General features: G+C 34.8%; 4 protein-coding genes and 1 long non-coding RNA gene across 9 annotated transcripts; 2 read left to right on the forward strand and 3 right to left on the reverse strand.

The window, feature by feature from the left end:
* Nucleotides 1-19,148: 19,148 nt before the first annotated feature.
* On the forward strand, nt 19,149-27,806 carry LOC136232818 (DExH-box ATP-dependent RNA helicase DExH17). 4 transcript variants are annotated; one of them, XM_066022244.1, is made up of 29 exons: nt 19,194-19,225; nt 19,353-19,396; nt 19,528-19,610; nt 19,994-20,174; nt 20,626-20,787; nt 21,130-21,367; nt 21,496-21,532; nt 21,612-21,658; nt 21,882-21,919; nt 22,042-22,063; nt 22,145-22,357; nt 22,446-22,602; nt 22,700-22,751; nt 23,350-23,421; nt 23,512-23,561; nt 23,654-23,771; nt 23,855-23,915; nt 23,989-24,072; nt 24,150-24,275; nt 24,349-24,545; nt 24,636-24,824; nt 24,915-25,166; nt 25,315-25,364; nt 25,601-25,618; nt 26,062-26,144; nt 26,227-26,428; nt 26,617-26,654; nt 26,745-27,095; nt 27,173-27,806. In XM_066022244.1, the coding sequence occupies exons 3-29, from the start codon at nt 19,534-19,536 to the stop codon at nt 27,670-27,672; spliced, it is 3,615 nt and encodes a 1,204-aa protein (XP_065878316.1). In that variant the 5' UTR covers nt 19,194-19,225; nt 19,353-19,396; nt 19,528-19,533; the 3' UTR covers nt 27,673-27,806. The 4 variants fall into 4 exon arrangements, with proteins under 4 accessions (XP_065878317.1, XP_065878315.1, XP_065878316.1 ...); XM_066022245.1 differs by lacking the exon at nt 19,353-19,396 and having other exon boundaries at nt 19,149-19,225; XM_066022243.1 differs by having other exon boundaries at nt 19,162-19,225; nt 19,353-19,610.
* Nucleotides 27,807-29,894: 2,088 nt separating this feature from the next.
* Nucleotides 29,895-31,073, forward strand: LOC136234101 (uncharacterized). The gene is made up of 3 exons (XR_010691044.1): nt 29,895-30,082; nt 30,178-30,621; nt 30,695-31,073. It is a non-coding gene; the product is annotated as an uncharacterized lncRNA (long non-coding RNA).
* A 130-nt stretch (nt 31,074-31,203) lies between these two features.
* LOC136234100 (cysteine-rich receptor-like protein kinase 42) lies at nt 31,204-33,737 on the reverse strand. 2 transcript variants are annotated; one of them, XM_066023865.1, is made up of 5 exons: nt 32,813-33,735; nt 32,627-32,731; nt 31,975-32,548; nt 31,762-31,906; nt 31,204-31,677 (listed from the first exon to the last, which is right to left on the reverse strand). In XM_066023865.1, exons 1-5 carry the CDS (start codon nt 33,573-33,575, stop codon nt 31,450-31,452), a joined length of 1,815 nt encoding a protein of 604 aa, XP_065879937.1. In that variant the 5' UTR covers nt 33,576-33,735; the 3' UTR covers nt 31,204-31,449. The 2 variants fall into 2 exon arrangements, with proteins under 2 accessions (XP_065879937.1, XP_065879938.1); XM_066023866.1 differs by having other exon boundaries at nt 31,509-31,677; nt 31,758-31,906; nt 32,813-33,737.
* Nucleotides 33,738-45,719: 11,982 nt separating this feature from the next.
* On the reverse strand, nt 45,720-48,488 carry LOC136232046 (cysteine-rich receptor-like protein kinase 46). Its single transcript, XM_066021086.1, has 8 exons — nt 47,969-48,488; nt 47,542-47,869; nt 47,344-47,466; nt 47,133-47,269; nt 46,826-47,036; nt 46,487-46,721; nt 46,259-46,409; nt 45,720-46,185 (listed from the first exon to the last, which is right to left on the reverse strand). The coding sequence occupies exons 1-8, from the start codon at nt 48,395-48,397 to the stop codon at nt 45,901-45,903; spliced, it is 1,899 nt and encodes a 632-aa protein (XP_065877158.1). The 5' UTR covers nt 48,398-48,488; the 3' UTR covers nt 45,720-45,900.
* Nucleotides 48,489-48,753: 265 nt separating this feature from the next.
* Nucleotides 48,754-52,023, reverse strand: LOC136233663 (uncharacterized). Its single transcript, XM_066023384.1, has 3 exons — nt 51,962-52,023; nt 51,446-51,901; nt 48,754-49,369 (listed from the first exon to the last, which is right to left on the reverse strand). The coding sequence occupies exons 1-3, from the start codon at nt 52,021-52,023 to the stop codon at nt 48,754-48,756; spliced, it is 1,134 nt and encodes a 377-aa protein (XP_065879456.1).
* Nucleotides 52,024-72,089: the final 20,066 nt, after the last annotated feature.

Genomic DNA, 72,089 nt, shown 5'->3' on the forward strand with positions numbered 1-72,089 from the left:
CTGTGTTGTTTGATTTCCTGGAAGGAAACGGGTGCTGTTCTCATCCATTTACAGGGATCAGCTCAAGATAGTTTTATCTTTGAGTAGTGAGCTACTAAGCTCTGATACCACTTGTTGGTCCCGTGTAATGTAATAGGATTAGTTCCAGGGGGGTTAGGAAGTAATGTAACTTTTTTGCTTAATTATGCTGACTTAATTTGATTCTTTAAACAACTTCACTCAGTTTTGGTCAGCAGGGTTGAGCGTGATGTAAGACAGCTTTAGTCAGAGGCTGACTAGAACTGTTTCACTTGTGAGTTGGGAAATAACGCTTAAGGTCAGCTTCCAACTCAGCACTCTGATTACTCAGCGTCGGCTTATACAAATTATATACTGAGTAATTTAAGCAAGCAACACATACATATATATATCAAGAGAAGGGTTAGAGATTACTCAACAGTCTTATCCTGTTTCGGCCTCACCGTCTACGTCTAGTCCCCAGAATCCTTCCGGGCTTTTTCAATCCACTACTGAACTCTTTAAAGGTAGAGCACAAACCGTTTACAAAGCAATTGAGTATGCAAGAGTATCGTCCTCTATTCGTCTACTCAATCCTATTGAGCGTTATAACCGAACAATTAGATTTTCTCTACCGCTGAGTACTAAAACCGAGTACTCAGCTTCACTCTCTCAACCTTTACAATTGATATAAGATTTGTTCTCTCAAACGAAGAACACTTTAGATGAATACAAATTCACTCTAGATTTTTACACAGAGATTGGATTTGGGTGTAAGAACTTGCTTTTTCTATTTAGACAGCTTCTATTTTGGATTTTCACTCTTGTGAAGATTTGCTTTTTTCTGTTTGTGTTGGAAATTAGGCTAAGGTATAGCAGCGGAAATATAAAAATTTTAGCCTACTTCCTTTTAACCATAGGATCCGTTAATCGTTATTTCATATAAAGAGGGATAAGAAGAAATACCTTTTGATGAACAATCTACCGTTGTTAATGAAGTGCCCACAACTCTTCTCTGAGTTCCCAAGCACAAAGTAAAACACAGTGAGATTAAGTTAGAATCAACCGTATGAGATGCAACCAAAATAGATTGCCTCTAATTAATCAACACAAGATCAAAGAAAAAGAAGATAGATGAAATTAATCGATCGATGGAAGCCGTATGAATTCTTATCCACGAACTGGGGGAGTCGAATTCTCTCTCTCTCTCTAGTTGAAGATTTCGAAAATCACAAAGGGAGGAATAATGTGGCTTAGTCAAAATTCATGTGGTAGGGGGTATATATAATTACTTGTATCTAAACCCTAGTTAGATAGGATTAGGTTACTTAATAGGAATTCAATTCGGAATAGAATTCCTAATTATTATCTCACTATATATCTAATATATCTAGGATAATAATAAATAACCTTATTGGATAATAATAGGAGTATATTAATCTAATTAAAACTCATAACTTAATTATCTCTTAATTAATTTAATTCATATTCCTAATCAAATTAGGATTAATAGAATCAAAATAATTACTCACTAATTATATATAAATTTCGGCCCCCCTTAATTAAATGGGCCTTACTGGGCTCAATTGGGCTTCCATCAATTAATAACATCCATCTCTCTTTTGGTTCCAAGTCTTATGTGTGATCCATTAGGTTCTTACTACTTCTGGCCGTATGCAACCATTAAATTAATTTCTTCAAGAATTATATTTAATCTTTGCATAACGGAATGATGTACTGAGTATGTTATTGGCAAGTCTGTAATCATTCCCCCAGAGTCCGTTAAGAAGACAGGTTGATTCTGTCGTTAACCTTTCCGTATTAGTTACAGTATAATTCGATCCTTTATCAACTACATCCTTGAACTGAATCTTATGACTATGGATGATGTCAAGTCACATATAGCGAGACGTTCGTTTTACTTGTTCAGGCCGAGTCAACTCAAATAGATAGGTTAAGTGAAATCTGTATTTCAAGTCTTAAGCTATCACCTTGCAAGGATTTAGAGTCGAGTCTTCCACAAGCGATCCTTGGATGTATCTCCCATTTATTGGGAGTGATAAATGCTCAATCCAATGTATAACTACCCTGACATTACCTCCTGTGACACCCAACCTTTGCTGTTCACACCTTAGAGTCATCTCTGTTAAGGATCGTGGGACAACAGGATCAAAGTCTCACATTCAGTAATTCAGGATGACCAATTAACATTCCTTTTAGTCTGAGGATTAGTTATACCTATTAATACCAATGAGATGAACAGGTGACAAGGATGAATCTACCCATCCTGTTATCTCAAATCGGATCCCCAATCCTAATGAACTCCTTTCATTGGATTCACGTAACTGTCCAGATATCTGTATATATGAAGCTTGTGAGATCAGCTTTCTGTCGGACAGAAGACATTGTTACATGCAAGTCTCAACAGTGATATGTCAATCCTAAACATATTACTTGACTTGGGGTAGTTTTAAGTTTATTAGTTTATCATAAAGTTTAGTCTCACTTCATGCTTGTATGAACACTTTATAATCACTTTAAACAAACTTACGGATTTCCTTTTATTAGACTTTATTTAGTTCGTAAAAGGGGGTTGCCTTTATATAGTTATAAAACATATATCTCATTAAAACAAATGATATAAAGAACACTTCATTTACATTAAGTTTGTATCCTAGAACAATTGTCTATAGGACACCAAAACCCCAACATACTCCCACTTGGACTAAAGCCAATTGTTTCTAAAACTTATCCCAGTAGAAGTTAGATGACGATCATGTACTTTCTGGGTTAATGGCTTTGTCAATGGATCTGCAACGTTGTCCTCTATAGGTACTCTTTCTATTCTCACATCTCCTCTAGCCACAATCTCTCTAATGATGTGGTATCGCTTAAGGTAATGCTTGGATGCATTATGAGACCGTGGTTCCTTTGCTTGCGCAATGGCTCCATTGTTATCACAGTACAGTGTAATGGGATTGACAATGTCAGGCACCACACCTAGTTCTGTAATGAACTTTCTAATCCAAACCGCTTCCTTTGCTGCTTCCGCAGCTGCGATATACTCTGACTCGGTCGTAGAGAAAGCTACGCTTCCCTGCTTGGAACTCTTCCAACTGACCGCGCCCCCATTCAAGATAAACAGGTATCCTGATTGGGATTTATAATCATTCTCATCTGTGAGATGACTTGCGTCTGAAAATCCTTCTATTTTCAGATCACCTTCTCCGTACACTAGGAACATATCTTTAGTTCTTCTCAAGTACTTAAGAATGTTCTTGACGGCAATCCAATGCTCGTCTCCCGGATTCCCTTGGTAACGACTCATTACAGATAACGCGACCGCTACGTCAGGTCTAGTGCATAGCATAGCATACATAATCGAACCGATTACGCTGGCGTACGGGACTACAGCCATGCATCGTTTATCATCATCGGTTTTAGGACATTGATGATTGTTTAACTTTACTCCATGTAACATGGGTAAGTTACCTCGTTTCGATTCAAGCATGCTAAAATTATTTAGCACCTTTTCAATGTATGTAGCCTGTGAAAGACCAAGCAGTCTTCTCGATCTATCTCTATAGATCTTTATACCAAGTATATAAGCTGCTTCACCAGGGTCTTTCATTGAGAAGTTACCAGATAACCATACTTTCACTGACTGTAAGAGAGCAACGTCATTTCCCATTAATAATATATCGTCCACATATAGTATGAGAAATGCTATAGAGCTCCCACTTGCTTTCTTGTAAATGCAAGCTTCTTCGCAATTTTGTTCGAAACCAAATTGTTTTATGGTTTCGTCAAAACGCTTATTCCAGCTTCTAGATGCTTGCTTGAGTCCATAAATGGATCTCTGAAGTTTGCAAACTTTATTTGCATCCTTCGATATGAAACCTTCAGGCTGCATCATATATACATCCTCAAGCAAGTTTCCGTTCAGGAAAGCTGTTTTCACATCCATTTGCCAAATCTCATAATCGAAATGAGCGACAATTGCAAGCATGATTCTGATTGATTTGGACATAGCCACAGGAGAGAAAGTTTCGTCATAATCAATTCCTTGCTTCTGACGATATCCTTTCGCTACTAACCTAGCTTTGTAGGTGCTAACCTTTCCATCCATGTCTGTCTTCTTTTTGAAGATCCACCTGCACACAATGGGAATTATCCCTTCGGGTGGATCAACCAAAGTCCACACTTGGTTAGTATACATGGAATCCATTTCAGAATCCATGGCCTCAAGCCATGCTTTAGAATCTGGACTAGTAAGAGCCTCTTCGTAGTTTTCGGGTTCATCGTCTAACACGGGAACCTCATTATCATCTCCCACTAGAAAACTATATCTAACTGGGAGTTCACGAACTCTTCGTGATCTACGAATAGGTGGCACTGGAGTCTCATCTAATGGGACTACTTCGGGTACCTCAACCGCTTCTGTTGTTTCAGTCGGTGTTTCTTCTTCTTGAACTTCGTCAAGTTCAATCACGCTTCCCTTTTGTGTTTCTTCGAGAAACTCTTTCTCTAAGAAGGTTGCGTGCTTGGATACTATTACTTTCTGATCATCTGGATGATAGAAGTAATACCCTACGGTTTCCCTGGGATATCCAATGAAGAAACATTTATCAGATTTAGAATCTAGTTTGTCGGACGCAATGCGTTTGACATATGCTGAACAACCCCATACTCTCATAAACGAGAACACGGGTTTCCTACCAACGAACAATTCATATGGTGTGGAACTAGCGGATTTAGTTGGTACTCGGTTCAGGGTGAAGAGGGCAGTTTCTAAGGCATAGCCCCAGAACGTCTTTGGAAGTAAGGCCATGCTCATCATGGATCGTACCATATCCAATAGGGTACGGTTCCTCCTCTCGGATACACCATTGTGTTGTGGTGTATAGGGAGGTGTCCATTGTGAGCATATCCCACATTCAGTTAGATAATTCAGAAAATCATCCGAAAGATATTCGCCACCTCGATCGGATCGAAGCGTCTTTATTGATTTTCCACTTCATTCTTGAAGCATTTGAACTTGTCAAAAGCTTCTGATTTGTGCCTCATCAAGTAGATGTAACCATATCTAGTATGGTCATCTATGAAGCTTATGAAGTATCTGAATCCTCCTCTTGCTTGGACCGACATAGGACCGCATACATCTGAATGAATGAGTCCTAGAGTGTCTGATACATGCTCACCTTTTATTGCTAAAGGGTGTCTTTGTCATTTTACCTTTTAAACATGATTCGCATGTTTCTAATGATTCGGAATCGATTGGATCTATAAGCCCATCTGAATGTAGCTTTAGCATGCGTCTCTTGTTTATATGGCCTAAACGACAATGCCACAAGTAAGTTGAATTATCTAGCTTATGTCTTTTGGTATCAATTGTGAAAACAGAAATATTATCATCCAACACATAAATCCCATTTTGTGATATTCCTGAGAAATAGAAAATCGAATCTCTATAAAAATCGCAACGTTTGTCTTTTATTGAAATATGAAAACCGTCGTCAACTAGACGACTAATAGAAATAATGTTACGAGACATCTCAGGAACGTATAAACAATTCCTTAATTCTATTACAAGCCCAGAGGGCAAAGATAAAACATAATCTCCAATTGCGAGGGCGGCAACTCTTGCTCCATTTCCCACTCGCAAGTTTATGCTTCCTTTCTTTAGTTCCTTAGTCTGTTTTAGCTCTTGCATATTTGTACAAATATGAGATCCACATCCGATATCAAGTACCCAAGATTCAGACTGTGAAACTGTATTTATTTCAATATAAAACATACCAGATGTTGAAGCACCGCCATTTCCCTTCTTGAGGGTGGCTAGGTACTCCTTGCAGTTTCTCTTCCAATGCCCGTCTTTACCACAGAAGTGGCACTCTCCTTTGGGCTTCTTCACTTACTTTCCCTTACCTTTGTTGGGCACGGCTTTCTTACCTTTCTTGGGATATTTAGGATTGGGAAAATTCCCTTTCCTCTTCTTTGATCCCTCAATTACAAGAGCCGGTATGGTCTTGTCTTTCTTCATATTGGGCTCAACTAACTTGAGCATATTTGCAAGCTCTTCAAGAGAGGTTTGCAAGTCATTCATCTGATAGTTCATAATGAACTGTGAATAACTTTCTGGGAGGGATTGAAGAATTAAGTCTACACTTAATTCGTTATCCATCGCAAATCCAATACTAGAAAGTTTGGTAATGTAGCCAATCATCTTGACACAATGTGTCATGACTGATGTGCCCTCTTGCATCCTGCAACGATATAGCAACTTGGATATCTCGTAGCGTTCGCACCTGGTCTGTTTCCCAAACAGTTCCTTTAGGTGCACGATGATGGAATAGGCATCCATTTCCTCATGTTGCCTTTGTAATTCCGATGTCATCGATGCAAGTATGATGCATCCGGCATGATCGTCATCAGCCTTGTGTTATGATAAGCATCTATTTCCTCGATGGGAGCATCATCCTCAGGGACAGGAGGTATCGATGTATCAAGTACATACCCAATTTTCTCGAACTTCAAAACGATTTTGAGGTTACGAAACCAGTCGGTGAAGTTTGAACCATTCAGTTTGTTATCGGTAAGAATGTTTTGCAGATTGGTTTTAGTCATGATTATAAGAGTGCGTTTAATTAAAACCTGAGAGTGAGAAAGAGTAAACGTATGTCATTCATTTGCTTTAAAGTATATCAATCTAAAATTATAGGACTTTTAGTTTATTTTAGATTGCTCCCACTATTTTGCCAAATTAATAGCCCTCCATATTAATTCGAAGAATTTCACAAATCCTTTAGTGAGCTAGGATCCTAACTCCTGAGATTTCGCCTTGAGTTTGCTCAACAAGCTAGTCTCATTTGTTAGGTAGATTCATGTAATCAATCACATCTCGAATGTGACTCCTAGGTTATTGGGTTACTAACCACATTAGTAACTAATATGCTATTCACATTAATCCCAACCATATTGCCTATTAGTTTATGACAACATGAGTTTGCTCATCCAATTATCATAATCTAATTTAAGTATTACCCCATATTCATGAAAGAATGATTTTCGATAATTCAGGTGTTACCATAATACCCCGAGCTTGAGTTTGCTCAACAACCCAAAGGCCCCCAGTACTGCCGGCTGAATTATAATATTAGGGAGGGGCAACCGATTTTAATAACTTACTTATTTACTTAACTTTTTAACGAGGGATTTTTATTTTAAGTCTCATAATCTAACTTAGTCTTGATTTGCTTTAGCATACATCAGACACATGCATTCACATACATTGGCGTTATGGACATATCATCTAAATTATTCCGCCGAGCCAGAGACGGAATAAAAGGGCAAACCTAAGGAAATACTAACTATTACATATTTCTCTTTAGGTCCTCCGTCTTCTCCATGGCGCCTTGAAATTACATATTAATTTCTATACTACTATAAGAAAACTTCAATTGAATTGAAGGGAATCAGATGAGAGGAGAAATTACAATAGATAGTAGAAAGGCAGGACGCGCAGTCCCTATTTCAAAAATACCAAAAGACTAAAAGAGAGTCCAAATATGTCCATAACTCCAAACATGCATAGACTCAATTAAATAAATTTAATTGGTTGATTACATAACCGTCTTATGTAATATTTAGGTTAATCACATTAACTCGTCAAATTAACTTTCATCCAATTTTACTTCTAATCGTTTTGTATCTTTATATTAATTCTTAGATTAATATAACCATATAAAACGTCAATTATGCATGTCCCAATTATTTTTGATTTCAATTCATTTAACACTTTGATTTACAACTTGGTAAAAACAAACTTTTAAACGAATTTTCATTCGATAATCAAAACAGAAAACTATTAATTTCCGAAACATATATATATATATATATATACAAATTACATTCAAGCCGATTTTAACAATTAAAATCAAGTGGGATTCAGGCCGAGGGCCCGAAGCCGGGCTGCTGCCGTTGGGCAGCAGCCCCGCGGCTGCGCACGCGGCTGTTGCCGCGAGGCAGCAGCCGCGCGACGGCGGCTGGTCGCGCCGTGAGGCGCGACCCGAGCCGCCGTCATATTTATTTATTTTTTTAAAAATATATAAACACATATATATATCAGATTTTAAAACGGTTTTTAAAAACGATTTTTCAGAAATAGGAAAAACTACAATAGATTTCCGTTTTATCTTTAGATAATAAAACTAATTTTATTAACCTAACCATAAAACTAATAGATTTTGTTATAATGATTATCAACCGAAATAATTAGGAACATACTCATAATCTATTTTAATTAACAATTAATTAAAACTTATTTATCTTTAGAATTAATTAATCAAACAATTTGTTAATTAATCCTAACCATAAATATTTATTCAATCCTATTGAAAAACTTCTAAATTTTCATATATGAAATAACGGATTTAACGATGGCTCTGATACCACTGTTGGAAATTAGGCTAAGGTATAGCAGCGGAAATATAAAATTTTTAGCCTACTTCCTTTTAACCATAGGATCCGTTAATCGTTATTTCATATAAAGAGGGATAAGAAGAAATACTTTTTGATGAACAATCTACCGTTGTTAATGAAGTGCCCACAACTCTTCTCTGAGTTCCCAAGCACAAAGTAAAACACAGTGAGATTAAGTTAGAATCAACCGTATGAGATGCAACCAAAATAGATTGCCTCTAATTAATCAACACACGATCAAAGAAAAAGAAGATAGATGAAATTAATCGATCGATGGAAGCCGTATGAATTCTTATCCACGAACTGGGGGAGTCGAATTCTCTCTCTCTCTCTAGTTGAAGATTTCGAAAATCACAAAGGGAGGAATAAGGTGGCTTAGTCGAAATTCATGTGGTAGGGGGTATATATAATTACTTGTATCTAAATCCTAGTTAGATAGGATTAGGTTACTTAATAGGAATTCAATTCGGAATAGAATTCCTAATTATTATCTCACTATATATCTAATATATCTAGGATAATAATAAATAACCTTATTGGATAATAATAGGAGTATATTAATCTAATTAAAACTCCTAACTTAATTATCTCTTAATTAATTTAATTCATATTCCTAATCAAATTAGGATTAATAGAATCAAAATAATTACTCACTAATTATATATAAATTTCGGCCCCCCTTAATTAAATGGGCCTTACTGGGCTCAATTGGGCTTCCATCAATTAATAACATCCATCTCTCTTTTGGTTCCAAGTCTTATGTGTGATCCATTAGGTTCTTACTACTTCTGGCCGTATGCAACCATTAAATTAATTTCTTCAAGAATTATATTTAATCTTTGCATAACGGAATGATGTACTGAGTATGTTATTGGCAAGTCTATAATCATTCCCCCAGAGTCCGTTAAGAAGACAGGTTGATTCTGTCGTTAACCTTTCCGTATTAGTTACAGTATAATTCGATCCTTTATCAACTACATCCTTGAACTGAATCTTATGACTATGGATGATGTCAAGTCACATATAGCGAGACGTTCGTTTTACTTGTTCAGGCCGAGTCAACTCAAATAGATAGGTTAAGTGAAATCTGTATTTCAAGTCTTAAGCTATCACCTTGCAAGGATTTAGAGTCGAGTCTTCCACAAGCGATCCTTGGATGTATCTCCCATTTATCGGGAGTGATAAATGCTCAATCCAATGTATAACTACCCTGACATTACCTCCTGTGACACCCAACCTTTGCTGTTCACACCCCAGAGTCATCTCTGTTAAGGATCGTGGGACAACAGGATCAAAGTCTCACATTCAGTAATTCAGGATGACCAATTAACATTCCTTTGAGTCTGAGGATTAGTTATAGCTATTAATACCAATGAGATGAACGGGTGACAAGGATGAATCTACCCATCCTGTTATCTCAAATCGGATCTCCAATCCTAATGAACTCCTTTCATTGGATTCACGTAACTGTCCAGATATCTGTATATATGAAGCTTGTGAGATCAGCTTTCTGTCGGACAGAAGACATTGTTACATGCAAGTCTCAACAGTGATATGTCAATCCTAAACATATTACTTAACTTGGGGTAGTTTTAAGTTTATTAGTTTATCATAAAGTTTAGTCTCACTTCATGCTTGTATGAACACTTTATAATCACTTTAAACAAACTTACGGATTTCCTTTTATTAGACTTTATTTAGTTCGTAAAAGGGGGTTGCCTTTATATAGTTATAAAACATATATCTCATTAAAACAAATGATATAAAGAACACTTCATTTACATTAAGTTTGTATCCTAGAACAATTATCTATAGGACACCAAAACCCCAACAGTCTGTGCTTTCTTGTTTTTCGGCAAAGGATCCAAGTGATGAACTTGTCCTTTTATAGTAAAATCTGAAGCTTCAATCATTTGAATTCAGACATATCCGTTGAATTCAAACGGTCTTCTTGCGTCATTCATTGGTCAGCATTCAGATTTGCAGGCCAATCCTGTTGTCTGAAATTAGTAGTCGTCAGGCTTGCCAGTTTTGTCTTTTTACGCCAGGTTTTGTCTTCTAGCGCCAGGTTTGTCTTCTTGCAAAACTCCAGTTGATCCATGCGTCTCGAAAAGGTCTCTTGGCGCAATTCCGAGGCTTCTGAATTGGTGCAGACCTTTGTCGGGTTTTGTCTTCTAGTTAATGGATCATTGATGCTGTCCTGACGAACACTCAGCTTGACTTAATTGACGTTTCCTTCGATCTTTATCTTTATCGGAGACTGAGTAACATTCTACTCAGCGTCTTCGGTCAGCTTCGTCTTCAAGCGTTTGTTCTGAAGAAGACTTTTCTTTTATGATGCTGAGTTGTGTTCTACTCAGCTTCTGTGGCTCATGCTGACTTCGTTCTGTCTTATTTTTTATTCCTGTTCTCATTTATTAATATACTCAACATTGAACATTAGTACAATTAAATCAAAGCACTTAAATTTAATTGTCTTAATCATGGAATTAGCTTAAATAATTTTGTCAAATCAAAATCATGTGGAAAGGTGTTTCAACAAGCTTCTAGAACCTTATCATCTCCCAATATGGGAAACGTAGTCCTAGAAAGAGCTTTATCCAGATCCACAAGGTCCTCTTTGAAAAGATCTTTATAGAAATTAAGGGCCAAGAGACGAATATCCTCATCCTCATAAACCCAATCTCCATTCAGATCTTTAATAGCATCAATCCGATTCTCCTGCCTTTTAATAACAGTAGAAAGATGGAAATACCTGGTATTGCGATCTCCATCTTTAATCCAAGCTTTCTTAGATTTTTGAAACCAAAGTAACTCTTCCTGCCTTAGCACAGCTTCAAGCTCCTTCTGCAGAGTTCTAAGAAGACCATCCAAACTATTATCAAACCTAACCTCCAAAATACGGTGGATGCCTTCAATCCTGCTCAAAATTTTATTCTTTCTTCTGATAATATGGCCAAAGATGTTTTTATTCCAGCCCACCACATTACTTCTAAAGCCCTCAGCTGCTTGTAAAACATTAGAATGAGGCTTCCAATTTATTATTATCTAAATATTAACTAATTATATCTAGATAATATTACTAATCAAATTAATAATTTAATTATTGTTAGGGATAATTAATTAGAGTTTCAATCACATTAAAACCTCTAATTAATATTATCAGATAATCCTTTAATTTAATTCATAACTATAATCTAATTATAATTATTAAATCAAATTAATTATCCCTAATTAACTAATAAATTTCGGCCCATGTAGTGTGTCCCACTAATTACAATTTTGTCCTCTAGTTCCAAGTCCCATATGCAACCCATTAGGTTCCTCATTGCCACTAGCCGTATATATCCTTTGAAATTAATTCATCCTGATTAATCCCAACATGTATATAACGGAATACCGTCGCGAGCTGTTACTAGCAGAACCTATGATATTCCCCAGAGCAATTAAGAAGTCAGGTTGATAACTGACGTTAACCTTTCAACATTAGGTGCAGTATAATACGATCCTTCATCAACTATATCCTGTTGGTCAATTACTTATAACCATGGAACGTGTCAAGGTTACATATAGCGAAGAGTCTGTTCTACTTGTACAGGTTGAATTCACTCTGAAAGATAAGTTAAGTGAAATTTCTATTTCTACTCTTAACTCTATCACCTTGCAAGGATTTCAGTTAATTCACCACAAGCGGCCATTTGGATATATCTCCCATTTATCAGGAGTGATGAATGCGCAATCTGACATTAACTATTTTGCAATCACTTTATGTGATACCCAACCCTGCTCTCACACACCCCAGGCTCTCACTTGTTGGATCGTGCTCGCACAGAATCAAACTACCAGACTCCATAATCCAGAATCACTAATTAATGAATGTTTGAGTCTGAGGATAAGTTATACCTACTAATACAAACGAGATGAACAGTTGACACTTTTAGATAAATTAATCCATACTGTTATCTCAAGTCGGGTCCCAATCCTAATGAACTCCTTCACCGGATCCATGTAACTGTCTAGATATCTAAATATCTAAAGCTTGTGAGATCAGCTTTCTGTCTCGACAGAAAACATTGTTACATGCAAGTCTCAACAGTAATATCCCAACCCCTATAACATATTACTTGACTTGGGTTGATTTTAAGTTTATTGGTCTATTATAAAGTATAGTCTCACTTCATGCTTGTATGAACACTTTATAACTACTTAAATAAACTTAGGATTACTTTCTTTATGAAAGATTTGTGCCTTTATATATAGTTATATTTTAAAGCTATATATCTGATTAAACAAATGATTAAATAAACAATTTATTCATTAATATTTATATCCTAAAACAATTGTCTTTTAGGACACTAAACTCCAACAACTAGGGCCTAAATGGGGACCGGCAATATTGAAGGCTTGAAGTGGAAAACTATAAACGAACAGGCTCAAGTTCTCATACTCGCTTATTTCTCCATGTCTCACTATTTAGTAATTTAGGGGAATGTTAGGATTTTGCAGAAAGAAAAGTGAGATGAAGATGGAGAAACTTGAGTTATAGATGGTGGAAAAAAATTAGGGGGCGCTTGGTATTCTATTGGGATAGGGATAAGGATAAAGGTTGGGATAAGGATAAGGATAAATGGTTGGGATAAGGATAAAAATATGATAGTCGAGAATTATTATTCAATGTTTGGTATGTGGGATATGGATAGAGATAAAATAATACATTTTACTATTTTAACCTTATTTAAACTACGTAACATTAATTTGAGGGTTAAGATGGACTTTTTCATTCTATTAAAATCGCAAGAGCTTATCCCACTTCCTTATACCACCCCCTCATGGATATAGGATTTAAGGGGTAAGACTCATATCCCTCTTTTATCTCCCTAACCTATCTCTAAAACAAACATGAGATAACTCATCTCAGTTTTTGTATCCATATTCATGTGTCTTTATCCCTACTAACAAACACCCCATCAGGGTTTTTAGAGTGTCTTTTATACCACAATTTGAGCAGTATTATTTTGGATACTTTTTGCTCCGGCTGCGAAAGTTAGAAAATTTTAGATTTTTCTTTAATTACAACAATGACAGTGTAATTTAATAAGTGTCATCTGAAAATGATAGATATTTTTTTTTGTCAAAATTAGGTTTTATGGGATGAAAGACACGTGCCATTGTAAAGCTACATGTAATTTGAGGTACTTTTCACTTAAGCTTTTAGATGAAAGAAATTTAATACAGTGTCATGAAAAACATTTAGATGGCACGAAAATAAATGTCTGTCATATATATTGTGTCATGTGAAAGAGAAAATGTTGTAGTGTGAAATACAATTAAACCCTAACCTAAGTATTAATTTTCGGCCACCCCTCTTTTGCTAAAAGAGAATTTCAGCCAACACCATACACACCTCACCCGTATTGTTTCATTCTTGTTTCGTTCTTCGGGTAGCACCGGTTCTAGCTCGATAGTTGTTTGTGTACCTGACTATGGAGATAGACGACCTTGTGGATTCTTCAGCCAACTCTAGAAGAGACAGACCAGGTATGTTTATATCCTTAAAATGATCAAAACGATTTTATTCAATCAATGGTTAACGGACTAAGATTAAACAAAAGAGATTATAAATAAATTTTAAACCGCAATTCCGTAGCGCTACAATTGATTAACTAATTATAATCCCTAACATGAAGCACCTTTTTAACTGTGTGGGCAGCTCCAAAATATCCTCCTGCCTCTCGAGAGTGACAGTAGTCAAGGATGGAGTGGATGCCATTTTATTTCTATCTCTCCATCCATTACCAAAAAAAAAAAAAGATTCTTTAAGAGCCTTAGGACCCAAAAGTGCATGATAAATATGATATTATAGTCCCGATATATACTGAAATTCCATAGTGATTCAATTTTGAGTGTTAATAAATATTGGAACTTTGTAATATTTGATTGATTACAATATGTATATTCCATTTATTAGAAAATTTCCCAGGGAATTCATTAAAGGAATGTTTTCAATACAAATAGTTTGTTGCATATCTCTATAATTTTTCCAAATTAAACATACAAATACATATAATTCAGAAGAATATGTAAGTGATTTGATTACTTATGAAAATTAGCCCAACTTAGAATATGAATCATTAAATAAAACTAGTCTCGGACCCGTGCTTTGCACGGGTTTTTTATTTGATTTTGTCACCATTTTATAGATATTTAGAGCTCACGTATTAAATTTTTATTGAATATATAATTATTAAAATTTATTGTAATAGTTTTTTAATGAACAAAAATTTATATAATTATTTAGAGTTCACGTATTAAAGATAAGGAACCTTATAATGTGTTTTTCAAAATATGGAGACTAAACAGTGTTAGGTAAAAATGAGGTGACTAATAAATTATTTATCATTGGCAATGTTAGAATAAGTTATATCTATAGTCAGTGGAGAACTTCTACAGTGGACCGGGTGCAATGGACCTAACTCAGTGAATTTTATCCCTACTTATATTAGGGCCACTAACATAAAAAAGTAACGTAAAAATCAAATGACTTTACACTTTCTAATGTTATGACCACTAAATTTTAATTAACGTCTACTTTAATAGCCATAATATTAGAAAGTACAAAATTAAATGGTTTTTATATTATATTTTGAAATTTATTGGTGAAAAATTTAATTGAGGTAAAGTTAAATGGCCATGAATGTAATCTACCGTCAATCTTAATACGTTAGTTTGTGAGATTTTAAAGAAAAATGTTAGTCAGTTCTATGTGGACATGCTTTTTCAAATAAAGCTCACAATATACGTTTAATAACTCTTTTTAAATAATTGTACTATTTCATCAATTGCACCTTACTAAGGCAATATATGTCAGTATCAAATGTTATCTTGTCTCAGAATACATGTTATATGAGTTGGAAATACTTTCCAGCTTGAATAATTTAAGCATTTAGAAAACCAATCAAATTACCTTGCTTGTTCTTTTTGCTTGGATGGACACATGAATTTCTTCTCAAATGTGATTATAAACCTTATATTTCATGGACCATGACTAAGAGATGGAAAAGCAAATGCAGATGAGAATTGAATTATTAGCTAAGAAAGATAAACTCTGAATTCATATGCAAATTAAAGGTGATGATAAACTCTCAATTCATAATTGAATTATTTGCTTGGATGTTTAGTTGTTTGGCCAAAAAAATGGTCCTAACAGTTGGTGTTGGTGTTTCAGGAGGTTGTGAGGATTACAGAAAATGTAAAAAAAGTTGGTGTTGGCCAAACAATACTCGAATTCTGAAGACTTGAGACAAATGTAAAACCGAGAAAAATCAATTTACAAAAAAAAAAAAAAAAAAAAACACAAATGCATAAGAAATAAAGACTTGAAACCAATGTAAAATGGAGTAAAAATCAAGTGAACCATGAAAATAACTCATAACATTAAAAAAAGATATAATTATTTAATGGTAAATGTATTTATGCAACTATATATAAACATCATGGTTGAACCGAAGTACAACCATGCCATGTTAGAGAAACAACTCCTGATAGCATATAGGTGAAATAGATTTACCAAAAATCAAAGAGAAGACAAAAGATAAATGGAACTGACCATTTTTGCAAGTGGAAGCCCTATAGAGACCGTATGCAATCAAGAGCATAGTCACTAACGAATTCATTAATGGTGGAGAGCTCTTATTATAAATCTAATCTAAGAAAGATAAAAACACAATGAAACAAAAGGATGAGGAGCCCAAAAAAGATAATTAAAAGTCTAGGACCAAAATAATTCTGTAAACAATTTCATTGGAACAATTGAGCATTAACAAATTTGCAATTTGGATTATCTAATACCAAAACCAATTCCAACATTAGCATTGGCGACAAAACTGAAGCCTTCTCTAGCCATTCTATTCCGTTGATCAGCAGCAGCCAAGCCAAGCCAAATGGCCCACTTGCAACAATTGCAACCCTTTTACTGCAAGTGAAGTCATGTGGTAGAATCAATACCTTGAGCCGAGCAGAAAATAAAAAGCATTAGGAAATTATCAAAAAGAGATGATGAAAAAAAAAACAAAATCCAATCGGAAAACCATGAATCTCCATTTTCCGATTTTCGAAATCAAGTTATTTAAAAACACAAATTAGAAGGATTTCTGAAATACTAATTTGAGGAAACAAAACCAAATGTTTATCCCATAGACCCTTTATTCGAGGATGATAACATAGACTAGGAACTGAATCTTCACATTATAATCAGAAAGAACTCCCCTGCAAAACTGGAGCAGAATTAGAATTATCATCATAATTATCTAGCCTTTACAAAAACATGGACATTGCAACTCCATAAACAAATTTGGAACAATGATACATGAGAAATTCACTCACCAACCATATGAATCATAAGAGATGAGAAAACCCTGACAAATTGCATGAAAACCAGGATGAACACATAATCGCATGATGAATGCAAAATTGAAGAACGAACCGAAAGTGAGGATGAATACATAATCGCAGGATGAACACAAAATTGAACAACCAATTGAAAGTGAATGGAGATAGGAAAATTATCCCGTGTAGTTGTGGACATAAAGTAGAACGTGTGGGATAGAAACCGCTAGGCATATCATGGGAAGAAGAAACCGAATGGGAAGGAGAAACCGTACATGTGAGAAGAAGAACTCTATGAGAAATGGAAATTTGAAAAAAGAATCTAATATAAAGACACGTCAGCAGTTAATACTCTAACTGAATGACACATCAGCATTGTTTCTACAGAATTAGAATATAGTATAGATAGTATAGATGTCTATATATTAAACTGATCATAAGAATACCTATTACAATACCTATTATTTCTAACTTTTATATCTCTAGCATGACCACTTGATTAAATATGGAGGAAGCGGAATAAATAACTGATATTACTCGAAGTTTCTTTCCAGTTTTGATTTTTTTTTTTTTTTGCTTTATTTCTTATTTTAACATTCCATTTCATTTTTTTAATTTTATTTCAACTATTTAAATAGAAATAAATATTAGAAATAAATATTAATATAAAAAAATTAAAAAAAGAAATAAATATTAATAAATAAGAAATCAATATTAGATAGAAATATTCAAATTATAAAGATATTTTAATATTTTAATATTAATAGAATTTATTAGAAATAGAATCAAATAGAATTTCAATTTAATAGAAATAGAATTTAAACTTAATTTATTTATTTTTTAAAATAATTAACTTATTTGTTTTATGTTATTTTGAATATTCTATGTCATCTTAGAATGTTTTTTGTGAGTTTTTGCTATTTTGAATTAATACTTTGTAAGTAAAATTGTAAGCGAGACGAGTTTTAGCCTACTTATACATGGCTCGTTAGAAAACTGACGAATTCATGCTTAATATTTTGTTCGTGAGCTGATCATGAGTTGTTCGTGAATTTATTAACGAGTTTTTCTCACGAGCAGCTCGATAATCCAGTTCATGACGCTCACGAACAACTCATTAATATGTTTATTAATTATATTGATTTGAATTTTTTAAACACAAAACTAAATAGTTTTGAAATCTACAAAACTAAAGTTTACATAAAACTACGTTTGTTTTACATTTTTTCCTTTATAGAAATATTATCATTAAAAGAATAATCAAATCAAGCTTACTCACGAACATGATGATCGAGCTTGCTCATGAGCTTGTTTATAAACCTATAATCGAGTCTGCTCGCGAGCTTTCGAGTCGAGTTTCGACTCAAGCTCGTTCGTTTATAAATCGAACCGAATATGATCGAGATTTTATCAAACCAAACACCGAATGGCTCAGCTCATTTACAACCCTATTTTCAGATATATTATTTGGAGACCATTTAGCTTTATTTCCTCTAAGAAAACTCTATATATTCTTCTGCTATTAATTAGTACAATAATATTTGTATTAATTGCTAAACAAATTATTCGTATTTGATATGTGCTAAATGATGTCACATGTATGACGTCAGTACCATCCTTATTACGGCACAAGTCCAAAGTAATGAAGGTCCAAAACGACATCTATGATGGCCTGTGACCCACTTCAGCAGTCCAGATGTGTCCATAGTGGTTCAAGCCCAATGAAAAGCAGGCCAACGTGGGTAACAGGATTCAGACCTCCAGACACAAAGAAATCTTCTGGAATCCAATGCAACAAAGGATTCAGACTCCTTAAGGGATTATGAATCCTAGTTCCATAAGGATTCCTAAGGAGGTGACAACCTTAAACCTAATTGAACACTATAAATAGACAGGTATAGACACAAGGTTCGATACTTTAACTACTGTGCGATACTTTAACTACTATTTCAAACTAGTTCATACCCTTCCATTCGATCCTAATCATAAACTGACTTAAGCATCAGAGCGGGTTTGCTGGACTCTGACTCCATCTAACCTGCACACTATTTCGTAGGATCATCATCATCACGGTCTGGACACGTAAGCCAAATCAGGTACAAAGTTAAGAGTATTGAAGTTTTTAAAATATTTTTAGAAGTTGATTACGACAAACTCGACCTAGGCCAACCCACATGGACTAATATAAAAGACCAAGCCCATCTTCGACCCAGTTTACTTGTGCCCGCTCGCTTGGCGCTCTTTCTTAGTGTTTGTCCTTTCTTTTTCAAATTTCATAGTAACGGAAGCGGACCAATCCTTTCCGTCGCCACACCTGGATTTTCCTTCTCTGCATTCTCGGCTCTCTCGCTTCGCCATTAATGTATGTTTAAGAAGAGATCGCGAATTTTTTATTAGTAACGATAGTATTCTCGTTCATTTGATTACTTAATTTTGGTTACTACATAATTTGACCTTTTTATTTTCATGTTTCGTCTTCTAATTTGTAGCAAGGAGCAACGAATTTCCATAAAGCTTCACAAAAAATTCATGTGTATCATATTCAATTTTCCTTTCTCTGGAAACGTTATCGTGGCTTATGCTAACACCATTACCATTATACTAATTGCTGTACGTTAATTTGTTTCGATCTTACTAATAGCTGTGATTTTTGGCTTTTAACAGTAAACAATGTCGATAATGGATTCATATACATTGAAGTCTGTGTCAGATTTGCCAGCACCATTTCGTTCTGTTTTCAGTTTCAGGTACTACCAATAGCCACTTTTAACAGTATACAAGGTCGATCTGACGTGCTTACAGTTGGAATGATTACCTTAAATTCCACTTATAGTTATTAGGTCAATGCACACGACTGCGAATAGCTACTTTCTTCTTGTGATTTCGTAAGATATTGTCAAAATTTTAATTCCAGACGGTATATGCTAGGGAACTTCCCAATTTGTTTCTCATTTTCCTTGTGTCAACAAAATCCCACGTCTTTCAATTTTTTATATTGCACCAGGTACAAAATGATCTCATACAGTTGGTTTATCGCTTAATTGGCTTTTACCATGTTTCTTCAACCAACATGGTGGCTTTATTAATAGAGAGTACGTTACATTTTCAGTACTTGTGTGTGTCTGTGCAGATATTTCAATTCATTGCAAAGTGAATGCTTTCCTGTATGTTTTCATTCCGATGTAAATATGGTTATTTCTGCACCAACTGGAAGTGGTAAAACAGTACTTTTTGAGCTTTGTATATTGAGGCTTCTTTCAAGGTTCATATCTGAAGGGAGGTTTATCCACATCAAGGGAACTCTAAAAACAGTAAGTCTCCAAACACAATGACACCAATGAGTTTGAAGATGTATAATTTTATTTTATTTTTTATTTTTTTGTACTCTAATTTTGTAATACAGTATATGTAGAAAAAACTTATGCTGATTTTTCTTTTTCCTTAAAGATTATACACCCTCGTACTTGAGCTGCCTTGTAGATTTTGCAGTACATTCTGTTTTCTTAAGAAAAGTAAAAAGCATATATCCTCATACCTGAGTCACCTATTTGCTTTAACATTGATTTTTCCTGCTTTATGTTTATGTTTTCTCTCCACTTCAGGAAGTGATGCCCAATTTTACAGTTGTTTTTACTAATTGTTGCACAACAATATGATTCTCTTCTATCTGATTCAATTGTTGTGCTAGAAGTCTATCTGTGTTCTCACTTAATAGCATGCCAGTTACTCTCTACCTTTACCTTTTCTTCACGTGGTTTGAAGATCTACACAGCGCCGTCTAAGGCTTTAGTTCAGGAGAAGCTCAGGGATTGGAATCAGAAATTTGGATCGTGGGGAATAAACTGCTTGGAGTTGACAGGTGACAATGAATTTTACAACATAAAGACTGTACAAGAAGCAGATATTATTCTAACTACTCCTGAGGTCAGTATGCAAATTTATGGAAGGCATTGACTTCCAGTTATAACCAAATTCACATAAGAATACAGAGAGCATCTGAAAATAGAAGTATAATTCAAATCACCAATGCCTTCTCACAATTGATTGGGATGGACCACCTAAATTACAATTCATGTTCCAATTGGAAGCATGCTACTTCCAGTTTGGTTTCTTAATATATGATTGATTTGTTTATATATATATATATATATATAATGAATTTAATCATATATTAAGAAACCAAACTTTTATATATATATATATATAATGAATTTAATCATCTTTCTTTCTTTATGTATATTCTCAATGGCATAATTTTCTCTGTAGAAATTTGATGCTGTGACTAGATATCGAATAAAGGATGGTGGCTTGAGCTTTTTTAGTGACATTGCACTTCTACTTATTGATGAGGTTCATCTCCTGAGTGATCCACGTGGAGCAGCTTTGGAGGCAATAGTTAGTAGAATAAAAATGCTTTCTCGCAACCCTGAAATGAATTCAAGTCCTTTATCTAGTGTCCGACTTCTGGCAGTTTCAGCCACAATTCCAAACATTGAGGACATTGGTAGAACTTATATCTATGGTTGCTATTTGCTAAAGGATTTATGTTATCGGACACTTTAGTTTTTAGATCCAAGCAATGTCATTGCATAATTATTCAATAATTTTTTTATGCCATGTCATCAAATGAAGCTGAATGGCTCGATGTTCCGGTGCAAGGAATTAAGAGGTAACTTTTGTGCTATTCTGTGTGTGCTTCTCTTCACCTCCTATAAGCTCATTGCATATTTTGTTGCCATTATTTATAGGTTCGGAGAAGAAATGAGGCCTGTAAAGTTGACAACTAAAGTTTTTGGTAAGCCCACCTTGGTTTATCCCATATCAAAATTGTTCTCATTGAAAGCATAATTTTACTAATTTTGATGATCACAACTGACTGAAGGATCATTTCTGCATTTTCATTTCCTTCACACGATTTTAGGCATATGACAATTTTTTAGGGCTTGACTTATATAAACATTGATATACAAGTTGCTTTGTTGTCTTTTGTTGTCTTGATTTACTATGTACCTTTGCAGGCTACACACCAGCAAAGAATGATTTTCTATTTGAAAAGGTAACTGCTCAAACTATATTTCTTCCGATGATTTACTTTTGTTTATTTTCGAAAGATATCCCTTATGTGGGGAAGCCAAATAACCATCATTTTTCTGATGATTCTTTCCCCTTCATTTCCAGCGCCTTCAAAACTATATTTTCGGTAAGCATAAACATGAAGACAACTTGTAATGATGATGTTAGCTTAGGAAAGAGAACATATATGATTATAACTTCCATGCAGATATTCTGATGCAATTTTCAAGAGGGCAATCTGCTCTTGTATTCTGTTCAACTAGAAAGGGAGCACAAGAAGCAGCACAGCGACTGTCTCAGATAGCAATGACCTTTGGATATTCAAATCCATTCATTAAAGACAAAGAACAACAAGAAAGGCTAAGGGAAGCTTCACTATCGTTTAGTGACAAGCAAATGCAATCTTACATCATTTATGGTGGTAAGAGACCAACTTTGAGCTATACGTATATCTAAACTCAAATTTATATCAACCAGTATACTTTAATTTGATAAGAGAATTTTAGCAGTTGGTTATCACAATGGTGGGCTTTGCTTGAAGGATCGCAGCCTTGTTGAGAATCTGTTTCTTAAGGGCGATATTCAAGTTCTGTGCACTACAAACACCCTTGCTCATGGAATCAACTTACCAGCACATACAGTTGTCATAAAATCAACACAACACTTGTATGTTAAGCACGTGTTCATTTTAACTGGACAGTTGAATTTATGAAAAACATAATCCTATTTACCTCTGATCCCTATAATCTGTATTTTGTTATAGCAACAAGGAAAAAGGTCTTTACATGGAGTACGATCGGTCCACAATACTTCAGGTGTGAAACTCCTTGTATTTTGCTTCCCATACACGCCACTATATAAGCTTAAAAAATGTAAAGAGATCCATGAGTCTGTTATAATATTTTATGCGGTGTTTTTTGTTCATATATGAAAGAGAGAAAGAGAGATAGAGAGAGAGAGAGAGAAAGAGAGAGAGATTCGTGGATTGTTGTCTGAGGGACTAGCGAAGAAATTCCTTTGCCGCTTTAAACTGGTGTAGTATAAGTTTATAATTCAATATGCCAGGCATTGTCAGCTTCTGTTTTGTGAACCCACATAGTATGACTTGAACTCTCAGTTGCTATATCGAAAATCCATGGTGGTTTAAGGTGATCTTATTTATCCGAAGAATTTTCTTCTAGGTTTTGAAACATGTAAAGAGGCAAAATTCAATCAAAATGAAGTCGCATAATGTGGATGTCAATTGAAGCATATAAAACCAGACAAACCATTTTTTAACCAGAAATGGATAGGTGGGGAACCTGGTTCGACCGCATAACCTACATCATAACTTCCAAAAAAAAAAAAGAAAAAGACAAAAAGGAAGAAGACAAGAATGGCCTCTTCTTGAAACTGATAGTTTGATTTATGCAGATGTGTGGGAGGGCAGGTCGACCTCCATTTGATGATACAGGAATGGTTATAATCATGACTAGAAGAGAAACGGTAAATTAGTTCTTCTCTTCCTTTATTGTGTGCATTTGCTTTTAACATCCATCTATTTCCGTTCTGAACTGTAAATTCATGCTTAAATAGGTCCATCTGTACGAAAATCTCTTAAATGGATGTGAAATGGTGGAATCACAGTAAGCTCGAACCATGCAACTCCAAAATTAGTTTTGAAGCTTGGAAAGCGTTTCATATTCAGTTAATTTTCTGATTAGTTATTTCCTTTCAGATTGCTGCCATGTGTGACAGAGCACTTGACTGCAGAGGTAGTTCAATTGACTGTTTCTGATGTTGCAAGGGCAATTGAGTGGATGAAGTGCTCATTCTTATATGTGAGGATGAAAAAGGTATTATGTTTCTTAGTGATTCCAGCAGGGAATAACCTGTTTACATTTAACGACATCAAACTTTTTCATGCATCTCATGTCAGAACCCTGAGAAATATGAAATAAAAGGAATTTCTAAAGATCGCATTGAGAAGCATGTTCAAGGTACTTTTCATACACTGGTAGAATTGTTTTTGTTTCCCCCTTTCCACTGCTCACGAATGATATGTTATGCCAGAGATATCCATTCAGAAAATAAATGAGTTATCACGCCACCAAATGATCTGGAATGGTGAAGATGCATTCCTTCTGAAACCACTAGGTACTCTAGAGCTATAGCTGAATCTTTTAGTTTTTATGGATAAAATTTCTAACTTCTTTCCTCTTTGGTGTATTTAGAGCCTGGAAGATTGATGACCAAGTACTATTTGAAATTTGATACAATGAAACACATTATGCAAACCCCAGAAAACTGCAGTTTGGAAGATGCACTTAATGTTATTTGCCGTGCTGAAGAACTTGCTTGTATGTGTACCTATACAATAGATATATGCCTACTACTGCTATATTAGTTGACAGAAAGAATGATATATTGAAGGGATACAACTCAGACGCAATGAGAAGAAGCTTCTAAATGATATCAACATTGATAAAGGTAGCCGGCTTCGCTTTCACGTAAATGGTGATAAGGGGAAACGGAAAAGGCGTATCCAGTCTAGAGAGGAAAAGATATTTGTATTGGCAAATGATTGCTTGACTGGGGATCCTTCAGTTCGTGATTTATCTCTAACCCAGGTTTTTATTTTGTGGACTATTGAACGTTATGATTATACATCATTGTAAGGTCCTTAATTATGGAAATTAACACCTGCTGTTTGCACCTAGGACCTTAATTCTATATGTTCAAATGGGAGTAGAATTGCCAAGTGCATGAAAGAATATTTTATTTTCAAGAAGAACTATAGAGGAGCTATGAACTCAATCCTTCTAGCCAAATCATTGTATCAGAAACTCTGGGATGACAGTCCATACTTGCTGAAGCAATTATCTGGCATCGGAATGGTCACTGCAAAGGTTTAATAGATCTGTCTTGTGTAAACTTTTCTTTTTCTCTTTTGAATTCTTGTGGTCTGGGATGCTTCTCTTCTATGTTTATGCTTTCAGGCTCTACATTCGATGGGAATTAAATCATTTGATGCACTAGCTGAGGCTGATCCAAGGAGAATTGAGATAGTGACTGGTCGAAAATTCCCATTTGGGAACCATATCAAGGATTCTCTCTTGTCATTACCTCCAAAAGTAAACATTTCTATTGAGGAAACTGTTTGCCGGAGGCAGGGAAAGTCCAAACTATTAGTGACACTGTCTAGGTTATCACAACCCATCCAATCAGCTAAACGACATTATGCTGACATGGTATGCTAAGCTCAGTAGTTTTTCTCTAGTTACTTCAACTCTTGCTACTGTATATACAATATAACGGAAAGCACAAATAAGATTTCTCTGTTAGAATTGTTTTTTGTTTCAAAGAATGGAACCTGAGCGCTGTGTTCTTTTGTTACAGATTGTTGGTGCAGAAGAAGATAACCTGATTCATTTTCATGAGAAAATAAGGTGATGCCTATTTCTTTTACATTATTAAACAAATAAATTTCTATTCCAGCAATCCAGCCATTCAAGAATAATAAGGGATTTGTTCCTAAAAGATATTCTTATATGCCCATGAATTTCCCACTACTTTGAAATTTGAACAGGAAAACTTTCGAAGTATAAATGACATTCTTTTTAATTCTACATAAATATTACTTTTTTCCAGTCACTTATGTTTAATTTTGACTTGGTTGGAACAGGGTTGATGAGTTCACCAGGTAGAGAAACTTGAACCCTTTCCTATGTTTTATCATTCCTCCTACAAGATATAACCTAAATAGTTTATAATTTTTACGTGTAAATAAGTTCTAGACTAAGTCATAATGATCTCCAGAAGCAATATGTAACCATGAATTAGAAACTCCGATTCTAATCGTTGGTAAAGATAAATGTTGTAGACAAGACATAATGATATTATGAGAGAAATATCTTAACAACGCCTTTTTCCATTGCGATCTTAAAAATAAAAAACATTTTATTCATCCAATAAGTAGTTGATCAGAAATATCAAAACTATTATGCAATAATTTTACTATGGAAAATCAGATCAGAGTTTTAGGAGCTGAAGCTTATCATATGACTGTTTGTTTATAAGTTAAAGCAGAATGTTCAGTGAACCGTTATGTCATTCACTGTTTTTAAAAGATGATTTTCGTTGCAGCCCATATAAAGCAACAATTCTCCTGTCAATTCCCCAGAAGCACAAGCTGACAGTCAAGGCTGATCTTATTTTTGAAGAATACAGTAAAAACCTTGTCATTATGTGTGTAATATTCAAATTTGTTAGATGTTTGAGTTGTTTTCACTTGTTTTGATGTTCCTGCAGTTGGTCTTGATTTACATGAGAAACGTGTACTGATAAAGGACAACAGTCTAGACATGAATTACAATCGCGGACTTAGGCAGCCTTCTTATTTTCCTCCACCTCAGAAAGTTTTTGTCATAGAAGATGACAATGAAATTCCATCTTATCCTTCTGATGGAAAGACTTGCAATTTGACAAAATCTGGAGCACAAAACAACTCGATGTGAGAATTTGTTCTACTGACAATCTGTATATGGAGTTTGTTCCCTGATATTAAAGCTGCAATACTAAAAATTTTGATCCATCAGATCAGATGCAATCATGTCTGACTACATGTTTTCTTTCTTTCACTTGCAAAGTTGCAAGATTTTTGTCCAAGTATTAATAAAACCTTTCAATATCTCCTTACAGGCCCAGTTTTGAACTCCTAAACGAAGAGTTGGGAGAAGGTATATGGAGCTAATAACAAATATGCTAAATATTTTATGACTGTTTGATCCTGTCTTCACCAATAACTTTTTGTCCTTAAAAATCTGAAGATGATCATGCTGTTGAAATGAATGCGGACAACTGTAGAATCCTATCCGAACAAGAAATATTTGACCACATACGTGAAAAGGCGAAGAACTTCCCTCTCTTTACTCCTTTAAGAACTGCCTGTTCTCCATTGACGGAGGCCATTGTTTTCAAGAGAAAGCATCGTCGTGAGAAGGACCTTGAGCTGGATGTTATTGAAGTCTCAGAAGGAAGTGGAATATCACAACACTTCCCAAATCTGACTTCAGATATCAGAGAGAGCAAACGGAGTGTACATATCAACAACTATCTGCACCCAAAGCATGTAACTGCTGCTGGAAACTTGGTTACCTCAAATGTCAAGAATGACAAAGGTGCCTCTTCTTACCTTATAGTTCTGCGCCATAATCTTGTTTAGCTTCTTATTCCTTTTCCTCAATGATCACTGAAGGTGAGCATATTTCTCAATCTGAGACAAGCCAGGTCAAAAGGTTAACTGAAGAAACAACATTTAGTCACATCCGAGAAAAAGCTGACAATTTTCCAGGGTTAACGAGGACTTTGCAAACAGGGTCTTCAATCTTGACAAGAGAACTACTCTCTGAAGATCAGACTGAGCTCCGCAATGCTACAATAGTTTCAGACTTAGAACCTGGAGGAACAGTCATGAATGGATGTGGGAAGGCCAAAGAGAATGAATTTACATATGAAACAAATGAGAGTTGGAGTATTCCTTGGAAAGTTTCAAGCACCAACGATGATCCATCTTCTGTCCAAATTTTATCCTACGACATTTCCATGGTAAAGGATAATACTCGAACACAGAACTCAGGGAGATCCGACGAGTATAGTAGCAAGAAGAATTATTCTCCGAATGGAGCAAAAAGGCAGTGTTGCTCATTGGCGATGGATCCATTTATTGGATTTGAAAGTGTGTTTTCATTTCTTTGACTTGTCTTTTTTTCCATAATGTAAGTGATTCTTTTGTTTGAGATGTGATGCTGAGTGACTTTTCTTTTCGATTTAGTGTTTGCATGCATATTACCAAAACATTATATGACATTTCATATTGAAGATTAATTCAATGTTCATCTTTCTCTAGACCAAATATGAAGTAACTACACTTGTAACTATAACAATTCTAGCAAATATCAGGTAGACATGAAGTCAATCAGACAATTGTCTATCTTGGAGTATGTCATATAGAATTTAACATTGCATACTATGTGGTCTGTGGCTCCAGTGTCTATTATCCAGTAAGGTTTGATAAGCTTACCAGGAATAGTGTTTAGAGTCATACCAGAGTGGTCTACTTTAGCAAAAGTGTTGACACTGCTACTAGTTGCTGGGGATTTGCCTGAGCAATTCTGTGGTAACAATGCAACCAATGTCTGGTACTGCTCCTTGGTCAGAGAGAAAGGTTCTAGGATGGTCTGTCTGTTATCTTCTTCACCTGAATCACCATGTTCTCTATTTTGGTTGCTTGTGGAGTTTGCCTTAGGCTGTGTAGTTGTAACATCCCTAAAACCCTAACATATACATCTTCCCACATTCATATATGTTTTCATGATTGAATATAGATTCATCTCATTGGCATCGGAAGTTTCGTATGCATAATGCGATTATCATGCGATTAGTAGACGATTAGTGTGTCATTAAGATGTAACGATTGATTAATTGAGTTAGGAATTAAATGAATGAATGAACATGTCCTTAATTGATTAAATTAGACTTGTGGAGGGCTGGAAATGAGTTTTGTGAACAAGCACCTCACTTAAGCATGATGTCACCCAAGATTGAGACAAAATGCACCTCTTCATTTCAAATGGATGTACACAACTCATTCTTTATGCTTTCCAGCCACAATTTCGACCAAAGCTTCAGCAAACTTTCCCTTTTCATACCCTAACATCCTCCAAAGAAAACTCTTCCAATTTCTTCCATTGTCAAGCCAAACAAGTTAAGTTAGGAAGCATACTAGGTGATAGACACAACTTGAAGGAGGGCAAGGTGCAACTGAACGCACACCCGATCGTGTTGAATAGATCGAACCAAAAGCGACGGTAAGCATATTGCTTATATATGTGTATGGATGTATTGTGCCTTGTAACTTGTTGAGTGTGAGATGTTGTTGAATCTGATGTGAATGATGTGGATAATGTTTGAGTGTTTGTGATACATTGTGGTTGATACGAAAGTAACATGATTGAGTATGTTGTAGTGTTATGAGTAAATACGGCATGTTGAGCCTTGTACACATATTTGAACTGGATAATGGTTGGATAAGAAATGAATATGAGCTTGCTTAGATGGATATGTGAAATGGTCCAAGTTGAGAGTGCTATCCGAATATTGTGAGCCGGAAGCACATGTGTTGAGATATATGCGTATGTGAGTTGAGTTTAACTCCTCCGTAGAGATGATTGTATTCCGAATTTAGTGAGCCGGGATACAGATTGGGCCCAAGGACCATTTTATATATATTGTCTAAGTATAGCAAGGCCTTTCTAAAAGAAGTATTAATATACTAAGTGAATATCATTCTATTGAAAATTCTAGCTTGGTATGATATATTTTGATCTGTGTTCTTTACCTTACTTTTGTATACATATATGCGTAATATGTTTATTGAGTAGGCAGCTCACCCCTTGCCAACAGATTTTACAGGTTAAGTGGAGTTCTTTGCTTAAGGTCGCACTGTCAGTGTCAGTCCATTCTCATCTAGGCATTTTGGAGTCTTGTGATGTACTTTTGTTTTGTAAATCCTCTATGTAGGATAATGACTTAAACGTGTATTGTAAATGCTTTCTCTTATGTATAATATGTAAAGTTTATATGAGATTGAAGTTTATATGATTGAGAATTGAAAGCATATCTATAACTGATATTGTGTGAGATATCATGTGATCCAAGTGAGGGGGTTACAGTAGTTCTGAAATTGTCCCCTTTGTTTTGGTTGCCATAACTTGGGGGATAGCCATGTTTTTTGAAACAGATATCTTCAGTATGGCCTGTATTTCCACAAAAGGTTCACAGGGATGAGCTTTTGTTGTTATTTTTGCGATTTCCATACCTTGTATTGCTGTGATTGTTGTTTTGTCTGCCTTGTGTGTTTGTGAATCCTGCGAATGGATTATTCTCACTCCCTTCATTTTTGACAGGCGCAAGGCCTATCTGTCGTTCGTGCTGAATGGACAAAGCATAGACTTTGTTGAGTGAAGTTAGTGGCTCCATGAGGAGGATCTAAGAGCAGACAACAGAGTAAGACTCGTTCAGTCCTTGCAGGAAAGTGATCACGTGATCCGCGTCTTGTTGATCACGCAATACCTTGAAGGTACCGCAGCTGCAAGCAGTACGACAGGTACACTTGGGCATGGGTCGCAAGTTGAGCAGCTCATCATAGAGTATTTTCAAATTTATATAATAGTCAGTAACGTTGTCGTTTCCTTGCTTCAGGCTGTGGATCTCTCGTCGGAGTTCCAAGATACGTAATGAATCTGCTTGAGCGAAGCATTCCTTCAAATCTGCCCAGATTTGGTCCGCCTTATCCAGCCACATGATGCTTCGAGCTATTGAGGGAGAGATAGCATAGTGTATCCACGATATGACCATGTTGTTGCATCTCTCCCATTGGTTGTACATAGCGTCGTCTAAAGTAGGGGCTTTGATGGTTCCGTCAACGAAAGAAAACTTGTTCTTCGACATGAGGGCCACCTCGACGACTCGTGACCATTGGTGGTAGTTAGGGCCGGCAAGTGCTTATGAGACAAGGGATAGGGCCGGGGTCTCATTAGGGGGCAGATGATAAGGGCTACTAGAGTTGATTATGGGGGTAGCCATTGATGCTTACTTGAAGCAGAAACTCAGAGTTTCTCTGATACCATATAAAGATTGAATGAGGTAAAGCTCAAGCCTTTTAATTTCTCATTGAAAAACTATATGAAAACTAGTTACATATTTAATCTATTGCTAGGTTTGCTCAACAAGTAAAAAGGACTACAAGGACAATAACAAGTGTTTCTATCCTAGCCGTTGATCAAAAGACCTTGTGATGGATGGCTGTGATTGATTCGGGCCTGGCTTACATGTGGTGTGGTGCATCCTACAAAGGTGGACTGCTTTTGGAATAATCTATTGATGAAAAGGTCAGAAATACCCTTTGATCAAGGGGTTACGTAAAAGACTTGAAAGTCTTCTTTCATTTATTGTACTTTTCCAGAACTCATTATTCTTTGCATCTTGGAAAAGTACTCATTATTCTTTGCATCTTCTTTTCTTCCGGACTCTTCACCTGCTTCTTCTCTCTTCTCTTGCATGTTCATCTTCTCTTCATTTGTTCTTCAATTTCTGTAACTTGGTGTTTGTATTTTCCAAGAGCAAGAACTACTTCATGTCTTGCTCCGTATTAAATATAATTATTTGATAAATAATTATTATTAACAAATAAAAGTTAATGTATTAGCATAGTCTCGAAATTGGTAATACGTGGTAAATTAATCCGTGAATGAATTGAATAAGAAAGTGGAATACATCCATCCAATGATTCAAAATAAGATGATTCCTCCATAATAAAAAAAAATGATTAAATGTGAAAGAATAATGCAAGTTCTGGTTACATTATGGTGCATATAAAATGAAGTTGATTTTGTTAATTTGTGGAAATGATGAAGAACTAGTTCAAAACAGGCTTATGGTTGCATAGTAGAAGAGTCTGAGGAAGTGTAAGGTTTAGTTGTTGTTGGCATTGATGAATGGAGGTTGATTAGGCAGAGGAATTTGAGTCTCTGGATTAGTCAACATTTCCACAACTTTTTCCATTGATGGTCTTAAGCTAAGTGAAGCTTGTGTGCATAACAGCCCAATCTGCAGCACTTGGCAAACCGGAGCTGTAACTTGTCCTTTCATGCTAGGATCAACAGCTTCAACCAATCTGTTTGATCTGTACAGTTGCCATACCTGAGTTGAGTCCAAAACAAAATCACCATCATCATCATCTTAAACAAAACAAACCATCAAAGTAAGTTTTTGAATCATACATACTGTCTGCAAAAGGGATTTTGAGTCTTCTATGAAAGCATTGCATCTTTTACCCATTACTATCTCAAGAACTAGTACTCCATAACTGTATACATCTGCTTTCTCTGTAAGTTGCCCCCGAATTAGATACTCCGGAGCCATATACCCTCTGTATTATCAATACAATTAGATCAATCCATTCCATTCTAAAGACAAGACAAGATAACAAGGACTTACATTGTTCCTGCAATTCCAGTGCTAAGATGAGACACATCAGCACCAAAACACCGAACAAGTCCGAAATCTGCAATTTTTGGAGCAAGATTCTCATCAAGAAGAACGTTACTGCTTTTAATGTCTCTATGGATTATTCTCGCTTGACATCCTCCTCCATGAAGATAAGCCAACCCCTCTGCTGTTCCTACAATTATATTGAAGCGCTCCTTCCAATTAAGAAATCTATCATTGCCGAAAATGAAGCGATCAAGGCTCCTGTTATGAACATACTCATAAACCAGAAGACTTTCAGGGCCTTCAATGCTACACCCTATAAGCTTCACAAGGTTCTTGTGTTCAATTCCACTTATTAAGTTCACTTCATTGAAGAAATCATCTACCCATTGTCTTGTATTGAAAATCAATCTTTTAACAGCAACACTTTCCCCATTTTCAAGAGTTCCCATATACACTGAACCAGACCCTCCTTGCCCTATTTTCCTTGAAGAATTGAAATAATCTGTTGCCTTTTCTAGTGTTTCATACTTGAAATTCAAGCTCCATTTGTTCAAACTCATGGAAAGATTGCTCCTTTCTAACAGATTATTTATTTATTAATTACAACGTCAAATCATGCCAAATTTAAATAACTCATGGATGGTAACTACCTTACCTTGTCTTTCCTTCAATAATCTTAGGTAGATGACATAAGCTGCAGAGAGAGACAGCATAACAAGTGCAGCAACTGCTAAAACAATAGCTATGGCAATTCCTAAACCTGAAAATCATCAAACCAATTATGTATAGAGAAAATAAAACAGAATAATTTATCTAAAAGAGAGATGATGAAGTTACGTACCATGATGAATCCCTAATTGACGTCCCCCATCATCAAAATTATAAAATTTGTGAGTAGAATACCTCAAATAGCAACCAGCATTCATCCCTCTTCCCTCATTCTTAAAACCACATGTTTGAAGCTGTTTACTAGCCTTCTCCAAACAAACCCTACAGCCATATTTCCCCAAAGTTCCCCAGCACTGGCCCAAAGCATAAACACCATCAACCCCCCAAACACTAAAGCCACCATTGTCCACAGCTTTTCTAGTAACATTCCCGAGAACAAACCCAACACTCTCAGCAAACTTGAATCTATTATTATCCATACTAGTACTACATTGTACAGTGTCGAAAAGAGAGACAGACTCATTAAAGAAGTCGTATTTGTCGTAACGAAGAAAGCAGCCGTCCAAGAAGATTCGGGCGGAAGGAGAAGGGAGACAACGGGGGATTTTGGTGCGAGAAGATGCGTAGCAGAGGAGGCAATCGGTTTGAGAAAGGTCTTGATGACATTGGGCCAAAGCATAGATAGGAAATGTTGAGTTTAGATGGTAATAAGCCAAATGGGTATTGGTGTTTGTTATCAGCTGCGAAAGACTTTCCATTTCTTTCACGAAAGAAGGAATTAGACCGGCTGCTGTCGCTTCCATCTTCCCGCAGTAGAGCCCGGATTGGTTTATTCGAGGATCTGAGATTGACACAGAGATCAACAACGAGTAGCAGTATATCATACAACAAAAGACCCATCTTTTGTATTTCTTTGGACTTGAACAATGCATCATCTCCAACAAGAATAACAAAACTGCCTTTTTGTAGAGAGAGCGTGTATTGCTGCTGTAATATAAAACTAAGCTGCCATTTCACATATTATGTTCATATTCACAATAAATGTGTCTACTTTTTTATGCTGTCATTTCAAATTTAAGAACAGTTAGTGTTCACATGGAACTCACCGTTGTAGATATAAGGCTTAAGATGTTTTAAGCCTCCACCTTAAGATTTTAGCTCCTATTTTCCTGAGTTCAATAATGTATTTTTTTTTTTTTTTTGATAGAAGTTCAATAATGTATTATAAAATGGGTAAAATACACTCATAGCCACTGAACGTTATCTATTTTCACATTATGACTACTGAACTTCATTTCTTCCCAGTATGACCATTGAACTTTACACTTTTTAACACCGATGGCCACTTAATGCATCAAAACAACCGTTGACGGCTAAAAATAAAAAATCCAAAGCGTTAATAATATTCTATGAAAACTTTAATTCTTGAAAATTTTCATTTTGATGTCATTTAAAATGTTGTTTGGTTAGGATAGAGAAAGTGAATTTTTAGAGAGATAAAGCTCCAAAAAAATATGATTTTCGAAAATAAAAAAATTTGGTTTCATGGTAAATGTCGTTCTGAACAACTTTAATTCTTGAATATTTTTATTTTGAGGTCGTTAACGGTCATTTTGAGAAGTTAGTTAAAATTGAGTGGCCACCGGTGTTAAAAAGTGTAAAGTTCAATGGCCATACTGGAAAAAAATGAAGTTTAGTAGCCATAATGTGAAAATGGGTAACGTTCAGTGGCCATAAATGTAATTTACCCATTATAAAATCCTTAACTTTTGTTTTATTCATAGTTTAGTCCACTAATCCATTTAAATTACTCATTTACCTTTTACTTATTAAAAATAAATTACATTTTCGATACCTAAACTTTACAATTTTTGTACCTCAAATTTATTTTTATACTTTAAAACTATTATTTTAAATTTTAAAAATACACTTTTTTTATTTTTTATTTTTTTTTCTAAAGAGAAAATATTGTTATCCATGTGTTTCTCTCTCTTCTCCTCTCTTTCATATCTAATTTTAGTAAAAGATATAATTCAAATATTTTAGTGTATAAAAATAAAAAATACTAAAATACAGTTGTTTTAAAAATATTATTTTCAGTATCCTTTTATATCTAAATTTTAATTTTACACTTAATAATTCTATATTTTAAATACTAAAAATACACTTTTATATATTTAATATTTTTGTTTTTATAATTTTTGAAAAAATATATTTTTATTTTTATATACTAAGATATTTGAATTATATTTTTATTAAAGATATGAGATAGAGGAGAGGAAATAGAAAGAGATACGAGGAACATATTTTTTTAAAAATAAAAAATAGAAATAGAAAAGTGTATTTATAATATTTAAAATAATAGTTTTTAAGTGAAAAATAAATTTCAGATATCAAAGTGTAAACATACTAAAGTTCAAGTACCAAAAATGTTATTTACCCCTAATAAGTAAAGATCAAATCAATCATTTAAATGGATTGGAGGATTAAATTGTTCAATATAATAAAAGTCAAGGACCACACCGCTTTTTGAACTGCTTATAAGTAAGAAACGTACTACTCAGCCTCCATGGTAGATAGAGCTACGCATGTCTGTTTCTTGCTGCTCCATGAGATGGCACCATTGCCAAGCAAGAAGACGTAGCCGGACGTGGATTTCCTTTTGTCCAAGTCGTCTGCCCAATCGGCATCTGTATATCCTCTAAGATTGGAGTCTTTGCGTTGATAGCATAGAGAATAATCTGTAGTACCTTTAAGATATCTCAATATCCTTTTACTGCGGTCCAATGTGCTTGTCCAAGGTTTGACTGATATCTGCGCACCATCCCAATGGCGTGACAGATGTCTGGTCTAGTACACAACATTGCATACATCAGACTTCCAACGACACTAGCATAAGGAACTGCCTTCATGCGTTCCTTTTCTTCTTGTGTTTGGGGACACATTTCGGCACTTAAGGTGACGTCCTTAGTCATCGGGCTATCTATGGGTTTGCAGCCTTTCATACCAAAGCGTTCAATCACGTTATTGATATAAGTCCCTTGAGACAATGCCAACAGTTTCTTTAAACGATTCTTGAAATCTTAACTCCAAGAATGTATGCGGCCTCACCCATATCTTTCATCTCAAAACCTGAGTTTAGTCAAGCTTTGATTTGGTTTACAAATTCAATGTCATTTCCTGTTATTAAGATGTCATCTACATATAGAGACAAAATGACAAACTTTCTACCACAGCGTTTTATATAGACACGATGGTCCTCTTCATGTATTTTGAAGTCATTCGAGATCATCTGACTATGAAATCGAATGTACCATTGTCTCGAGGACTGTTTCAGGCCATATATCGATTTGATCAACTTGCAAACCTTTTTTTTTACTGCTTGGTACAACGAAACTTGCAGGTTGTTCCATGTAGATTTATTCGTGTAATTCTCCATTGAGAAAAGCAGTCTTCACATCCATTTGATGTAGCTCTAGGTCTAAACTTGCAACGATTGCCAATATTAGCCTGATAGATGTAAACCTCACAACAAGTGAGAATGTCTCCTCATAGTCTATCCCTTCCTATTATATGAAGCCTTTAGCGACTAGGCGAGCTTTGTATCTTTCGATACTGTTGTCAGCCCTTTGCTTCACTTTAAGAACCCATTTGTTCTTAAAAGTTTTCCTCCCTTTAGGCAGATCAACCAGTTCCCAAACTTGGTTTGTTTTTATAGAATCTATTTCCTCTTCCATTGCTTTCATCCATTTATCTTTGTTGAGACCAGAGAGAGCATCATGAACATTTTTAGGCTCAGCTTCATCACCTGGGGTGATAAGGAGAGCTTCGCCTTCGATTCCGAATCGATGGCGCTTGACCCTTTGTCGTTTTGTTTGATGCGTTTCTTCCTGGTTCTGATAAACATGTCTCATATATTCATCGTAACCTAGAATTCTTTCTCTTAGACTATTTTCTGTGTACTCATTGGAGTCAGGAAAAACACTCCCGCTTTCCATAGGATCTGTCACATTCGTAACATTCTGAGGTGCAAAGTCTGTTTCTTGATCATAGTTAAGAATATGGCCTTGTTCTTCTTCCTTAGAATTCCTCCCACTCGAATGGAGAGGTCTATTAGAATTAAGTTCCTTAAACAAGGGGCGATCCTTGTCTATATCGCCGATTTTTGGAAACTCATTCTCCAAAAATACTACGTCCCGTGATTCAATTTCTGTTACACGGTCGTCATTGTTTTCTCCCATTAGGACATATCCTTTTGATACATCAGGGTATCTTATAAAGACACACTTTTTACCTCTTGGGCCTAATTTCCCAAATTTGCTTAATGTATCATGGGCAAAAATTATGCAACCCCATGGTTTGAGAGTGCTTAAGTCGGGTTTGCGGCCGGTCCACAACTCATAAAGAGTGGAGGTAACAGCCTTGGAGGGCACTTGGTTGAGGACATATGTTGCTGTCAGCAAGGCATCTCCCTAATAGGAAATGGGTAAGTTTGCTTCAACCATCATAGACCTAACCATATCGAGAAGAGTTCTATTTCTCCTCTCGGCAACACTGTCTTGTTGCGGAGTGTATGGGATAGATAATTGATGTTTTATTCCCTTTTCATCATACAAAGTGTTGAATTCCTCGGAGAGGTATTCCCGACCTCTATGAGTTCTTAGAACTTCGATGTTTCTGTCTAGTTGGTTTTCAACAAGGTTCATAAACTTTCTAAAGCAACTTATAGCCTCAGACTTGTGAGTCATCAAATAGACATGACCATACCTAGTATAGTCATCTATGAAAGTGATGAAGCAATAGGCTCCATGCCTAGCCTTCACATTCATTGGACCGCAGACATCAGAATGAATCAACTGTAATGGAAATTCTGCCCTAGTACCTTTTCCGAATGGTTTTCTATGCATTTTTCCTTTTAGGCAAGGTTCACAATGTGGTAAATCGACATGTCTTAGACTACATAGTAAACCTTCTTTGCTAGTCGTTTCATTCGGTGTTGACCAATATGATTTAACCTAGCATGACATAAACTAACATCTTTATCATTTGTAGAAGAAGAAGTAGTAGTAAGGGAAAAACTTTCATTGCAATCAATTGTATCTAAAAAGGTTAAACCATTCAACATGTATCCATGACCATAAAATTGGTCATCCAAACGAATGCTAAAACTGTTATGAGCAAAAAGAAAAGTAAAACCATTCTTAAATAATGAAGAAATAGGAACTAAGTTTCTCCGAGTTCCCGGAGCAAAGAGAACGTAATGCAGGATCAGGGTCTGACCACCTTTCAGTTGCAGTCGACACTGGCCAATCCCTTGGACTTTAACTCTCGAGTTGTCGCCTACATAGATCCATCTTGATCCGACTAGAATTCATCGGAACTCGATAAAAGATTCTATGTCTCTTATCACGTGGTTGGTAGCACCTGAATCAACAATCCACAAAGGATCAAATTTAGTCATAAGAACAATAATAGATACATTAGGTTCACTCACACTTGAGTTGGTAAAATGTACCTTGGGAGCAGTGCAGTCACTTACATAATGCCCTTTATATTGACAATTGAAACATTTCACATGAGAAATGTTTGGCTTTCTTCTGCTCTTGTGCCATTTCTCTTTGTCCCGTCCGCTTTCCTTGGCTCTTTCACCTATTCTTTACCTTTGTTGTTCGATCGCTTGCGCTTCTGGCCCTATGGCCTAGAATGTCTCCCACTACTGGAGCTGGAACCCACATAGTGAGCTTCTGCATTAACCTTAATCGATGCAATATGATCCTCCTCGAGTTCGAGGTAGCGAACAACCACATCGACGGTGCTAATGTCTTCGGTATGTGTCAGGTGCATCTTCATATGCTCCCAACTATTCGATAAAGAACGAATAACAGCTTGCACTTGCTACTCATCTGTCAACTTGTGACCTGCCTCATTCAGCTCACTGATCATATTCGACATTTTTCTTAAATGCTTCTTCATGGTATGATGAGGTCTTTTCTTGTAAGTATCAAATTCGATTGTGAGAGAGCGGAGTTTTGTTAGAGGCACGCCTCTGAATTTCTCCTTTAAGGTATCCCATAGGTCCTTAACTGTCTCAATCTTACAAAATTACCGAGTGAGGTCATCTTGCATTGCACTGAACAGAATGATACATGCTGTATAATCTCTTTTCCTCCAGGCCATATATGCATCTTTGTCCCTGCAATGCTGAGCAGTAGTACCTTTCTCTGGTTCAGCCATAACTGTTTCCAGGGTGTCAAGAACCTCTTGTTCTTCTAGCATATACTTGATCTTTATTCCTCATACATCATACTTATCCCCATTCAACTTCGGGTCCTTGTCTAGTTCTGATACAATTGACTTCCTAGCTAAGGCCATTGTGACTCACCGATCTACAATATAATTGCACAACTTATTAAGAAGTTCTAAAGGTTTCAATACACGCATTAAATTCTCTTAGCAACCTATATCTACCTAAGAATTTTAGTACTAAATTTCAATTCGAATTTGAGACCATATAGGAATGGCTCAAATCACCCCTTTACACTTTAATAGTTAGCTTATTAGATAGATATTTAAAGCGAGGAACGCGGGGAAGAGAATCCCTCATAGCCTTAAAGCGAGGAAGATTACTCTTGTCTATTGATAGACCACTATATGATACTACGCACTGCATCAAGGTGTGAACCTTGAGCATGTGATGCCCGATGGCATCCGGATCATGCCATCTTGTTGCAAAACTCATTTTGCACTTTTTCAGCCTCGTGTGGAATCTTTCCAAGGTCGCGAATTGAGCTTTTGTTCTAAGAACAATTGGCATGAACACGGTTCCCACCATTGTTGACTTAACAACAAAAAAGAAAAATGAAGTTAGTGTACATGTGCATAAACTTATTTCGTCAATCAAAACACGTTTTGATCGTAGTAGGGACCTTCGAAAACACAACAATAATTTTATAAAACTTCGATAAAATTTTCTTAATTTTTGGTAAAAAGAAAAACAATTTTCACTGAGTTTTATCCCTTTTAGAATATCTAATACGGTAAAATTTAATATTTCGACAGTCCAAAAATTACCAAAAAGTCCGAAAAAATATTTCGAGTCAATCTGCCAAAAAACAGGCAAAAAAGGGCATCGGGAGGCGCCGCTCACGAGGTGGCGTGTGGGGGCCATGCGCCATCCTCTCGAACTCCGTTCAACTGCCGTAATATATCGATCCTATGGTTTTTAGGGCTTGTGGACATGATGGTGGGGTCGGTTTTCTCGAAAAATATGCCAAAAATTATTTGTAGAGAAACAGCAAATAAAAAACGAATCTAAAAGACATTTTTTTCAATCCATGAATAGATTTTTCGAGAAACACGCATCGCAAGGTAGATTTCTGACCTTGAACAATTTAAAAAAATATGAAATACGGATTCCTTTGATTTTGTTTCGCTTTAAGGAGATCAAAAACACACTTTTTGATACAAATCAAATAAAAAAACTTTGTTCATGTTGTTCGATAATCAAAATCATAAAATCAAATAACACAAACACTCAATTACTCAATCAATCAATACGATAATCAATCAATATGATCATTCTATCGAATGATCCTATATCTTTTTTCATATCTATGGATACAGAAAACACAGAGTACAAGATATGTGGCTCTGATACCAATGAAGGGATTAGCGACAACTAATCCAAACAGAAGCAGATCTAATCACCACGATCTTTGTATCACCGGAGATAATCAATCACTCGGTGTTTAGCTGGAGAAGAATGTGTAATCCACAGACTAGAAGACGAACAGAGAGATCGAGAAAGAAAGAGAGGCGCAGGAGGCAGAGAGGAGAGGGAGGCTCGAAGTATCTGATTATGATCAGGTTGTTGATTAGAGTTTAGTGGTGCTCCTTTTATATGGATCCCGAAACCCTAATTAATCCTAATAGGAATTATGAACAATTCTGAATTTATAAACAAGACATGTATATGATGTAAGCTTTTAAAATTTTGACTAATGAAAAAGTCTCAAAATATTTTAAATTTTCTTTCACAAATCGGGAACCAAAGAAAAAGGTTAAGTGTGCAAAAGGAATATTCGGGTTGTAATGTGTTAAAAACCAAATAAATGGTTTCCGCTCAAATTGGGCTACCTAAAGTATTTAGGTGGCTAAATTTGAAGTTAATAATATAGGTTTAAACTAATGCCCTTATCATATCAAATGCTCCTCTCATTTGCTAATTGTGGAGAGTTATTGTATTATCAACATATAAGGATTTCTCAACAAAGAACTATGGCATGCAAGTTCAAAAATCTTCACTTGGATAATGTTGTTCAAAAACAAAAAATTTATATGATTAATTCAACAATGTGTGAGGAATAGAAAGATAGAAAGCCAAAATTTAACAAAGAAAGAAATCAACCATGTGAATAAAATAGGATAATATAGAATCTGAAAAGTTGCTCCATAAAACCCCACATACTAAATGTCAATATTAAAATTTTAAATAAAAATACTCTATTAAAAAATTAAATTCGCATTTTGAAACAACAATGAAAATTTCTCCAAAATCAACAAAATATAACACAAATAAACTCAAACTAATCCTAAACATATGACATTCTCCCCACGCTTAAAGTTCACAATGTCCATATTGTGTAGAAAAACGAGTATATAAAAAATATAAATAATAAAACACAATAAATAGAACACATATGAAATAATCAAACAAACCAGAAAAACTAAAAATTAAAAGAAAAAAGTTTAAAGAAAACTGTCTTGTTATATGCATTGCTGCTACACGAATCATCTGGTGTTTGAATAGAATTCAATATTTTATCTATTAAACTCTACCCAAAATTAGAGATTATAGAATATAAAAGAAAAAAAGCTAAAAATTTGTGCACATGATTATAAAAATAAAATAAAAGAAATTAAAGGAAACAATTAATTTATTTTAATTTAAAATAATTATTATTATAAATAATTAAAATAAATAATATAATAATAACTAAATAGTAAAAAAATAATTAAATCAACTAAATAGCTAAAATATAGAAAATCAGCATTTGGACAAAATCAACTTCGGAATATTTCGTCATTAGTATGTCTGTCCCATAATTAAGCATGTAAAGTAATTACCGATGGAATTTTCCATCGCAAAAACTCAGAAATTCCCCGTCAACGATGCCAAAAATTTATTGAGGAATTTCCGCAAGTGTACGGTTTTCTTGTAGTAATAAAAGATATCGATCACACGAGGAACAAAGCTATTATTCACTATCGCTTAATTCATTTCTTTTGTTTACAGTAATCTGAATTTTATAGGATTAAGTTATCTGATTTTAAAAGTCTAAATTAATCTGAACTAATCTAAGAACAACTTTGATGAATAAATAAATTTGATGGAAATGAAATGGAATGACTGTACTTAAAGTATGTTTTTATAAATATTTATTCTGACATTACAGACTAAGTTAATTATAGTTTCCAACTTACCCTCTTGACATACATCAGAGTCCTGTATAAATTCATGTAAAGCATTAATTCCTAGTTCTCACTTAGCAGATTAATTGTACTAACATACAAAATTATAAGTATAGAACTTAACATACGACAATCATTCAATAAACCTGATCTCTTTAGCAAATATTGAATGATCAATTCCTTATAATCTTAGTTATGATCAATCTCTCAATCTGTTTCCTAACTTAAGAATATCATATAAAAATATTGAAAACATTCATATAAGGGAACTCTGTAATGGAATTTACTGTAGTAAATGAAGAACACTTAAATATTCATTTGAGTGAAAAAATTGTAATTCATAAACATCAACATAACATTAAACATAAATGTAGAGATTCAAAAAAGAAAGAATGAAGTTAAAAGGAATGATGATCTCTATATCCTTTACATGTAGTCTTCTTCTTCCTCCTTAATATCTCTTTTCCAAAATTCACTTGTAACTGATGAGTTGCTCTTTAATTCTTCTGTAACAATTATCAGATGTTTTTCTGTATCTCTAATTCTGTATTTGGCTTCTTTAAATAAGGAATGAAAGCACCCCCTTCATTGGGACATGTCTTAGAGCTTTCTAGAAGGACATGTCTTTTGGGAGAAGATAAGTCTTCTGGAATGTTTCTTGTCATTTGGCTCTTGACCTATTATTTGGTCACATTTGGCCCTTGGTCTATCCCAATTGGTGAAATTTCGTCCAATTTGTATGAATACTTAACGAAATCGTCATCTAATTGACAAGTAACGATATTTTGACACTTGAACTTGACACGTGATATTTTTTAAAGTTTTTTTTTTGCCACATTATGTGGAAATAATTAATTAGATTAAAAAAAAAACAAATCCTAAACTAAAATCTATTAAGTTCAAGTGTCAAAATATTGTTACTTATCAATGAGATAACACTTCGGTTAGGTTTTAATACAAATTGGGTGAAATTTCACCAATTGGGATAGATCTGGGGCCAAATAAAATTTTTTTAAATAGATCAGGAGCCAAATAATACTTTAAACCGGTGCATAAGGCTGAGGTCGCAGTCGTTGTCGCAAGCTAGGGTTCGTTCGTGACACTATTCTAATCAATGTTTTCTCCCTATGCTTACATTGGAAAAATATTTATTTATAATTCGTGTTGAGTTATAATATCCAATTAATCGTCTGGATTGTATATAAATCAAATTTATACTGAAAAATTCAATACAATATAATATAAAAATGTACAATTTTAAAAATTCAATTTATAAAAGTATAAGATATTTTTTAGTTCTAAGATTTTCAGAAGAGAGCTAATTAGACTTTACGTATAAAATACTATAATTTTAATTTCAACATTTATAAAATAACTTAACAAAAATAAAAGAAATTGACATATCAAATAATTATGTTCCTTTTCTTTTCCTCCGTTGTTCATTCCGTCCATGATCTTGGATGATTTGGTGGAGGTCAATTTTCCCAGGCTGATCCCGGACCAAACGGCTTTGTTTGTTTTTCTTTCCTTTCCTGAAAAAAAAATTATATCATTAACCCCTCTCACCATGACTTGCACTGGAAGTTTGAATTCGTAAATAATATTTATCACCAAATAATTGTGAGCATTCATTCTCACCAATTCATTCATCCTATCAATTTATATTGGCAAAAAAAAAACATAATTAAGTCTCTGAATTTTACATATTTTAAGGATAGTTTCTAATCAATTATTTTTTCACATTGAGCTCTTGATCATTGATTATGTTATGGATTCAGTCCTTATTTAACTTTTCCATTGAGTTTGGACGGTACATATTGTTAGGGCGGTTCCGCTTATCAATGTGGACAAATAAAAATAAGAGTTTATTGACTAGGATAGATAGAGTAAATAATAATAATAATAAAAATTACAGAAATCAATTTCGAGTAGGTTCTTCCAAGCTCGATCTTCTCCTCGTCCATTTCGCGATTTTAAGCATTAGAATCGTCAAATTTATCTTCTCCCCTAATACCAAAATCAATTTCTAGCAGGTTCTTCCAAGCTCGATTTTCAGTTTGAAAGAACCTAGTGGAAATCGATTTCTGTAAAAATAAAAATAAAAAATTATGTTTTACTTTTTACTTTTTTTCCCTTGTCAAGAAAGTTTATTTTTTATTTGTACACACAGAAGTGGAAATGTCCACGTCAATAGGTCGAATTCCTTAAAGGCCCGTGTTGTCCAAACTCGAAGGAAAAGTTAAATAAAGATCGAATCCATAAAAGAAACAATGATCAGGAACTCCATATAGAAAAATAATTGATTAAACAGTAAATTGAGGAGCTTAATTATAATTTGTGTGATGGCCTAATACTCCTCCAGACCCCTTAACTTATTCAAATTGGTCATTTTACCCCTCCAACTCATCAAATGTCCTATTTACCCCATTACCTACTTAGAAATGGTATTTCTCACCCCCTTAACTTGTCCAAATTAGTCATTTTACCCCTCCTCAACTCATCGAATGTCCTATTTACCACCTTAACTCCATAAAAGTGGTATTTCTCACCCTTTATGATCATATTTACCCCCTTAACTCCATAAAAGTGGTATTTCTTACCCCTTTATAGTGCAAAATTAATAGCACTTATTCAAATGAGTTTGAAAATATATATTTTTAATATCAACTTTTTATTTTGTTTTAATTTGATAATTATATCGATCCTTCATGTGTTTATTATAATAATATTATATTACAATAATTAGATAATCAAAATTTAACTAGCAAAAAAAAAGTTGAAAAGAGAAACAATGAATAAAAGATACAAATAACAAGAATATTTTTTTTTCTGATAAAAAAACAAAAACATTAATATAAAAAAGTTAAAGACATTATATGTAGGGAAAATGTACCAAAATAGGCCTATGATTTTGGAGAAGTATCAATTTAGGTTCCACGTACAAAATAACACCAATATAGGTTTAATGTTTAAAAAATGTATCAATTTAGGCCTCGATGAAGGATTGTAAATGAGTGAGAAATACCACTTTATGGAGTTAAGGGGGTAAATAGAACATTCTATGAGTTGGGGAGGGGGTAAATGGACAAGTTGAGGGGGTGAGAAATACCACTTTTATGAAGTTAAGGGGGTAAATAGGATATTCTATGAGTTGGGGGATAAATGGATAATAAGTTGAGGAGTGAGAAATACTACTTTTATGGAGTTAATAGGGTAAATAGGACATTCGATAAGTTGAGGGGGTAAAATGATCAATTTGGATGAGTTAAAGGGGCTGGAGGAATATTAGGCTTGTGGGATTGATATGTTTTATAATTAGAGACATTCGAATCTAAATGTAGTAGAGTTTTAACTACACAATCAATTATTTGATGGGCTGGCTACTATTATATATGGAAGTAGGTGAAGTCTTTGAAAAAGTGAAGGTTAAATAATGTTATAATTACTCACACCACTTTCTTGACTTTTGGATATCAAAGTCGGCAATATTGGTGCCGCATCTCCATCCAGTTCATTTTCATTTTAAGTATTAATTTTGCTACTTGTCCGCATGAATAAATATGTTCTTCTGTTTCAACATATACATAAGACATTTTCTGTTTCATTCCAAATATAATATATTTATGTGTCAGTTGTGGAGCCAGATGTCCATCTTTAATTGCAATTGCAAATACATGTCTTTGGTAAAATAAACATTTTGAAAATAGGACCTCAACTCAACTCAACAACAAGTAACAAACAGGTAGAAAAGTCTTACCCTCTGACAGACAGACAGGTTATCAAGAAAATTCAGATGATATAGTATTCTATTATTTCAGCAGAAGAATGTCTTCTCCGATAAACATCTTCCATATGTTCATCAATGAAAGGAGGATTTGATGGCTCAGGCAATTCAACTTCTTTCTTTCTAAGCATTTCAACCACTTTTGACATTCTCGGTCTTAAATCTGGTGATTCTTGAGTGCATAATAATCCTATTTTAATCACTCTTTTTATTTCTTCTATTTCCATCTCTATTTCCATGCTTTTATCAATGATTTCTTCTACTGTATTTGATTGCAAGTGATCCCACGCCTGCATTATGGACATAATCAGATACAAATATATATTTTACCAGATCAGATTACTACGCTTTTCAATAACTTACATGAGCAACTACGCTTTTCAACAAATCCCCAGATTCATGTTTACTGTTTTCTACACCAGTTACTATTTCGATCACAACAACTCCAAAGCTATAAACATCAACCTTCTCAGTTAATCGTCCACTCGTCATGTATTCAGGAGCAATATACCCACTAAACAAAATAAATAAATATAAATTAATTACCAATTGAGAATGACTAAACAAAAATAATCACCTTCAGTTACTTACAATGTTCCAGCAATGGCTGTGTTGAGTAGGGAATGATCACATGAATGAAATCTAGCTAATCCGAAATCTGAAATTTTCGGTTTATATCTCAAGTCTAATAGAATATTACTAGCTTTAATGTCTCGATGAATAATGCGAACTTGGCAGTCCGAGTGGAGGTATTCTAAACCTTCAGCAGTTCCTGTGATAATTAGAAGCCTCTTTCCCCAAGTGAGTTCTTTCTTCTTTTCTTGATCTTTCTTCCATGGGCGTGGTTTAGAACATGTATTTATAAACAACATTGATATAATTATATATGTATGATTTAAACAAACCTCTAAAGTTTTCTGTGTAACTTACCAAATAAGATCAGGTCAAGGCTTTTGTTAGCTAAGTATTCATAAACAAGAAAGCAGTCTATACTAGTGAAACAGCAACCCAGAAATCGAACCAAGTTCTTGTGTTGTGCTCTGCTAATAATATCCATTTCATTGCAAATTTCCTGAATTCGGCTCTTGTTGTTCACATACAAACGCTTCACTGCAATTTCTCTACCATCTGGTAAGGTCCCCTATATTCACAATTTCATATCAGAAAAATATGAGATTTCACAATTTGAAGGATTAAATTAATATACAGGACATGAAAGGCATTTTATTTTATATACTTGATATACTTCACCAAATCCTCCTTCTCCAAGCTTATGAATATCATTGAAATTTGCTGTTGCTTTCTGTATTATTGCATGCTTGAACTGCAAGAAGTAGTGCAGCCCTTCATCTAACAATTGCAAGTCCTCCATCCCTGCAACCCCAAATATCAGTGAAACATTTCAATTCACCCGCACATGATACATATTTACTTAATTAATCAATTACCTTTCAAATTTTTTATGTTGTTTCTTTTGTAGGTGTGTTTGCCAAACCACAGACCAACACTAATTGCAATTACGGAAACCATTGCCATACCCCAAAAAAATGCTATATATGTATATACTTGTTCTGCAAAGCAAAGCAAAGGTAAGGTAAGAGATCAAAAACCACAAAATCAAACATGTTGAATCTATTCTCATGAACCTCTGTTATCATAGGAGGATTCTTTGGCGAAAGCAAAATCAGCATAACGGAGAAAACATCCAGCATTCAGAACCCGAGCCTGAGTTGATGGAAGGCAAGACAATGCAGAGGAAACAGCACGAGAGAGGCAGGTTTCACACAAATCTTTGTCCAAAATCTTCCAGCAACTAGCCATGCCATAAGCTGTAGCGCCAAATATAGTAGCTCGCTGGGCTGCAAACCCTCGCCAATTAGGTCCTCTTGTTGGAGCCTTGTGCAACATCTCATCCAGAACTGCCTTCACAGCATATCTAAATTCCTCTTTGGAGCTTACATTCTCCCCACATTTCTATGGAAGAAAAAGCAAACAGTACATTGATCAATTTAGGGATTGTTTCCGAAACCTATATTAGATTAGATTAGGAAGAATTAAGGAAAGAGGAATTACAGTAGTATCTTGAGGAGTAAGAACTTCGCGATAGAAAGTATAATTATCAGCCCTAATAAAGCAACCATCGAAATAAACACGACCACCGGTGTTAGGAAAGCAGGTAGGGATTAGGGAACTAATCTGGGAAAAGCACATATCACATTCAAGGGAAGAAAGATCATCCAAGCATTGAGAAAGCACATACAAGCGATCAGGAGGATCGCCTACATCTTTAAATGCGAACTTATTTCGTATCATTTCTTCTTGCATGAAATCTGTGATTTTAGAATAATACTGGAAATAGTTGGATAAATTCTCCACATGAACATTTCCACAAATTCGGGTGAAAAAATCAGAATTTCCATATTGGTCTGCTGCATATGAAACATTCATCCACAATAGCATCAAGGGAAGAAAAGAAATTGGCATTGCAAGAAATAAGAGCATCTCCAACCATTACCCTCCATATTTCCCTTCCCCATCCCCAATTCTTCGTTTTTTCTTCTCCGATCGCTGTTTTTTCTCCAACCCAAAAATATAAATTGTTTCCTAAAAAAAATATTTTGTTAGTTATTCCATTTCACATATATTATTTATTAATATTATAATATATTTTATATACACTTTTATTATTAATTATTAACTTTATCAATTTAGACTAAAAGTAATTCTAAAAATATTATATATAATTAAAAAAACTTATACATTAAAATGTAAAATATATATAATATAATAATTATTAATTTTATTTATTTATTAATATTAAGAAACAAAGAGGGCAAGTCTTGACGTAACGGTAAATGTTATTGTCGTGTGACCAAGAGGTCACGGGTTCGAGTTTTAGGAGCGGCCTCTTGCCAAATAAATTGGTAGGGGAAGGCTTGCTCCCAGTACACCCTTGTGGTGGGACCCCTCCCCGGACCCTCGCTCTTCGGGGACGTGTAGTGTTCTATTAGTGCATTACGAAGTTCGAAATGTGCTTTTTGATCTTTAATCTGTCTATGACGCTCGAGGAATTCATTGAACTGAGTATTATAATTTGGTCTCATTTGAACGTTTGAAGTTGATTCGTCTATCAATATGTCGATAGGTGCCTCTAAATCACGTTCATCCTCAATTATCATATTATGCAGGATAATGCAAGTTCGCATCACATTTTGAAGCACATTTTTCTTCCAAAATCTCACTGGGTTACGAATAATTGAAAACCTTGACTGTAATACATCGAATGCACACTCCATATCTTTCCGATAAGATTCTTGTCTCTTTGCAAAATGTTTCATCTTTAGAGTCTGTGGATCCCGAATTGTTTGAACCAAAGTTGACCATTTGGGATAAATTCCATCGGCTAAATAATACCCCATATGGTATTCTTTGTGTTGAATAGTGTAATGCACTGGAGGAGCAATACCATTAGCTAGATTGGAGAATAGGTGAGATGACTCCAACACATTTATGTCATTATTCATCCCAGGCATACCGAAATATGCATGCCATATCCATAAATCATAATCTGCAACTACTTCCAGAATAATTGTTGGTGATCCAGAACGTCCACTATATTGTGTTGGAAATTAGGCTAAGATATAGCAGCGGAAATATAAAAATTTTAACCTATTTCCATTAACCCTAGGATCCGTTAATCGTTATTTCATATAAAGAGGGATAAGAAGAATTACCTTTTGATGATCAATCTACCGTTGTTAATGAAGTGCCCACAACTCTTCTCCGAGTTCCCAAGCACGAAATAAAACACGGGAAGATTAAGTTAGAATCAACTGTTGAATAGCAACCAAAATAGATTGCCTCTAATTAATCAACACAAAATCAAGGATAAAAGAAATAGATGAAATCAACTGATCGGAAGGAAGCCGTAGAAAATCTCGTCCTCGAACTGGGGTCGAAAATTCTCTTTCTTTCTTTAGGGTAGGTTTCGAAAATCACTAGCCTTGGATTAGGGTTTAAGGATTTCGAAAATCACATAGTGGGGGGTATTTATAATCTCTTGTATCTAATCCCTAGTTAGATAGAATTAGGTTACTGAATAGGAATTCAATTCGGAATAGAATTCCTAATTATTATCTCATTATATATCTAACATATTAAGGATAATAATAATAACCTTATTGGATAATAATAGGAGTATTATAATCTAATTAAAACTCCTAACTTATTTATCTCTTAATTAATTTAATTCATAATTCTAATCTAATTATGATTGATTAAAATCAAATTAATTATTCATGTACCATACATGAATTTCGACCCCCTTATGGTCCATGGGCCTCATTGGGCTCAATTGGGCTTCCATCAATTAATTAACATCTATCTCTCTTTTAGGTTCCAAGTCTTATGTGTGACCCATTAGGTTCCTATTACTACTGGACGTATGCAACTATTAAATTAATTTTCAAAGAATTATATTTAATCTTTGCATAACGGAATGATGTACAGAGTATGTGATTAGCAAGTCCGTAATCATTCCCCCAGAGCCATAAGAAGACAGGTTGATTCTGTCGTTAACCTTTCCGTATTAGTTACAGTATAATTCGATCCTTTATCAACTACATCCTTGAACTGAATCTTATGACTATGGATGATGTCAAGTCACATATAGCGAGACGTTCGTTTTACTTGTACAGGCCGAGTCAACTCAAATAGATAGGTTAAGTGAAATCTGTATTTCAAGTCTTAAGTTATCACCTTGCAAGGATTTAGAGTCGAGTCTTCCACAAGCGATCCTTGGATGTATCTCCCATTTATCGGGAGTGATAAATGCTCAATCCAATATATAACGATCCCGCAATCACTTCCTGTGATACCCAACGTCTACTGTTCACACCCCAGAGTCATCTCTGTTAAGGATCGTGTTACACCAGAGTCAAAGCGTCACATTCCGTACTCCAGAATACCAATTAATATTCCTTTGAGTCTGAGGATTAGTTATACCTATTAATACCAATGAGATGAACAGGTGATAAGGATGAATCTACCCATCCTGTTATCTCAAATCGGATCCCCAATCCTAATGAACTACTTTTCATCAGATCCATGTAACTGTCCAGATATCTGTATATATGAAGCTTGTGAGATCAGCTTTCTGTCGGACAGAAGACATTGTTACATGCAAGTCTCAACAATGATATATCAATCCTAAACATATCACTTGACTTGGGGTGGTTTTAAGTTTATTAGTTTATTATAAAGTTTTGTCTCACTTCATGCTTGTATGAATACTTTATAATCACTTTAAAACAAACTTACGGATTTCCTTTTATTAGACTTTATTTAGTGCTTAAAAGGGATTGCCTTTATATAGTTATAAAACATATATCTCATTAAAACAAATGATATAAAGAACAATTCATTTATATTAAGTTTGTATCCTAGAACAATTGTCTATAGGACACTAAACCCTAACATATTGCACATGCCAAGCTGTAGGACAATTCTTCCATTGCCAATGCATGCAATCTAAACTGCCCCAACATTCCAGGAAAACCACGAGATTTACCAATATGAAGCAATCGAGCAATATCGTTGGCATTCGGAGATCTGAGATACTGCTCTGAGAAAATCTCCACAATAGAACGACAAAATTTCTTAAAGCTTTCAATTGCCGCTGACTCAGCAATTTTACAGTATTCATCGGCAGCATCGGCTGGAATGCCATATGCCAAGATTCTCATTGCCGCAATTACTTTTTGAATAGATGACAAGCCAACTCGACCTACAGCATCAGTACGTTGTTGAAAGTAAACATTATGTGCTGTAACTGCATCTATGATACGTTGGAAAAGAGTTCGAGACATTTTGAACCTTCTCCGGAAAGTGTTAGCATCAAAACATGGATTACTAGTAAAGTAATCATCATACATATTTTGGTGTGATTCTTCACGATTACGATTGACAACTCGATGACCTTCCACTGAGCCAACATGAGATGTTTCACTACTTTAACCCTTCAATTCATTGATAATTCGTTGATTTCGCATAAATCTCTCATGAAACATTTGATCTTCTTTCTCCATTGCTTCGAAAGAAAATAGATCATCTTCAAGATTGTAATCCATGGAGTTATCTATTTATCTTATGGAGAAAGTGTGAATAAAATTCTTATAGAGTTATCCATTTATATAGGGAGGTCTTATGCATTATTGCAATTCTGGAGCCTTGTGCATTATTTAGAGTGTGGTAGTGGGTTACACTGTAGCGTGCCAGTGAAATTATTACAATTCTGGAGCCTTGTGCATTATTAAGAGTGTGGTAGTGGGTAATACTGTAGCGTTCCAGAGATATTATTATAATTCTGGAGCCTTGGCATTATTTAGAGTGTGGTAGTGGGTAATATTGTAGCGCTCTAGAGATATTATTATAATTCTGGAGCCTTGTGCATTATTTAGAGTGTGGTAGTGGGTTACACTGTAACGTGCCAGTGAAATTATTACAATTCTGGAGCCTTGTGCATTATTAAGAGTGTGGTAGTAGGTTACACTGTAGCGTTCCAGAGATATTATTATAATTCTGGAGCCTTGTGCATTATTTAGAGTGTGGTAGTGGGTACACTGTAGCGTTCCAGAGATATTATTATAATTCTGGAGCCTTGTGCATTATTTAGAGTGTGGTAGTGGGTACACTGTAGCGTTCTAGATATATTATTATAATTCTGGAGCCTTGTGCATTATTTAGAGTGTGGTAGTGGGTTACACTGTAGCATGCCAGTGAAATTATTACAATTCTGAAGCCTTGTGCATTATTAAGAGTGTGGTAGTAGGTTACACTATAGCGTTCCAGAGATATTATTATAATTCTAGAGCCTTGTGCATTATTTAGAGTGTGGTAATGGGCACACTGTAGCGTGCCAGTGAAATTATTATAATTTTGGAGCCTTGTGCATTATTAAGAGTGTGGTAGTGGGTTACATTGTAGCGTGCCAGAGATTTCAAAATCTTTTGGAGGGAACAACTCTATAAATAGAACCAAGCTCATCACAACCATTGCACTACTTCATTTTCTCTTCTAAACTTCTGAATTCTTAAGATATTCATAAACTTCTGCAGAATGTCAAGCAGTTGAGGAGATGGATTCACTAATATTAAGGATGTGGTATTAGTTTCTGCGTATTTGGAGATATCACAAGATCCAATTGTAGGGAAAAATCAAAGAAGAAAAGATTTTTGGAAGAGAGTAGCAGCTATCTACAATTCAAAAAAAGATCCTAGCTACCAAGAAAGGAACTATGGTTCACTTGATCATAGACACCAGAGAATTGATAAAGCAATCAAAAAATTTAAAGGATGTTTAAGACAAATTGAACGGAGGCATCCAAGTGGTGCAAACGACAGTGACATGGTGAGTATTTTTTTTCTTTAAATTAATCATGTTACTTAAAATTAGTCCTTTTGATATGTTCGTAATAGATTTTAATGTATTATAGATGAATCAAGCGAAAGAACTTATGAAGATGGATGACAACTTTCGAAGTGGGTTCAAGTTCGATCATGTATGGAATTTGATAAAAGATTTTGAAAAATATTCTGATAGCAACCAAACTGAAAGTCAAAACACGATGTCACAATTTGTTCCTTCGCAGTCTCAAGAATTTGTTCCTTCGCAATCCCAAGGTCAAACTTCTGAATTTTCAACCCAACAATCCCCAGGTTTGTCTAATTTCTCTATTGACCTTAATGAAAATGTTAGCGGATCAGTATCAACTGAAAGACCAATGGGAATTAAAAAGGAAAAACTAAAAAAGAAAAAAGAAACTCCCTCTAAGCAAGCACTGCAAGCAATTGAAGAAGATAATGTCAAATATCTTGCGGAATTAAGCAGAACAAATTATCTTAGGGCAAATTATCTTCAAATGAAACAAGATAAATTGAGATTTAAACAAAATGAAATGTCGTATAGAAAAAATGAAATGAGATTGAAAGAAGATGAAACAATGTTGAAGGATGTTAATGTTATTGAAGATCTTGCTCAACGTGCCTATTCCATACAAAGGCAACACGAAATGATGATTTCTAAGAATTCCAACAATGCTCAGCCATCACAGACACATTCATCTTCCAGCAATAACTTCAACTATATGAATTTTCTCAATGGGACTAGCGATTTTCTAGGAGATTTTTAATTCTGTTGTAATGTATTCAGTATTTTAATTATATGTCTAGTTGTTTTAATGTGTTTTTTTTTTCAATGTAATGTGTGTCTTTGTTGTTGTTTTATGTTATTTTTATTTATCCAATGGATTGTATTAGATTTTTAATTACATGTATTGTTTTAATTAATGATAATTTATGTGTAATATATTTTTAGTACTTCTTTTCTAATTTATTAATTTTCAATATTTAAATTTTGCATGATTTAAAATTAATGTACATTCTTTATAATACAATCGACCCAAATCTATACTATATATAATTACGGAAGCAGAAAGAAATGAGAAGAAGTGTTTTAGAGGTCTTTTTAATGAGTTGTTAACGTAGTAAAAAATCAGATTAAAAATATTTAATTAATTAAAAATAAATATTTAATTAATTAAAAATAACAAATTTATATTTCTATACTATATATAATTACAGAAGCAGAAAGAAATGAGAAGAAGTGTTTTAGAGGTCTTTTTAATGAGTTGTCAACGTAGTAAAAAATCAGATTAAAAATATTTAATTAATTAAAAATAAATATTTAATTAATTAAAAATAACCAATTTATATTTATAATATATTAAATAATTACTAGCCTATTAATTAAAATAATAAAAGAAAGCAAGAGTTACGGGAAGATGAAAAAACACAAAGCAAAGGAAATCCAAAAGTCACAAATAAACTTCTATATAAAGCATGATAGATAATATTCCACCATTATATTCATTGGTCATGATAGATAGTATTATATTTCTGAAGGTAAATATTCGATTTTTTTTCATATGTTGTAGTTATTTTGTTCTCAATTATGTTATTGTTTTATTTTTATTAAACAATAGTTGTTATAGTTTCATCTTTCAGATTTATTTCTGTTGTTACCCAGGTTCTATACCTCTCGCTATCTTATCCATGTTTTCTTTTTTATTTGTGTTTTTTTTCCAAACTGATAGCTTCAATTGAAGAAATCCGATAGAAATAGAAGATGCATGAACAACTAAAACCGGAAAACACAAAAGTGTCAATAATTACAAGAAATCCTTATGTTTCTCAAGGTAATTATTCGATTTTTTTCATATGTTGTAGTTATTTTTGTTCTTAATTGTGTTGTTGTTTTCTTTTTATTAAACAATAGTTGTTATAGTTTCATTTTTCAGAGATGAAATTTCATTTCTGTCGTTACCCAGGTTCCATACCTCTCGCTACTTTATCCATGTTTTCTTTTTTATTTTTCTTTTTTTTCAAAATGACTAAAATAAAGATTTTGTAAATTTGTATTCTTTTTTAGTATATGTTGCTAGGTGTTATCGTTTCGATTGCTAACTCTTAATTAAAATTTAGATTTTCGGCTTTATATGAACTCAATCTTTGGCTTTCTCAATTGTGATGTTGTTTTATTTTTATTAAACAATTGTTGTTATAGTTTCATCTTTCAGAGATGAAATTCCATTTCTGTCGTTATCCAGATTCCATACCTCTCGCTACCTTATCCATGTTTTCTTTTTTATTTATTTATTTTTCAAAATGACTAAAATAAAGATTTTGTATATTTGCATTCTTTTTTAGTATATGTTCCTAGGTGTTATCGTTTTGATTGTTAACTCTAACTAAAATTTAGATTTTCAGCTTTTTATGAACTCAATTTTTAGTTTTAATTGAAGTTAGATTAATTTTTCTAATTCGGAACATGTTGAAATCCACTCATTTTTTTAGTTTGACTTTAGCTAATTGATATGGATTATATTTTTTTATTTTTATGCATTTTGGTACAAATAGATATAAAGTTTCACACGATAGTTGTTCATTGAAGTTTGAGACATATTAAATAAAATATTAAAGAGATATTGGAATATTATACTTACAATGAAGTTTATTTCAATATAAATTATGTTATATTATTATTATTATTATTATCAAGAAATTATTTTTTCCCAATTTTCTAGACAAGGAGATTGTAAGCGTCTAATACGCTTGATAAGATGTTTATTTTTGAAAAATCTGGATTATGCTAGATACGAATTCAAAATCAAGGTAAATAAAAATAAATTTTGATGCTCAAAATCCTAAAAATGTACATTAATTATGGATATTGAGATAATTATTTTTGCAACATTGGCTTATATAATTTTTAACTATTATATTATGGTTCATACAAAATTGTTAGTATTTCAAGAATTTTTAACAAATGAAAATGAAATATGATCATAGGACAAATTATTGAAAAATATTAATTAAGAAAATATTATTATTTGAATTTCTTCAAACTCTCAAATGTTGAGCATAATGATTCTAATTAATATAATTAATTTCACATATTAATTATAAAACGTTTTTTTTGTACTGAGTGATTACAATTGCGATTTAATTCTATTTAACTAAAATTAATTTATAGACTTAATACTGCATTAATAAAAAATAAAATGTTTAATTAATGGGCAAAAAATATTTTCACTCTCCTCTTTATACGCTTATGTCTCGACATTTTCTCTTATTTTCAAAAAAAAAAAACCCGAGAGGAAGATGGTTCTCTCCTAATTATCTTTTTCGTCCCTTCATTTTTTTTCAATTCTTTTGTTTGTTTTTCTTACTTACAAAATTCAATAATATATAATTATTAGAAAACATTAATGAAGTCAAATAAGTGATATCTGCGAGTATGGCTGATATTCTATATAGTGAAAGAATGAAGAACAAATTGATCAAATGTCTTGATGAAATATTTTCGAGATGAAAATAAGAGAAATCATCATCTTAAACTGATTCAATTAGATATATTGGGTTATTGTAGCAGAATGAATAATTGAATTCGAATACTTGGTGATTATGAAATTCCATCAACCAAAATAATTATCATCAAGATGAATTTGTGACTAATTCTTACGAATGTTATTTTTTTATATGTAACATATTGAATTGATAAAGTTTCTTCATATGCAACATTAGAAAAATATTGATTGTAATAGTTTATAGAATAATATATTGATATTGCTTCCATTTTAACATAGATTGTAATTCTTTTGTATCGTAGATATAATATTTAATTTTAATTGTAGTTTAATTCAATTTTTGTTTAACCTATATTGTAATTCTTTTGTATCGTAAATATAATATTTAATTTTAATTATAGTTTAATTCAATTTTTGGTTTTTTATTATATTCTAATATATTTCTTAACTAATCTGCTATTTTATTATTATTGTTTCATAGAATATTTAGAATATGAAAATGTATTAAAATTCCTAAAAAGTACAAATCATTGAATTTTGTAAAAATAAATAAATCATTCATCTTTAGTTAAAATTCTATAAAAAAAGTAGTCAATTATTTTTAAAATTAATTTAATTTGAATTATCATTAAAAAATATATATTAATTTCAAATATACATAATATAAAAAAAATTTATAGCATGATATAAAATTATTTAAAAGTAAATATGTTAATTTATTTATTTATCTAAATTATATAAAAGTTTCATACCCCGTGCATCGCACGGGTTTTCGACTAGTATAAAATAATTATACATACAAATAAACACTAAATTAAATTATCCAACTATCAAATAATACTACATACAAATAAACCCCTAAAATAAAATACAACTAAATCAATTTCTAATATATATATTAAATAAAAAATAAAAAAAATAAAAAAATATTAAAATAATGGTTCCCCATTAAATGGGGAACCATTTTTCTTCCCCTCTTGTGGTGAAGAACCAGCGTCTATGGGGAAGAATATAGGGAGGGTTGGATGACAACCCTCCCTATATTGACATCTCCAATGCTCCAAATAGGGAGCGTTGGAGATGCCCTAAGAGAAAAAGAAAACACGACTCTCCGTTTGCTCTTCTTGCTTTTTGGTGGATTCTTTTCTATATAACTAACTTTGTCATTGGACTCACTCCATACAATATAGATTTAATTTGACAAGGTGATATAGATTATTGCGGGACGAGTTAATTTTAATGGTAGATTAACAAAGAGGGTTTTCTCTTGCTAAACTAAAAGGAGTTAATCCTGGGGTTTTACGGCTAAACCGTAAGGAAATCAAAAATCCTCCATTGTTGAAGGTTTTAAACCTTAACAAAACTTCACAAAAAAGAAAATAATTTTGTATTTGATAAAAGTTGAACATTACAATAGAAAGAGATATATTTATATCATCTCAAAACCCTATTATATAAAAGTTATGTAAATTACATAGCTAAATGAAAGGGTAAAGATAAGGGTAAATTGGGGTAAGGGTAAAGGGGTGACATGGTTGTAAATAGGGAGTGGCATAGGTTGTAATTAGGAAGTGACAAAGATGTAAATAGGAGAAAGCTAGAGTAAGAAGCAATGCTAATCCACAAGGCTTTTTAAGTGATCCCACACAGAGTGTGGGAAAAGCCACTCGGAGCGTGACTTAACTCACGCGGAGCGGTATGTCTTGGCGAAGCTTGTCAAACCACTTCCCAACAATTGCTTGGATGCTCTTCCAAGGCCCCACATTTCGTTGAACGGACCACCCTTGGATCCCCTTGATCTCCTCATCACTAACTTGAAGAATCATCACAACCTTCTTCCGCTTATAGCCTACCTCAAATGGAGTGTCCCGACGACACATATCAACCCAATTAGGATCAATCCCATAAGTACTCTTCAAAACCCCAACATGACCTTGAGTCGAATATGCCCGGACCTCTATATCACTTACTTCACCAACTCGACGATTCTCCATAACCTTCTCTCGCTCATGGCTTATCTCGGATGAAATGTCCTAACGAAACATGCCAACCCAATTTAGAGCGATCCATTGAACACTCTTCAAAACTCCATCATGACTTTGAGTTGAATATTCCCGGACTTCTATATACCTCACGCCATCAACCTAGATGCTAGGCTCAACCTCCACTCGCTCGTACCCGACATCAAATGGGATGTCCCGGCGACATATATCAACCCAAATTGGAGCGATCCCGTGAGTACTCTTCATAACCCAAACATGACTTTGAATTGAATATGCCCGAACTTTACTATCATTCATTCCACTAACCCGACTACCATGCTCAATCTCTCCTTGCCCATGGCCGACATCAAACAGAATATCTCGGCGATACTTGTCAACCCACGTCATAGTGAACTAAAGCACACTTATATTAGCTCCTCCCTCACCTTCGGTTAACAACTTTAGAACCTCAAGACTTTCCCTTTTACTAACTTGGCCATTATCCCGCCATTCTTGAGTTTATCCCATCTTCTCCATATAACCTGGGCGGCCATCCCCATTCATCAAAGACTTCATAAATCCCACTCTCTTCACCACAAGATCACTTCTCATTGACTCCTCGTAAGGTTGATGTTCCCTCAACAAGCATAACATATACCACAGCACATACATTTCAATAAAGCACAAAATAATGAGTTCCGAATTTACCAAGTCTTGACTTCTTTCCATCTCCTCTATATTCCCCGGGGAGTCATTCCCCTTCAATAAATAATCAACGAATCCCACATTCCTCACTACAAGATCACCCCTCATGGGCCCATCATAGGAAAGGTTCTCCCTCAACATACACAACCAAGATTCCAACACATATATTTCAACAAAGCACAAAAGAATAAGTTCATATTTTACCAAGTGGATGACTTGATCCCTTTGCATATTGCATGTGATAGGCGTCTCGGTTCTATCAAAAGGCATCATAGATTATCCTTCCTTCTCCTTAGAGTTTAATTCTCCATGTGTAGGACTGGGTGCACTATCTCCTGGATCCCATGCTATGACTCATGGTAGCTTTCTCAAAAGTGGAAGCCCTTTAGGTGGCTCGTTGAAAGACATGTGTTTGTCATCCTCGGAGATCGGCTCAACTTCCTCACTTTCAACTTTGCTCTCCCCCTTCTCAACTTCATTCTCCTCTTTGGATTTGACTTTATTAGGAGAGTGGCTAGCTAACTCATCCATGGAACCCAAGTCAAGATGATTCAATGTCTCACCCGTTCCACTGATGCACCCACTCACATTCAATCATGAGTTGGACAAACTTCCAAAATGGACTTCATTTTCTTACTAGGAGAACTCTTCAAAGGTGTAAGCATTTATCGGACTCCGCTTTTACATATGGTGTAGGTGTTGCTTCTTCCCACATGTGAGGCATCACAATCAAATTGTCATGGCCTACCTAGTAGCACATGACAAGCATCCATCTCCACAACATCGCACATAGCTTCATCCCCATAAGCTCCAATGGTGAAAGGAACCTTACACCGGTGAGTAACTTGAAGCCTTTCCACCTCATTGACCCAACCAAAGCGGTAAGGTTTAGGATGTGGCTCGGGAACCAACCCAAACTTACTCAAGATGGACCGACTAATGATATTCACTTGGCTTCCTCTGTCGATTACCATCTCACACTTCCTCCTAAGAACTAAGCATCGAGTTCTAAATAATCGATGACGTTGGCTATGCTCCTCTCCACTAGGCACTAGCACCCTCGTCACCAAATATACATTATGCTCACCGCCATCATCATCATCACCTAAGTTAAGTCAATAAGCAAGTTATAAAATCGGTTGCCCCTTAATATTATAATTCAGCCAGCAGTATCTAGGGGCCTTTGGGTATCTGAGAGTCTCAGGGTCGGGGTCTTATGGATAATGTTGAAACATCTTTCCACATGATTTTGATTTCACAAAATTATTTAAGATTAAGAGGCAATTAAATTTAAGTGCTTTGTTTTAATTGTACTAATATGTTTGTTCAATGTTGAGTATAAGCATAAATGAAAACAGAATCAAAAAGTAAGACAGGACGAAGTCAATATGAGAACACAGCACAAGCTGAGTGGAGTGCAACTCAGCATAATAGAAGAAAAGTCATCTTCAGAACAAATACTTAAAGATGAAGCTGACCAAAGAAGCTGAGTGGAACGCAACTCAGTATCAAAGAAGAGAAGTCTTCCTCTAAGCTAATGCTTGCAGACGAAGCTGACCACGGAAGCTGAGTAAGAATACGACTCAGAAACAAAGAACAAAAGCAACGTCAATACAGTCAAGCTGAGTGTTCGTCAGGACAGCACGAATGATCCGTTTGCTAGAAGACAAAATCCGACAAATGTCTGCACCAATAATAGAAACCTTGGAATTACGCACAGAGTCAATTTCGAGATGCATAGGTCAACTGTCCATTAGCTAAAAGACGAACTGGCACTAGAAGACACACCTGCAAGAAGAAGACAAGCCTGACGCCTGTGGAATTCAGACGACTTGATTGGCCTGTAAATCTGAAGCTGACCAGAACATGTCGCAAGAAAAAGCCGTTTGAATCCAACGGATAATTCCAGATTCAAATCATTAGAGCTTCAGACCTCAACTATAAAAGGACAAGTTCATTCTTGGATCCTTTGCCGATTGCTGAAATAGAAAAGAGAAAAAGAGAATCATACAAAGCACATTCAAACAAGAAAAAGATCTTACACCAAACTTCCATTTCTGTGTAAAAGCTAGATTGATTTTGTAATCATCTAAAGTGTTCTTCATCTAGAAAGAACAAGTTTGCATCAATTGTAAAATTGAGAGAGTTGTGCTGAGTATTCAGTTTTAAGTACTCAGTGGTAGAAAAATCTAGGTGTTCGGTTATAGCACTTAGTAGGAGTTGAGTAGACGAATAGAGGAAGGTACTCTTGCATATTCAACTACCTTGTAAACGGTTTGTGCTCTACCTTTAAAGAGCTCAGTATTGGATTGAAAAAGCCCGGAGGGACTCTGGGGACTGGACTTAGGCGGAGAGGCCGAACTAGGATAAGTCGTGCTGAGTAATTTCTAACTCTCTCTCAATATATCTATATAAGTGTTGCTTGATTAAATTGCTCAGGATATTAATTGTAAAAGCTGACACTGAGTAATCTTGGTGCTGAGTTGGAACTGACCTCAAGTGTTACTTCCTAACTCACAAGTAAAGCAGTTCTAGTCAGCATCTGACTAAAGCTGTCTTACTTCTCTCGGTCGTGCTGACCTAAACTAAGTTGAGTAAATCAAAGAATTAATTAAGTCAGCATAATTAAACAAAAAAAAGCTACATTAGTTCCTAACCCCCCCTTGATGATCCCGATAAATGGCTGAGAACAGCACTCGTTTCCTTCCAGGAAATCAAACAACACAGATACTCCCCGAGGGATTATCAATTAGTCGGCCACCCTTGTTTTTCGGCTCAAATTATACATTTTGGAAAAACAGGATGAAGAACTTTATTCAAGATACAAACATGAGTGTGTGGCTTGCAATAGTTCAAGGCCCATATGTGCCTTACAAAACAGTAGACAACGAAAAAGTTGTCAAAAGTGAAACTGAGTGGTCAGAAGATGACCTTAAGAAATTACAAAATAATGCTTCGGCTATCAATATGCTTCACTGTGCTCTAGATGCTGCAGAGTACAATAAAATCTCAGGTTGCGAGCCAGCTCAGGAGATATGGAAAAAGCTGGAGGTGACCTATGAAGGCACAAGCAAGGTCAAGGAATCAAAGGTGAACCAACATATGAGACTGTATGAGCTGTTCGAGATGAATGAGAATGAAGATATCTCGGAGATGAACTCAAGGTTCAAAAATATTATAAATGAGCTTAAACGACTTGGCAAGAACTTCACAGAAGAAGAGCAGGTGAAGAAAATCTTGAGGAGTCTACCCAAAAGCTGGCAAGCTAAGAAAACAGCTGTGGAAGAAGCTCAGGACTTGACCACGTACAAATACGACGAGCTGATCGGATCTCTGCTGACTCATGAGATCTTTATGAAAAACTTCGAAGCTAAAGAAAAGTCAGAAGACAAGAAACAAAAATCATTTGTCATGAAAGCTGACTCAACTGAAGCTGACTCATCAGATGATGAGGAGATGGCCATGTTTATCAGGAAAATGAAGAAGCTGTTCAGAAAGAATGATAAGAACAGCAAAAGGCCATTCAGAAGAAGCGACAAATACAGAGCTGAGTCCAGGGATAGCATATACAAAAAGGACAGCTCAAAACTTGTCACATGCTTCGAGTGCCATCAAATTGGGCACATTAAGTCAAGCTGTCCCAACTTAAAGAAAGAAAAGAAGGGAAGCAAAAAGGCAATGGTAACCACATGGAGTGACATTGATGAGTCAACCTTGTCAGAAGCTGATGCAAATGAGACATCAAATATATGCTTCATAGCCGATGACACTGCTGACCAAAGCCAATCTGAGCAAGCTGACCTCTCTGACGGTTCTAACCAAGAGGAACACTCCAATGAGGTAACATCTCTACTCTTGCTTAGAAATGAAATGGTTAACGCCCTGAGTGATCTATATACAGTGACTAAAAAGAAAATAAAGGCACTCAGCAGGCGATGTGATGAGATTGAAGAGGTCAAACTGAGTGACCTCCGATATCTTCTCCAAGACAACACCAGGCAAGATGAAAATTTAAAAGTCATGCATGGTTTTGTCTCGGAAGTCCAAACTGAGTCAAAGAAGCTGAGAAAGGACATCACAACCATACAGAACCAGCTGAGTAAATCGGCTAAGAAAGGGTTCTATCCCAATGTTGAGTATCAAGGTACTGGTCAGCATAAACGGTTCACCTAGTGTGACTGTTGTGGGAAAAGAGGACACACCATAGATGTGTGTTGGTATACTCAGCGGAATGTCTAATGCGACTTCTGTGGAAAGAGAGGCCATACCACTAAGGTATGTTGGCATGCTCAGCACAATCGTGCTGACCAGAAACAAAATCACTCTCAAAGGGTGACCTATTGTGACTTCTGTGGTAAAGCTGGCCACACAATAAATATATGTTGTCACAAATTAAAACATGATGTAGCACCTGTCTATGCTAACCAACAAGGACCCAAAAAGAATTGGGTACCTAAAGATGAATGATCCAAAATGGAGGTGAGCCTGAGGTGCATGGAGAAGTCAAAGCTTTGGTATATTGACAGCGCATGCTCGAGGCACATGACTGGTGATGAAACTCAATTCATCACACTTGAGCGTAAACGAGGTGGAAGTGTAAGCTTCGGAGACAATAAAAAGGGCAAGATAGTCGGTTCAGGTACTGTAGGAAAATAGACAAGCCTAGGCATAGCGGAATAATAAAATTTTATCTATTTCCCTTTTCCAAGATCTGTTAATTGTTATTTCATATAAAGAGGGATAGATAGTAATACCTTTATTGATGAACTATCTACCGTTGCAAACGAAGTGCCCACAACTTGTTATTATCAACTCGTGAACCACGAACGTTTGATTCAACACAAAACCAAAAGATAATCAGTAATCAACCTTCAATGAATAGCAATCGCAATGATTGCCTTTAACAGAAATCGATACGAGATCAAAGAGGGAGTAAGAAATAAAGTAAATTAGCCGAGACGAAAGACGGAACGATTCCTCCTCTCCTATTTTATGTGTGTCGAAATTTAGGGGTTAGGGGAGTCTGTTTATAGACTTTTCTTAACCCTAATCCCAGTTGTGTTAGGTAATTAAATAATTGGAATCTTATTCGGAATAAGATTCCTAATTAGATAATTAAATAAACACTTTACTATTATCTAAATAATAACTAATTATATATAGATAATTATTATTAATCAAATTAATAAGTAATTAATGTTAGAGATAATTAAATAGAGTTTTAATCACATAAAACTTCTAATTAATATTATCAGATAATCTTTTAATTTAATTGATAACCATAATCAAATTATAATTATTAATCAAATTAATTTATCCCTAAATTAATGTAAATTTCGGCCCATATGTGTATGTCCCACTAATTACATTTTCGTCCTCCGATTCCAAGTCCCATATGCGATCCATTAGGTTTTTTATTGCCACTAGCCGTATATATCATTTGAAATTATTCATCACGATTAATTCCAACATATATATAACGGAATACCGTCCAGAGCTGTTACTAGCAGAACCTATGATATTCCCCCAGAGCAATTAAGAAGTCAGGTTGATAACTGACATTAACCTTTCTGTATTAGGTACAGTATAATACGATCCTTCATCAACTATATCCTTTCGGTCAATTCCTTATAACCATGGAACGTGTCAAGGTTACATATAACAAAGAGTCCGGTTTTACTTGTACAGGTTGAATTCACTCTGAAAAGATAAGTTAAGTGAAATGTTTATTTTTACTCTTAACTGTATCACCTTGCAAGGATTTCAGTCAATTCACCACAAGCGGCCGTTTGGATATATCTCCCATTTATCGGGAGTGCCGAATGCTCAATCTGACATTAACCATTCTGTAATTACTTCACGTGATACCCAACTCTGCTCTCACACACCCTAGGCTCTCACCTATTGGATCGTGCTCGCACAGAATCAAAGTATCAGACTCCGCAATCCAGAATTACTAATTAATGAATGTTTGAGTCTGAGGATTAGTTATACCTACTAATACCGATGAGATGAATAGTTGACACATTAGATAAATCATTCCATTCTGTTATCTCAAGTCGGGTCCCAATCCTAATGAACTCCTTCATCAGATCCATGTAACTGTCTAGATATCAGAATATCTAAAGCTTGTGAGATCAGCTTTCTGTCTCGACAGAAAACACTGTTACATTCAAGTCTCAACAGCAATATGCCAATCGCTATAACATATTACTTGACTTGGGTTTACTTTAAGTCTATCAGTCCATTATAAAGTATAGTCTCACTTCATGCTTGTATGAACACTTTATAACTACTTGAATAAACTTAGGATTACTTCCTTTGCGAAAGATTTGTGCCTTTATATATATAGTTACATATTAATGCTATATATTTGATTAAACAAATGACCAAATAAACAATTTATTCATTAATATTAATATCCAAAACAATTGTATTTAGGACACTAAATTCCAACATTCTCCCACTTGGACTAAAGCCAATTGTTTCTGAAACTAATACCAGAAGAACTAAGATGTTTATCGTGAGCTCTTTGTGGTAACGGCTTGGTCAACGGATCTGCAACGTTGTCCTTAGTGGGCACCTTTTCTATTCTCACATCTCCTCTGGCTATGATCTCCCTAATGAGATGATATCGCTTGAGATAATGTTTGGATGCATTATGAGACCGTGGTTCCTTTGCTTGTGCAATGGCTCCATTGTTATCACAGTACAAAGTAATGAGATTTACAATGTCAGGCACCACTCATAGTTCTGTTATGAACTTTCTAATCCAAACAGCCTCCTTTGCCGCTTATGCAGCTGCGATGTACTCTGATTTAGTCGACGAGAAAGCAACACTTCCTTGTTTGGAACTCTTCCAACTAACTGAACCTCCATTCAGGATAAACTGGTATCCTGATTGGGATCAGTAATCATTTTCATCAGTCAGATGACTAGCATCTGAATATCCTTCAATTTTCAATTCTCCTTATCCATATATGAGGAACATGTCTTTAGTTCTTCTAAGATACTTAAGAATGTTCTTGACAGCAATCCAGTGATCAAATCCTGGATTCCCTTGATATCGGCTCGTCATACTTAATGCGAATGCCACATCAGGTCTAGTGCATAGCATAACATACATGATCGAACCAACCGCGCTGGAGTAAGGAATTACAGCCATGCGATTCTTGTCACTGTCCGTTTTAGGACACTAACCATTTGATAACTTGACACCATGGACCATTGGTAAGTTACCTCTTTTCGATTCATGCATGTCAAAACGTTTTAGCACTTTGTCAATATATGTAGATTGGGATAGTCCGAGCAGTCTCCTTGATCTATCACGGTAGATCTTGATCCCTAAGATGTAGGCTGCTTCTCCCAAGTCTTTCATGGAGAAATTACTCGATAACCAAACCTTTACTGTTTGCAACATTGCCACATCGTTTCCCATAAGTAGTATATCATCAACATATAGTACTAAGAAAACGACTGAGCTCCCACTTGTCTTCTTATAAACACAAGCCTCTTCTGAGTTTTGTACGAACCCAAATTGTTTTATGGTTTCATCAAAACGCTTGTTCCAGCTCCTAGATGCTTGCTTGAGTCCATAAATGGACCTTTGAAGTTTGCAAACCTTGGTTGCATCCTTTGATGTGAAACATTCAGGTTGCATCATGTATACATCCTCAAGTAGGTTTCCATTTAGGAAAGCTGTTTTCACATCCATTTGCCAAATCTCATAATCAAAATGAGCGGCAATTGCAAGAAATATTCTGATGGATTTGAACATGGCTACTGGAGATAAAGTCTCATCATAGTCAATACCTTGTTTTTGACAATATCCTTTCGCTACTAACCTAGCTTTGTAGGTACTAACCTTTCCATCCATGTCAGTCTTCTTCTTGAAGATCCACCTGCACCCAATGGGTTTTATCCCTTCGGGTGGATCAACCAAAGTCCACACTTGGTTAGTTTACATGGAGTCCATTTCAGAATTCATGGCTTCAAGCCATGCTTTGGATTCTGGACTAGCAAGAGCTTCTTCGTAGGTTTCGGGTTCATCGTCTAACACGGGAACCAGTTCGTCATCTCCCACTAAAAAACCATATCTAACTGGGAGTTCACGAATTCTTTGAGACCTACAAATGGGATATGACACTTGTGTTTCATCTAGTGAAACGGGTTCGGGTTCAACTTCTTCCGTATTTTCAACATGTGATTCCTCTTGAACTTCTTCAAGTTCAATCGCGCTTCCATTCTGTGTTTCTTCCAGAAAATCTTTCTCTAGAAACACTGCGTGTTTGGATACTATTACCTTTTGGTCATCTGGATGACAAAAGTAATATCCCACAGTTTCCTTTGGGTATCCAATGAAGAAACACTTGTCAGATTTGGGATCTAATTTATCTGACACAATACGTTTGATGTATGTTGAACATCCCCATATTCTTATGAAAGAGAAGATGGGTTTTCTACCAACGAACAGTTCGAATGGCGTGGAACTGGCGGATTTGGTTGGAACTCGGTTTAAGGTAAATAGGGCAGTTTCTAAGGCATAGCCCCAGAATGATTTTGGAAGAGCAGTGGTGCTCATCATGGATCGTACCATATCTAGTAAGGTGCGATTTCTCCTTTCTGATACACCATTGTGTTGTGGTGTATAAGGAGGTGTCCATTGTGAGCATATTCCACATTCATTTAGATAACTCATAAATTCTTCAGAAATATATTCTCCACCTCGATTAGATCGAAGTATTTTGATAGTCTTTCCTGTTTGATTCTCAACTTCATTCTTAAAGCATTTGAATTTCTCAAAAGCTTCTGACTTGTGTTTCATCAAATAGATATAACCATATCTAGTATGATCATCTATGAAACTAATGAAGTATTTGAATCCTCCTCTTGCTTGGACTGACATAGGACCACATACATCTGAATGTATTAATCCTAGAGTGTCTGATACACACTGACCTTTATTGCTAAAGGGTGTCTTTGTCATTTTTCCTTTTAAACATGACTCACACGTTCCCATTGATTCACAATCAATTGAGTCTATAAGCCCATCTTGATGTAGCTTAAGCATGCGTCTCTGGTTTATATGGCCTAAACGACAATGCCACAAGTAAGTTGAGTTATCTAATCTAAGTCTTTTGGTATCAATTGTGAAAGCAGAAACTTTATCATTCAAAACATAGATCCCATTTAATGATATTCCTGAAAAATAGAAAATACTATTTCTATAAAATTCACAATTATTGTTCTTAATTGAAACATGAAAGCCATCTTCTACTAGACATCTAATAGAAATAATGTTACGAGACATATCCGGAACATACAAACAGTTCTTTAACACTACTACAAGTCCTGATGGTAGATGTAGATCATAGTTTCCAATTGCGAGAGCGGCAACTCTTGCTCCATTTCCTACTCGCAAGTTTATGTCTCCTTTCTTTAACTCTCTAGTCTGCTTTAGCTCCTGCATATTCATACAAATATGAGATCCACATCCGGTATCTAATACCCAAGATTTAGACTTTGAAATTGAGTTAATTTCAATATAGAACATACCAGAAGTTGAAGCACCGTCCTTTCCCTTCTTGAGAGAAGCTAGGTACTCATTACAATTTCTCCTCCAATGCCCATCTTTACCACAGAAGTGGCATTCCCCTTTAGGCTTCTTGACTTGCTTTCCTTTGGTTTGGGCCGGCTTGCCTCCCTTGTTCTTCTTGGGATATTTTGGATTGGGAAAATTCACCTTCCTCTTCTTTGATCCCTCAATCACAAGAGCGGGTACCACTTTATCTTTCTTTACATTTGTCTCAACTGTCTTGAGCATATTGTCGAGCTCTTCAAGAGAGGTCTTTAAGTCATTCATTTGGTAGTTTATGGTGAACTGTGAATAACTTTCTGGGAGGGATGTAAGAAGTAAGTCGACACTTAGCTCATGATCCATCGTGAAGCCAATACTAGAAAGTTTGGTGATATAGCCAATCATCTTGACACAATGTGTCATAACAGATGTGCCCTCTTGCATCTTGCAGTGAAACAACAGTTTTGATATCTCAAAACGTTCACAGTGAGTCTGTTTCCCGAACAGCTCTTTTAAGCGGATGACAATAGAATAGGCATCCATTTCCTCATGTTGCCTTTGCAGATCTGGTGTCATCGATGCAAGTATGATGCACCCAGCGTGTTCATCATCGGATTTATGCTTCTGATAGGCATCAATCTCTTCAATGGGTGCATCATCAGCCGGAAGAGCGGGTATCGATGTATCGAGTACATACCCTATCTTTTCGAACTTCAAAATAATTTTGAGGTTACGAAACCAGTCGGCGAAGTTTGAACCATTCAACTTGTTATCGGTAAGGATATTTTTTAGATCGGTTTTCGACATGATTGTTTTTAGAGTACGAAAAATTAATAACTTGAGAGTGAGAAAAAGGTGACGGATGTTATTCATTTGTTTAATTCACTTACAATTTAAATACGTTGGACTTTTATGTTTTTAAATTGCTCCCACTATTTTACCAAATTAATAACCCTCCATATTAATTCGAAGGATATTCACAATTCCTTTAGTGAGCTAGAATCCTAACTCCTGAAATTTCACCTTGAATTTACTCAACAAGCTAGTTTCATTCATTAGGTAGATTCATGTAATCAATCACATCAAAACATGTGATTTCTAGGTTGTTGGGTTACTAACCACATTAGTAACTGATATGTGTCGTTTATCAATCCCAACCATATTGCCCATTAGGTTAGAACAACATGAGTTTACTCATCCAATTATTCTATCCTAATTTAAGCATTACCACATATTCGTGAAAAATAGTTTTTTGATAATTCAGGTGTTACCATAAGACCCCGAGCTTGAGTTTACTCAACAACCCAAAGGCCCCCAGTACTGCCGGCTGAATTATAATATTAGGGAGGGGCAACCGATTTTAATAACTTGCTTATTTACTTAACTTTTGATTAGTGAGGGATTTATTTAAGTCTCATAATCTAATCTAGTCTTGATTTGCTTTAGCATACATCAGACATTCATACATTCAACATTGACAATTATGGACATATCTCTAAGTTTATTCCGTTGAGCCAGAAACGGAATAAAGGGTCACCCTAGGGAAATACTAACTATTACATATTTCTCTTTGGGTCCTCCGTCTTCTCCTTGGCGCCTTGAATTACAACAATATTCAATTTCAAAGAAAACTTCAATTTACTTGAAGGGATTTGGATGAGAAGAGAAATACAATAGAGAGTAAGAGAAGGCAGGACACGCAGGTCCTATTTAAATACCAAAAGACTAAATAACTATTAAAGAGGGTCTAATATGTCCATAATGCCAAACATGCATAGACTAAATTAAATTAAATTTAATTGGTTGATTACACAAACTATTTATGTAATATTTAAGTTAATCAAATTAACAACTTAAATTAATTTTCATCCAATTTCAATTATGCATATCCTAATTAATTCAAATAATTCATTTAATACTTTGAATTACTTATATCAAATATTTAGGTAAAACAATTTTTTAAATAAATTGATTTTGATAATCAAAACAAATTATTATATTCTGAAACAGATACATATATATATTTAAAACTCGGGCCTGCTTTTAAAAACAATTTTTAAAACGGTACCTTTCGGGCCGGGCCGATTTAATCGGCCCGCCCTCCGTAACAGCTGCTGCCTCGCAGCAGCAGCAAGTCGCGGGGGAACCGCTGCTGTTACGGCAGCGGTGCCCCCACTGTTGGTTGCTGCATAAGGCAGCAACCAACCCAGACAGCCGCTCGGGGTTGCTGCCTCGCGGCAGCGACTCCGAACGGCTGTTCGTATTTAATTTTTTTTAAATATATATATATATATAATTGTTCTAAAACAATTTCAAAACAATTTTCAGAATATTAAAACAGTTTTATCTTTTAGATTTAATAAAACAAAACGTTTTAATTATCTAACTATAAAACTTTTAGATTTTGTTTAAAACCGATTATCAACCGAAATAATCAGGAACTATGCATAATCAGTTTTAATTAACAAGTAATCAAAACTTATTTATCGTTAGGTTAATAGAACTAATCGATTAACTAATTTAACCTAACAATAAATCTATTCAATCTGATTGAAAAACTCTTTTATTTACATATATGAAATAACAGATTAACATAGGCTCTGATACCAATGTAGGAAAATAGACAAGGCTAGGCATAGCGGAATAATAAAATTCTATCTATTTCCCTTTTCCAAGATCTGTTAATTATTATTTCATATAAAGAGGGATAGATAGTAATACCTTTATTGATGAACTATCTACCGTTGCAAACGAAGTGCCCACAGCTTGTTATTATCAACTCGTGAACCACGAATGTTTGATTCAACACAAAACCAAAAGATAATCAGTAATCAACCTTCAATGAATAGCAATCACAATGATTGCCTCTAACAGAAATCGATACGAGATCAAAGATGGAGTAAGAAATAAAGTAAATTAGCCAAGACGAAAGACGGAACGATTCCTCCTCTCCTATTTTATGTGTGTCGAAATTTAGGGGTTAGGGGAGTCTATTTATAGACTTTT

The sequence above is a fragment of the Euphorbia lathyris genome, chromosome 6, assembly GCF_963576675.1.
Source record: "Euphorbia lathyris chromosome 6, ddEupLath1.1, whole genome shotgun sequence".
Taxonomy (NCBI): Eukaryota; Viridiplantae; Streptophyta; class Magnoliopsida; order Malpighiales; family Euphorbiaceae; genus Euphorbia; species Euphorbia lathyris.

Excerpts from the sequence above, each read along its gene's own strand:
- LOC136234100 (XM_066023865.1), bottom strand. The coding sequence starts at position 33,575 with ATGATGCATTGTTCAAGTCCAAAGAAATACAAAAGATGGGTCTTTTGT. Across the intron at positions 32,732-32,812 it reads TCAATTAGGGATTCATCATG|GTTTAGGAATTGCCATAGCT; the intron begins GTACGTAACTTC and ends GATGATTTTCAG. Across the intron at positions 31,678-31,761 it reads CAAAATCCCTTTTGCAGACA|GTATGGCAACTGTACAGATC; the intron begins GTATGTATGATT and ends GACTCAACTCAG.
- LOC136233663 (XM_066023384.1), bottom strand. The coding sequence starts at position 52,023 with ATGGATTACAATCTTGAAGATGATCTATTTTCTTTCGAAGCAATGGAG. Across the intron at positions 51,902-51,961 it reads ATGGAGAAAGAAGATCAAAT|TGAAACATCTCATGTTGGCT; the intron begins GTTTCATGAGAG and ends GGGTTAAAGTAG. Across the intron at positions 49,370-51,445 it reads GGTAAATCTCGTGGTTTTCC|AGCTAATGGTATTGCTCCTC; the intron begins TGGAATGTTGGG and ends ATTCTCCAATCT.
- LOC136232818 (XM_066022245.1), top strand. The coding sequence starts at position 19,534 with ATGTCGATAATGGATTCATATACATTGAAGTCTGTGTCAGATTTGCCA. Across the intron at positions 20,175-20,625 it reads TCAAGGGAACTCTAAAAACA|ATCTACACAGCGCCGTCTAA; the intron begins GTAAGTCTCCAA and ends CGTGGTTTGAAG. Across the intron at positions 20,788-21,129 it reads TTATTCTAACTACTCCTGAG|AAATTTGATGCTGTGACTAG; the intron begins GTCAGTATGCAA and ends TTTTCTCTGTAG.
- LOC136232046 (XM_066021086.1), bottom strand. The coding sequence starts at position 48,397 with ATGCTCTTATTTCTTGCAATGCCAATTTCTTTTCTTCCCTTGATGCTA. Across the intron at positions 47,467-47,541 it reads ATCCTCCTATGATAACAGAG|AACAAGTATATACATATATA; the intron begins GTTCATGAGAAT and ends TTTGCTTTGCAG. Across the intron at positions 46,186-46,258 it reads TGAAAAGCGTAGTTGCTCAT|GCGTGGGATCACTTGCAATC; the intron begins GTAAGTTATTGA and ends TCCATAATGCAG.